Source organism: Astatotilapia calliptera, chromosome 13 (genome assembly GCF_900246225.1).
Source record: "Astatotilapia calliptera chromosome 13, fAstCal1.2, whole genome shotgun sequence".
Lineage (NCBI taxonomy): Eukaryota > Metazoa > Chordata > Actinopteri > Cichliformes > Cichlidae > Astatotilapia > Astatotilapia calliptera.
In genome coordinates this window covers 28,858,471-28,930,559 of record NC_039314.1, presented here as the reverse complement: position 1 = coordinate 28,930,559, position 72,089 = coordinate 28,858,471, and the positions used below count along the sequence as shown (strand labels likewise).

The following is a 72,089-nucleotide window of genomic DNA, read 5'->3' as shown; positions in this document are numbered from 1 at the left end:
AAATCCCGCCTTGACCTTTGGCCCCGACACTAATTGCATATAGCCCGAGTGCTGACGGCTATAATGCACCCCGGGGTGAGCAGAGAGCCTCAGAGGTTGGTACAAAAGACACGGAAGCTGCAAAGTCGCCTTGAACCTTTAAGCCGGGGCTAAAACCCGGGACTGTGAGGCGAAATGGTGATCACTGGAGGGTCGGAGGCGTTTCCCACAGCTTTACCGAGACCTTTGTTCCTCTTTAATCCCACAGACAAATAATATCATGCCAGTGAAGAGCCAGAGTTAGGAAAGGGGATCATGATTATGGGAGCTGCTGCTGAAGCCTCAGCTGCAAAATGTAAAGACAAATCTAGCATTAGATGAAACAAATCAGCGACTGTATAATAACATAAGATTGAAACGGCAATATTGTCTCCATTATTTTAATGTCTTACCTTACAATAAAGAGCGCTTTGAGGTTGTTGCGATTTGAATAAAATGAACTGGATTCAATACAGTTTTCCAGATCTGGTAATCGTGGCTGTAAGAATTAAATACATGCCATATACGTTTACTTTAAGGTGATCTGAACTCTTTCCCCCATAAAGACAACATCTAAAAACAATTCTAAGAGGAAGGGAAAGAGTTTAACGTACGAATCTTTCTTCTTACTATAATAACATAGTCTATGTGTATCTGTCTCCTCCTTGATCGGTGGGCCAGTCTCAACAAAAGTTCGCATAAACATTTTCACACATGTAACGATTATTAACATGTTTAAGAAAAAAAGCTGTTACTTATAAATACTATTTTTTACATTTTCATACATGTTCATGTCATCATTCCTCTGTGATTCTACATTATGTTGTTTTCGTATGTCACTTTCAACATACGTCAGTCTTATGTAACGGATTGAACAGGTTTGACAAAGCTGCCTGTAGGCGGGTTTTTACCAGGAAAAAACAAACTCGAGATCAGGACAAATTTTTTTTTAGAAAAGGATAAAAGTGTGAAAAACATGGAATTTAGTCATGATTAATGTTAATTAGGGTGTTAAATCTAAACGTGACTAACTGTATGACGATCAGGTTTTTTGTGTTATGGTTATTTATTCTTATTTTGTTTGGTCCTTATTATCTGATTAGCAGCGTTTAGTGATTTTAAAAATCCATAATGACTGAATATAAAACTGTAATCGTTTACATATTGGAGTCAAAGGAAAAAGGAGCGTGGTGTAAACACACGACATCAGTAAGTTGTGTGTTTTGTCTGGATGCACAGCTCTACACAAGTATACAAAAAGAACAATTAGAGGATAATTTAAGATATTTTCTGCATGAACATAAAATTAATGCCTGTATATTACGGCAGCTCTAAACCTGAAATTTAATAGCTGTGTTCATCTGGGATGACTCAAAACTCTGAGTTAAACACCATCAGAAAGCTGAGTGTGCTCAGGCTGCAGGTGGACCCTCAAAAACTCATCGGGAGGTTTTTCTAAAGCTCTTGGATCACTTTGGATGTAAATGAAGACAGAAAACGAAATATCAGCAACACTCGGAGAGTGAGTGACTAGCGCGAGCTGAGGGATAGGCTAATATAAACACATTGGCACAGGTAAGATGGAGGATGATGAGCAAGGAAGAAACCATGAGGCCAGTCATTAATGCTGCTGCTGAAATGGTTTGAATAACTTACTGTGACAAAGTCCTAATGCTCATGGACTGTAAGGCCTAAAGACGTGTTGCACATGAACAGCTGTGATAACCAGCTGGAGAGGCAGAGAACGACCGTTCAGGAAAAACAGGAGACAAAGAACTGCAGTTAAAAAGATGAGAACCTTGGTCAGATTCCTGTAGCTGATACATGTTAAAGTTTACTGAATATATGGTGGAAGGAGATTTTTCCACATTTCTATTTTCAGTTTGGACATTTGAAACTTATGTCGAGATATTGCATTCAAAATACAAGTTTAAGCTCAACACGTGACAAAGAGCAAGAAAATCACAAACACAAGCAATATAAAACAGTGGAAGTGCCTGAAACTGTCATTCTTTTAATGACCACCAGGGGGCGATACTTGTGTTGCAAGAAGACCTCCAGTCCTTTAAAAGTCTAGAAGAAAACGGCCTTTGATCTTTGAGTTTATGCGCAGTTACTAGTTTTTCCATGCTAAATAAAGACTTAAGCTCTGTGTTTTGTAAATTTTGGTCAGTATTAGAGTCAAAAGGAGGATTATCCAGAATATACTTATTGGCTAACAACTGTGGAGGAAGCTGGATGCAAACAACTCTTAGATTGTAGTCAGGTTACATTCACTGACGACAGTCAACTCTTTATGATTGCAGTTCTTTTCATAGTAACAGTGTTCTCCGTAGTTTATACTATTACCATTTATTTATGGTATTTTGACATTTTTTCTGCATGTTTGCTACATTAGTGCCAGGCGCAGAGCAGATTTATTGCATGTAAATGACCTCATTTCATAGCTTGCATTTGTCCAGAATTCGCGCCTTGAAGGGTGTAACACAGAAGGTGTGACAATAACTCATTAGGAAACAATCCCAGCCTGTGGTTTGGCGATTGCATCGCTCGAAGAGAATTAAAGCTCGGCTCCAAAATAAACAGGCGGCTCGATGAGATGGGATGACTGCTGTAAGATAACAAGGATGAAGGTGAGGGCGTATGAAAGTGGATCTTGCTCTGTTTTCTGTGCGCGATGACAGACGGCGTGCAACGCCGAGGTAAAGATACGGGAGTGGTTGGCTGCCTGCAATAAAGAGGTCATGACCTCGCTGCAATCCAACCACACTATTTACGTCCTAACCTGCTGAATGTGTGAGTCAGTTTTCAAGTGTTTGCTGGCTCAAACCTGCATATTTCCCCACGCAGAAAAGTATGATTGAGCCTCTGTGTGGGTGAGAAGCCCTGCCCAGGAATGAATGTCTGCAATTTCCCTCACAGGTAGTTCTGCATTATGTAAAAACAGCCACATTTATACTGCTCTAAGTGTCAGGAGGTTCCACATATTTATGCTTAGGTGATAACAAAAGAACTGATGATAAAAAACAAACCCAAACTCAGTGAATTCCACTGATTGAGACGGTGCGACATGGTTGAGGGCTCCTGAAAAGGCACCTTAAAAAGATTGTAAATAAAGGATTAGGAATATTTTGTCTGCTGTTTCCAGAGTCATTTCATTTTTATGAAGAGGGAGAGAACTCGTGTTTCAACACATAGGAAAACTGGGAACTACAGCACCGTATGATGGTACTTTTTAATATCCAGTTTTTGAAGGACGAGCTACACACCATGCTGAGATGTGCCCAGTTTTCAGCTAACAGCTCTTTGGGAATCAACTTGTTAGTGCCAAAATGCTAAGTGTGTTTTTATGAGAGGCTGCTGGTAACAAAGTTACCAAAGATACAATTTAAAATTAGTTCTTTCACACGGGTTCATCTGTTGAGTTAGGAGCCTTTGTTCTGCTTGATAGAGTCATATGTCAATGTTTAAGTGGGCTAACAAACAAAAAGCATTCCTCTGAAAATGGTCAAGTTTAAAGCCTGGAAATGAGTGAAAGAGCAGCCAGTGTGCAGCCAAAATGACAAGAAAGTCTGACTTCTTGGAAGCAGAAGATAAAAAGATAACTCTGTGCTGCAGTGCCACCATCAACCGAGACTCAGTGTTAGTTTAAAAGTGGCGTCCACCAACGTCACCATATAGTTTCTGTATCAGGCAGTAAACATGTTTATTTCTGGTGTGCAGATGAACATTTGCTGCTGCAGCCTCATGGAGACATCAGAAGAACTGCAGGTTTTGGACTCATCTGCTCAAACTAACAGGAAATTACAGCCTTGATGATTTGACAGAGAATATTAAATTATACGATACTGGAGTGACGTAGCTGCTGATACATCGTCATCAGTTTTTATTTAGCTAAACTGTATGAATTCATGTGAAACGTCACGTCAACCCTGTCAGCGTGCAGCATCCCTGTTTGTGAAACACACCTCCCAGAGCAGGTATGCGTCCTCTGCAGCAGCAAACAGGTAAGAACAGCGTCCAGAGATGTGTTACATCTGTGGAAGAATCCTCCACATTCTTTCTTTTGTTGTGACTGAGACTAAAAAAAATAGACTTTAAATCACTGCTGAGCTGCCACAGATGGAGCTGGAAGCAGTTTCGCCTTTTGTTTGGCCACAGATATTCCAGAGGCGCTCTGATATTAAGATAAGTGCATAATAGTTTTATTCATTTGTAGCGTGGTGATTGAGTCACAGGTATGAAGACAACACACAGACTGTTGTAGGTTGTGACATTGTGTCTCATATTTTTTCTTTTTTATAAACTCAAACAATAGATGAACGCAGCTCAGAAGGGCCACAGCCTCGGCTCCTGGTCAGCAGGTAGAATAACCTGAGCACCACCTGGACTGACTCAGTGGCCCACACATGGATACTGGAGTGCTTGGCACTGTTAATGGTAACAGCACACTGATAACACTGATCCAGAACTATGTTGAAGACTGTGGAAGACAACAATGGCGGCCCAAGGCAATCACACAAGTCACCATCCAGCATCAGCTACACCAAGCTGTCCCCACTGCTCTGTATACGCCTCAAACCCCTAAGACCCCATCACTGAGAACAGATACAGATATAGATTCAGAGCTGTGTGACCATCAGCCATCTCCTGTGCATGGATGACATTAAGCCGTTTCGATCCACTTCACCAGGATCTACAACACGGACATTGGGAAGTCATTCCAGCTGGACAAGTGTGGCCGAACGGTTGCAAAGAGAAGGAAGGTGATCACTCCAGAAGTGGACCTACCAGAAGAACAGCAGATGTACAGGACAGACACAAGTACCTGGGTATCCCAAAGGCCAAAATAAAAGCATGATGAAGATGCACAAGGATCAGCCACAGCTAATTACCTTCAGAAGGTAAGACAGGTGCTTAGACGCTAACTCAATGGCACATATGCTCTACCGTCATCAGGTACTTAGATGGAATAATAAGCTGGGCACAGGAGGACATAGATGCCACTGGTGTCAAGAAATGAAAACTCACAATAGACGGCGGTCTTCACGTGAACTTTGTCACCACGCGGTCTAATTCCAAAGCCGGCACCACGAACAGGCTGTTTCAGTGTGATGCCAGGCATCACTTTAACTCTCAAATCCTGATTTCTTTAATCTCTTCAGCATAAATAAAGGAGAGAGAGTCTGAATCTGATCTGCTGTTATCTGGAGTTCAGGACGGAGAGTAAACACTGACAGCAGGTGATCGTCAGCGCTATCAGCTCACAGACTCCACCCCCTGGTAACGCGCAAACACACACCTGAAGCTTCTTACTGGTGAAGAGGATTTTCACAGACCTCTGGATGACTATTGGTTGTATTTCGAGCTGGAGGATAACCTGCTTTGTTAGGGGTGGGCAGATGTAAATAAGAGGAGGCTGTTTGATGGTGAAAACCATAAATTAGAGCAGCTGCAAGTAACTGGTCAGAGTCCCTGTTCAGATGCTGACATTGCCTGTCTCTGAGTCAGCTTTTGTAAATCTATACTGACAAAAAATAAGCTTAAAAAATGTGACCAAACAAATATTTAAAATATTTTTTTTTCATATCCACAGAAAACCCTAAATTTCCCGACCAGAGCATTATAATCTATCAGAACAGTGCAGAGGCAGATTCAATCAAAAGCCTCAGAACAAACCTGTCTGCAAAGTACAAATACTGACATGATGAATGCCCTTACACTAGATGCATCAACTACATTTATGTGAAGGCAAAGTAAAAACCGACATTAGTTAGTTTATTTAATGTTGTTGACCATGAATCTTTAAAAATGAGTGCTGACAGGCTTAATCTCATTAAAATGATGTTAACCCCATAACCGCATTGACGCTGCAAATCTCCATTAGCGTGTTAGCGTGGATCTCCCCGTACGTGGGGCTGGACGGCGCTAACGCGTTAACGAGCTAACTGTGCTAACACGTTGACGCCATGCAGCCCCACACACGGGGCAATCTGCGCTAAGTTTCAGCAGAGTTAGTTTCTTAGGTCAAAAGACAAAAAGGTGGATTCCTTGCTGCAGGTTGCTGACTGTTGTCAAAGCCGTCACAACTTGTCTGCAAACGGTTGGCAACTACTTACCGAGCAGAAATCAAACCATGAAGATGAAGCTCGGGGTTTGCATTGGTCTGTGGGAGTGGGACATAAGGATGTTTTATTCACCTTTATTTCACAGAAACAGGTTTAGAGACAGACGGCGGCAAAGGAGAGTAGCAGCTCTGTGGCTATGACTAAGTGAGGCGTGCTCTAACCACAACTGTTAAAAGACGCAAAAGCAGCCAGTGTAAATACTGCAGCGCTTTCATGCACAGGATAATGTAAACAGAAAGAAATCAGAGAAACAGACAAGCATAAAAGATGCTGTCATCATCACTAAATGCAATCATTAGCTCAGTTTTACAGACTAGGTTTGTTTTTCACCTCCTTCACATTCACCCATACTGACGGGACCAAACATTTACTGAAGTTACAGGTTGAGCTGATTTGCATTTTGGGCTAAACTGAATGTGAAACATGTTGAAGCAGATAAGAGTTTACACGTCTGCGGGGAGTTAAAACTGCCGCTAACGCCACACAAACACGCACACTGTAATTAGACTTCTGTAATTCGTGTCTCACTGTGAGGTGAGAAGCGCTTAAAAACCCATTCATTTATTTATTACACTTTTAGAAGAGGATCCATGTATTTATAACCAGGACGTCTGGCAGTTTGTGTAAACTGTCTGTGCATATTTCTACTTATAGGTACATGATGCTATAATTTTATCGATTATTTATATGCTCTTATTTACGTAGTTTCAAGATTGCCGAACACTGTAAACTAACACTGTTATACACATGCAGCGTAGCTAGCGGCTATTAGGCAAATTTAGTTGCACATCTTTTTTTGCATCAGTATTGAAGAGTTAGAATCTGTGCCGTCTGACATTACACAGGAGTTATTATCACATTTAGAATCATAGTGCGTTTAATATATGGTAGTATATTTAAATAACCCTTCCCTGTAAGCTAGTTTTGAAAGAAGTCAAAAATATGGAGAACTAGGTTTAAAAAATTTTCCTCATTTCAAGTAAAAGTCTGAAAACTGTGGGATGGCCATTTAAGTCAAAGTACACAGACTCAGTGTGAGGCCTTCAGCAGAGGTTGGAATCTACATGCTTAAACAGCTGGAGGGCAGCAGCACAAGATATGTCGAGTAATTGCTTGTAATTAGCATCATTAGTGTGTGTATGAGTGTGTATGTAAGTGTCTGTTTAGGGGTTATTCAAAGGTAAGAAGAAATACAGACCAGGGTGATAAACTTTTAAACGTAACGACATTTTTTAACCTTTCAAAAATTCACGTTCGCACTTTCCAAACATTTGTCACCGTGGGAACGGAAAGCAAGCTTTGCATAGCTTTAGGAAATATATTTCCTAAAGCTATGCAAAGCAATACAGTTTCAAGAAAGTTACCAAAGAAATATCGTCTCCTTCCAAGATTATTTTAGAAAGTAAGACATTTAGCTTTTTAGCAGATCTTACATCCTCTGTCACACCAACCCTCAGCAAGCCTTCAATCTTTGCCTTCTGCCAACAGCAGCAGTCGTTAACCTGGCTCTCTGCCGATCCTGCATAGAAATCTCATTCTTGATGGTCTGTATATTTGATGCCTTTCCTGATGCAACCCTCCCTGTTTGGGACCATCACTAGGAGCAAGCTGGCTGGTGCACCCCACCCCCGACGAACAGGTGATGGTGCTTTCTAAACTTGTTCTTCTTTCCCAGGCAGCCACCCCTTGAAACCCTTACAAAAACACAGCCACTTGCTTGGATTTACAAAAGAAAATGTACCAAATCTCCATAATATTGACTTTGAACCTTCCTGGTTTCTCAAATGTACTTTGTGGCTTTACCAAAATGTTCCAGCTTTTTAAATCGTTCTAGCTTTACTTTGAAAAGTGTCCAGATTTTCTAAAATGTGTCTTCACTTTCTAAACTTTTCTAGAAACCTCCCCCAAATCTCCTCTCCAACACTATCACTTCACTTTTTAAGCAGTGCTCATTTTCATGAAGCATGCCAAGTATTCAGAGGACTGTCTGTCTTTCTAGAGTTCAGTCTTCTTTTTTCTTTCACAACCTTGAACTCTGTTTCTAATTCTTTTATGAACATATTTTACAATCAGTTTCTCCTGAAGTGTCACTCTGAAAAACTCTGTAATTGTCTTGTTTCACTGAAGCTGCAGCCATACAGTATAAAACTGCAGGCCTCCCTCTGTCTGTTTCTCTCATGTAGACCCCGGAGGAGCTCACTGACCCCAGCGGTTGACCAGCCGGCAGTCTGGGGCGGCTTCCAGCCGTACGGTTGACTGGAGGCCTGAACCCGCCACACTGCTGGGCTCTAATCCTGTTAAGGAGGAAAGAGACAATTACTCTGCTTTGGTATGGTTCACCGATCAGATCCGCTCCTGCAGAGCGCACAGAGCAAAAACAGTCACCTCCACCGCGTCAAGTCCACCGACCAAACGCCCTCGCTGTTCACCTCGACATGTGCCGTCCACGAATCGCCGTTACATTAACGTCAGCTGGTTTTAACTGTACATGATCTGTAAACATGGCTAACGTTCATGTGGATGACTAAATTTTGGAAAAGACTCAGCAAAGTATTCTGGTAATGTTGGAAATCCCCCAAATAAGGTTCCTCTTTTAATGATCTTGAAAAGGTTTTTTAGTGGTTCGTTGTGTTTTTAGTTGAGCTGCTCTTTGGAAGGGTTATATGTAGGTTTAAAAATCAACAGAAGTCACAGATATGTGCAAAATGCTTTTATTCTCACTGTGTGGTCAAGTTCAACCTACAAAACTCCAGCAACTTTAGCATGCAAGCCTTTACCAACGAGTAAAACAAGGACAGGCTCTTTTTGTAGTTTTCAACATGCAAACTTTAATCTGATGTTTAGTCACTATCTGGACCTCCACAATAAGAATCAATACTTATACAAGGCTTGAGAAGTGCCCCTGGTGCCATTTGAAGTGTTAGCAGACAAAGGAGACTTAACCAAATCGAAACTTCTGGGATTTCTATATTATAGGACACTTAATATCCTGAGGACACCGTTTCCTGCTTGGTTGTAAGCATTACCTTTCAAGAAGTGTTTCCCAACATTTCCAAATTTTCCAAAAATATAATTCTACAAATTAGCAAATCTCCCCAATCCTGTTCCTCACCTTTCAAAGTAAATACCAGCACTCTAAACTTGACACAACCGCCTTACAATATTCTCTCCGGTGTTTCGACATGCCTCACCCTTCTAGAAATGTTCTTGCTTTTCAAAGCACTGTACATGCCAGTCTTCCAAGAATATTCTTTATTTTGAACATGTTACAAATCTCTATAAATCCCTGTCAAGATTCCCTGACTTTGAAACCTGTCCAAATTTCACAAACAGACCAATGCAAAATGTTCTGATGTTCTATAAAGTACCTTTTCAGAAAAGAAGAAAGATGTTTGTTTTTAAACTCATCAGAAACTTTAAACAAATCTTCCAATGTTGCCTCTATTCAAAAAACCCTAATAGTTCCAGAAATGCTTAGAGATTTATACCAATTTTAAAAAAAATCTCCAACCTCGTTTTGATAGTTGTCTTTATAGATACTTTATAAAGACGTTGCCCATCGCCTGTTGGGTAACCGTTGGGTTATGCTTCTTACAACAACTCTCTCCACCTGTGGTGAAGCTGGAATATTGCACAAAGTAATGTATGAATCTTAAAACATGATCAACACCACTAATGCTACAGCACCAGTGCTACGCAACAGCCTCAGACTCACACTGCCATATGGTAGGTATGCAGACGGAACTATCCAGAAAGATCAGTGCTGTTTTTGTAGAAGGCTGTAAACATGCTTATTCTTGGACCTTCAACCTGAGAGAGCGTGGAAAGTTTGGAGCTTTGAGCCACCCTCAGGAGGCCGGTCACCAGGACTCATCTCACAACACACATATGCACTCATTAAACAAACATGCCCTTACAGTCACAGACGTTAACCACGCAGATCACAAACATGCTTTAAACGGAAAAAAGGGTGGGTGCATGCTTTTTTTGGAGACAGACCCAGGGTGGAGCTTAGAGACACAAATGCTGCTAATCACCACTTGTCACAACTCTGACTTTGGTTTCAAGAGTTGCGTGTCGCTGCATCTATCTCCGTGATCCCGGGTGATCGCCTCGTCTCGGCTTCAAAGCGCCGCTTCCACGCTGTCTTGGCTGCGTCATCCAGGCGTGCAGGGCGTTCACTTGTTCTACTTGTGATTGTCTTGTTAAGAAAAGCAGCTGAGGGGCTGTTTGCGTGTTCAGTAGCACGGGAGCGTAGTAATGGGTGGGTTTGTGTTTCATGCTTAATGCTACTTGACCTGCTTTCTTCTAAATCCCGGAAACATCGCTTCTGTTGTCGGCTTAACAGTTTATAGTTACATCTATAATAATTAGGTTTTTCAGTATCTTCTGAATAACAAACCCAGTCTTCTAAGTGTTCCCAGTTAGGCTCGATAACATGAAGCGGTTGGATGTTTTTGGGGTGAACAACGGACACGTAGATGATCTTTAAGAAACAAAGACTTATGGTTTTTATTAAATGAATTAACACCTTGTTTCTCTTTTAAACAGGTCCACTGTCTTTCTTTCTATGGTAGACTGGCAGAGGAAGGAAAACAGTCACATATTTAGGTGTAGATCTACTAAAATAAGCCATATAAGTCTAATAAAAACTGCTGTAATGCATATTTCAGGATGTGTAGCTTGAACATGCTGCGTCATCCAATAAACTATTGAATACTACAGACTATTAAAGTTTCACTGTGTGTTTATGGTCATGGATCCACGTGGTGAAAGCATCACTTTTCTTTTTAGCTGTAAAGATGAACTCATTTTATTCTTCACTGATTAAGACTCAGCTCATCGTGGGCTAAATTATATTTAGCAAACCAAAGTTCAAATGAAGGAAGAGAGAAGAAGCCAGGATGAGAAAACCTCCAGGATCTGAGCGTTTTGATGGGTGAGCAGTTTGCGTTTTGTTTGAGGACTGAAACATTGTTACCACCTGCATTATGAAGCTGTATAAACTCAAGCTGTAGTATTTGTGTCGCTGGTCCAGTTGAAACTGTTACGATTACTTTAGCACCACTGGATCTGTTTGGGCTTGTGGTAGTCTGCTCTAAGAGGATCATGAGCATTTATAGCATAAGCTTGGATAATGTGACGCGTCCATTCCTTTGACCTCTGACCCTGGTTGTTGTCCATGGTGCTGATCAAAAGCTTTAGTTCTTTGTTTTGTTGTTTTAAGTTGAAGAATTAGGTAGTAGGGGCAAAACCCTCAAATTTTCCAGAATTCTGGAAGAACATGGATGTTTGAAACACTCAGGGCCACTGTTGAAGATGTGGTGCGAGCTTTGCTGATTGGCTGGGAGAAATCCTTGTCATCCTACAGCCTCACAGAGGGGATAGGGAGGTTAACTATGATGTCCACTGAAGTTACCGTATACAGTTCCTCGCTAACTTGAAACCTTCACATAGGAGGGAACATGCACTGTTGAACTTTCTCTCTTGACCACACACACACACACACACACACACACACACACACACACACACACACACACACACACACACACACACACACACACACACACACACTTACTCTGGTGTCATTTTCACATAATTACTGTGATTTAAAGATGCAGCCGATGCTGCCGCAGGTTTGTCCGAGTGTGAGAGTGTGTGGTTTATGAGCCGGCTGAAGAATCTTACAGAGAGAAAGAGACAGCAGTAGGTGAACGGCACCCTGGTGCACATTGTGCGAGTGATTGACAGCTGTAGGAACCCAACTGGAAATAAATCACTAACCGTGGGGTACCGCCCTCCTCCCCGTTCCTTTCTGGACCGCTTTTGACAGACAGCCTGTCAATCAAACTTTGGTTGTGTTGCAGTCTCGGGCTAAAGCATCGTCCTTTAGGCTTTTTTTAAATGGATGCACGTGGTTGCACACATACAAGCACACACACATACAGCTGCCTCTCCAAGTAGCTCAATGCTAAACAAATTAGCAGATAGTAGTCATATTTCTCATTCAGAACGCGCTGGTTGTCCCCGAGCGGCCCATTAATCATACTGAATGACGGGGTGGCCCATGATGAAAGCTACCTACACACACACACACACACACACACACACACACACACACACACACACACACACACACACACACACACACACACACACACACACACATTCACTCTAACTTCTGTCCACCCTCTTTCTTCTCTCCTCTCTTTCTTTCTGTCTTCTCCTCTTTCTCTGCTCTCTTTCTTCCAGGGTTTTTGTTTTCTCAAGCCCCTCCACCTTCCTCACCCCTCCGCCTCCCATAAGAAGAAAAGAAACGAGAGAAAGACAGAAGCTCGGGGGGAAGGAAGGAATGCATTGACCGAGCGTATGATTGACCCCTTCGGTGGATCCCTGCATGTGTCAGCAGAGCTGATGTGAAAAGAAACCAACTGAGAGAAGCTGAAGAAGCTGCGGCGCTGCTTGTTTTTCTTTCTCTTACCTGAACTGAAAGTTGACCCGGTCGTCTGTCTGTTGAGTGAGATTCGTGACCCGATCAGACGCGTTTAAACCCCCACGAAGCCCCTCAGTGAGAAAGTGCACTTTGTACTTTGTGCTTTGGGGAGCTTGGGTTCTCTCTTTCTTCTTATGGCTCTCTCTTGGGGATCTTTTATTTTTATTGTTGATAGAAATCCTTTGTGCCAATAAAGTTGCCGGGCTTTCCTGGAGTCTGAATATTTGTAGATGCTCTGCAAAAATAGCTTCAAAGGGAAACTTGCTGACTCCGGTGAATAAACTCAACAGGAAAATAAGGCAATAACTAGATTTTCCAGGGAGAAAGAGTCTGTATGTGCACTAAAATAAAGTCATATTTGCACCACAAACTCGAGCAGCAAAGTCTCACAGCAGTTCATGAACCTCGACTTTAACAAGTTGTTTTTACAGTTTCTGCACTTTCCTTAAGATAAATTTCTCTGGTTTCTTCATGTGCGGTGTGATCTAAGCTGTGTGTCTGTGCAACAAATTCATATTTTCAGTTTTTAAAAGAAGGAAAATTTGGACTTTGGATCCACACATCACAGCTTTTTACACTTTGTGTTATTTTGCTTAGTTCTGTGTTAGTAATTAAAAACACCTTAATGTAATAATTTCAGGTCAATGTTAATAAAAACTATTTCTGATTATTAAGTATGAAAAAATATGATTTGGACTAAAGTCCAAAGTCAGAAGAAAACATCGAACAATCGATGGTTTTATGTGCGTATTAAAAATGTCTTTAATGAAAAGAGGCTGTAAATTATTAACATTTTAATACGTTTTCAAATGTAAGTGTAAATTAATGCAATTATTACATGTTTGCATTTTTTACAGTGATGACCTGAGTGAAAAAAATGAACTGAAGCAATAAAAAAACAAGATTTATGTGCATTAAAATAATATTTAAAGTTGTTTTTGTAAAGACTTTTATACCAACAGCAATAAACGGCCACTCGTCCTCAGTTCACCCTCTGACATCATCATTATAATAATAATAATAATAATTATTATTATTATTATGACTGTCTGTCTGGTCTCAGGTGTACCGAGTCATGTCCACATACAAGAAACTCATATTTCTCACTTGTAAGTAAACGTTGGGATGTAGTGTCATTTGTGTCCATCCATCCATCCATCTTCATCCGCTCTATCCGGGGCCGGGTTGCGGGGGCAGCAGCCTAAGCAAAGAGGCATTTGTGTCATTTTTTAAAATACATTATTACTCAAAAACACACATCTGCTTAGATTTAGGCTTTAAAGCTCCCAGGTTTATAATTATAAATTGGTATAAATCTCATCAAAATATATTTCCTGCAGAAATTCGTACTCGTGCTGTCTGTTAGAGAAAACATGGAAAATTGTGCCCATGAACATGAGTAATACATAAATCCTGCATCAGACTAAACACATGCTAAACACAAACAAACAAACAAAACAAATTATGATAATTCATGTCCGTGAACATGAAAAAGTAGACTGCTTTTTTGTGACTATTTCATGTTCTGCTATAAGACCTGTGAGCGGCGCTATGCTAGGTCAATGTCAGCAATAGCAGACATGTCCATGCACTCCCTGTTTTCCATTTCACTCTGTGGATTTTAGAATCCGTGGATGGGGGGCTCAGGATTTGTGACCCCTTCTTTAGAAGTTCAGGGTAGAAAACAGACGACCTTTAAACAGCGTCCCAGTGTTTGGAGGGTTTCAGAAGTCCTCCGGTCTTGGGAAAAAGAAGAGCTTCAGCGGAGGGTAGGTGTCAGTGGATCGGCGCATGGATGCAGCAGACGGATTTAAGGATTCATGCAGGCGAGAGAGGCGGATTTAAGAGGATGATGGCTGATGCTGATCGGGCTGGAAGGAAGACACAAGTTGTGTCTGACTGCAGCAGAATCCATTGAGCAGAAGGTCAGGAGGAGTTTTCTTTTGGCTTCACCTCTGACCTCTCCCTCCTCAGACAGCTGACCCCACACCGAAGGCCTGGACAAACAAAAACGGCCGCTCAGCACTGTAGCTGTTTGGAAACGTGAGCTCTCCAAGTGTGAAGGAACCCGATGAACGCTGCTTTTCATTGTTTGGCTTTTTGTCGATTTTTGATCTTTTACTCTCATTTTTCCTTCTGTTTAGCTTCTTTTGCTCCTTTAGTTCTTTGCTGCAGTTTAATTCTCCTGCAGCTTGCTCCCTCTCCGTGTGACTGATTTCCCACCACTATACCTAATGTCTTTTTTAACTTTGCCTGACAGACGATTCATCAACTTGATTCTTAATCACGTTACAGCAGAGTGGAGCCAGAGGTGAGCAGAGCAGAGTGGAGACTCCTGCCAAATATTTGATTTAATGGAGGCTTTTATCCCGACACCTTACAGTCCCATGAGTGCATGCATACCAGCTACGGTGGCCCCGGTTTTGCCCACTGTTTAACCCCATTACTCTGAAACCGACTCGTCTGTGCTTCTGTTTCATTTTCAGGGAGTTGGATTTGAAGTTTCCATAAACTGGGATAACAGAGAGTATAATGCTGCCATAGAGCGAGTCAGGTGAGGCATCCACCCAGTTTGTTCTGCTCTCCAAAGTCAGGTACCAGTTCTTCTTCAAATTAGTGTTTTCTATCTCTTCCTGGAAGTTCCCATACAGCCCTGGCTCAAGTTCCTCTCTGCTGCAAGGGGAGGCACCCAGGAGACCTGAACCACCTCGGAGGTGTTTTTTGACCTAAAGGTGCAGTGGCGGCTGATTTTCTAAACGCCAGTTCTTCTGTGCTGTTTGTGGAACGTCGGGTTTTGCTGATGTAACGTCTGTAATGTAATGTTTGCACCTGTGGATGCTGATCCAGAGAGAGAGAGCCTGCACATGATGCTGGTGGAGGTATCTGTCAGCCACAAACACATCTCTGCCATCCATCACCCACAACATGTTTTCCAGTAAATTAGGAGTCTCTAAGGGTTCTTACTTTCTCATTAAATCAGCTTTTCTTGAGCTGGCCAAACTTCCTTCCTCCTCTTCTTTCATAGTGATGCCAACCCTCCCTCACCTAGCAGGGGAGAGCGCACACACATTCAAACACACACTCACGGCTTCCTTCTCCAATACAATTACCATGGAGGGGATTAAGGCGGGGCAGCTCCCCGTGTGTTTTGCTCTCTCATTGTTCTCGCCGTTTCCCTGCAGCTTATCTCATCTGTTTGTGTCAGTCTGAGCAGGGCTGGTGCTCCGTCCTACCTGACACCAGTTCATACAGTTAATCCAACTATCCAATTCATGTATTGATGGGACATCAGTCTGCTCCTGATGGAGGCTGTTTGATGATTAAATCTCCCATAGAGGCAGGAGGAGGCTCACTAAAAGTACAGTAAGTTTAACTGCATGCATTCCTAGATTTTGGGGTGGCTGTAGTTCAGGAGGTGGAGCAGGTCATCTGCTAATCTCCGGTCTGCATACCAGATAACCCTGTGCACGATACTAGCCCCAAGTTGCTCTCCGATGTATGTGTCGGAGTATGAATGTTAGATAGAAAGCACTTCTATAGAAAAAGCCTAGAAAATAAAGAGTGGGTGAATGAGGTGCTTTGAGTGCTCAGGTAGAGTAGAAGTCCATTTGTAGAGTGAATCATACGGTTTCAGCTTTTACTCCACAGAAATTCTCGGGAAAAGTCTGACTTTGACATCAACATCAAACCAAATGTTCCTGTAGTGTCTTTCCTGATCATTTCCTGAAAAAGGTGCAGAAATTACACGCAGTCATTCTGATGACGTCACTGCACATTTGTAAGCAAGAACATTCCCCTAACCCCGGGATCGTCCCAGATGTGGCTATGATTCGGTCCGATTGCAGCCCGTGATTCCACCGGGCGTGCTGCATCCTGTTTCAGAAGTTGCTCAAACTGGCGCTGCGTCATTTTTGAGGGGAAGCTGTTGTCATCTGTCGATCTGTACCGAAATCGGTTCTGCTAATGTGAGAAACTTTTCACGATTCCCATCCCTGTTACCTGTTACAGCCACCTGGCACCTCTAATTTATGATCCCATCAACATCATTTATATATTATTAAAAAACATTCAATTTCAAACAGCTGCAGACACAAACTGGTCGAGTGTAGGACCCTCAAACATACGGGTCAACTGGTTTGGGGCAACCGGTCTCCAAATACTCAGACTGCAATCGCTCGAAGGTCTGAAATTAACCCTTAAATGCTCACAGAGCACTTTTCTCTGAGTCAGTCTGCGCTGATGAGACTCACCTGCAGCTCATCAGTGATGCGACTCTGTTCAGGTGACTCACCTGAGCAGCTTGTGTTCTGGTTACATTCATACATGAAAGCAAGGTTTCAGTTTCTTTGAAGTTGTGGCTTGATACTGAAAATAAGTAGCTAATTTGGACCATTTCAAAGGTAACAGGGTTGTAAGTTCATCGCACATGGTTGGACTAATTTATTCATGCTGTCACCTCCAATAACTGTTTTCCCACAGTGAGTGTAGCACTTTAATGAATACACAAAACAAAAAAGACATTTTTACCATTTTATCAAAAAATTCCTCCATTCAAAGATTTTATTTAAATCCAAGAATTAAACTGATGATTTTATTCAGTTTCTCAGCACAGCAATCACAGCGTCCATGTTGGAAGATTTTATTGTGAAAGGTCAGAACAGGGAAAAAATATTTTTCACATTAGTAGCAAAATTCGGTTTCTGCTTGTTTTTGTTTTTTTTAAGTGTCGGTGTTAAACTGAAGCTTTCATTGGACTCGTGACTCCTGCTTCTGAGGCTGACGTGTCTCCAAAATATGTCAGAAGTATGCGGGCCGATGACGTGCCACTCACAGAAGAGGAGTTTGAATATCTGTAGGTTTGAACTTACAGGTGTGTGTCACAGAGCGACGCTGTGTTTAACCAGAAGACGGGTAGGAGCAGATAGGGTGGAGTTGACAGACGGTGTAATTACAGCTCTCAGATTTTACGTCCGCAGCAGAGGGACAGGATGGGACAGACACCTGAACACATACTGAGGCAAAAATACATTTATACAGCTTCTAGAAAACAAACACTTAAAACCGGACGGTACTGGTTACACAAATAAGGAGGTTTGGACGTTGCCTCTTTTAAACTGTTGAAACCTAAAAACATAAACACATGTACAAAAATGTTTTTAAAAAGCATTTTATTAAAAATAAAATGCCTTGAAGGCAGAAAAATGCCTCGTGTAAATGAGGCAATATTGGATTGTGCAGCGAAGCAATTTGCTGCTTATTCCAATAAGACTCAATAAACTCTTACCGTCCGTTTGTAATACTCTTCTACTACGTTATGAATTTAAAGTATGTTATTCGGTTAGGTTAACTGTATCTGAGCATCAGATTTGATCTGACGAGCAATGACACGACAAACGAGGCCTTATAAAAAATTTAAATCAGGTTTAAAAACTTAAAACATCCAAATGTGTGAAAACAAAATTTCCATCAAGTTCACTTGAGGCCTGGACAACACGTAGGAGATGTTTAAAGGTCATTTTTCCAACAAATACTTGTATTTGCAAGTATCTTATTAGCATTTATTGGCTGCAATTATGGCTAGGTTGAAGCTGCAGTTCCACTAATGTCCACTGGAGGCTCCAGTAGCCTCATACAAATACTCTTCTGGCCTGTTTTTCTACTCTCACGAGTGTAGTTTTTTTTTTAAAGGTGTGCTGTAACTGACACTCGGATTCAAACACCAGTGGACGAGCTATCTGCGGGTATGGTATGCATTAATAAAGAGCTGCCGGGTCATTGCCAAGGTGATTCTTGTAGAACAGTTTTACAGCAGGAAACACACACAGCTGTAGGGCAGGTAGCACATTAGCTGATAGATGGAGGTCAGAGGTCAGCGGGGCAGGAATGAACAGTGTAGAGGTCTAGTCAGGTGTGTGTAGGTGTGGAGTTCAGATGTTTATTCAGTTTACACACACCTCGACATTCAGGTTGCTCATTGCTTGTACTGTATTCATTTTGGAAGTAAAATTTATGAATGAGACAGAGACAGAGCGTTACGACAGGTCGTCACGGATCTGTGACGTGAGCAGAGGTTTCTTGAAGGACTACAGCGACCACGTGTCACATTTGAAGCAGTTTGTCTGCATTCAGTTCAGTTTGAATCCACTCTGATTCTCTTTTCTACGTCACACCGTGCAACAGCTGAAGCAACGTTAGCTTAGTTTGTTAACAGAAGAGCATCACGAGTGAAAAAATGCAATTCCTCTGTCTTCGTCCACTTCGTGCATGTAGGGTCTACGACACAACGTCTGCGAGAGGCCAACGCTGTCCTGTTGCTCTGCAGTTTCGCTGCCAAAACGAGTTGGAGTTTCTAAAGTTGAACTGCTGAAAGTTGTTTTGCAAATGCAGGCGTAGCCCCCTGGTGGTGGGTTTAAGGTAAGGTAGCCTTCTTACCGTCTACGCTTCATGCAAGTGGAAAATATTTCAGCTTTTGTGAAAAATTTGCTCACTGCTTTGCCAAGCCATCCAACAGATTTGTGTTGAGTTGCAGTTCAGTCGGGGTGGAGGGACTGAGTGTGTGCTCGTGAACTCGTGTGTGTCGGGGGTGGAGCAGAGATAAGTCACCAGTGGCAGGTTGCTTCCTACAGTAAATGATAAATGGATTAGGGAGGAGAGGGAGGAGGGCACTGCTGAGAGAGAGAGGGGCAGTGAATTATGGTGAAGCGGCGAGTTGCAGAAAAGTTTAGGTGACGACTTTAAATCGCAGTTTTAATGATTACGTAAAGATAGCAGGTTTTACGTTAACCTTTACGATTGCAGACTGGTTTCAGTGCAGCAGCACTAATACTGAACATGATGATTTTATGGCTGCACAGTTCTTCCTCTTGCTGATTGGTCCCAAAGTAATTTGGAGGCATGACAATGAAACCACGGAAAGCAGCGACGCACTACAAGCTAAAATCCAAAAAAATCTGGACGCTGTGTAAAATGTAAATAAAAACAGAATGCAATAATATGTAAATGTAATAAATTCATGTTTTATTCACAATCAAACACAGAAGCCTGATCAAATGTTTAAAGGTTATATTAAAACTGTTTCAGTTTTCATGTGTGGGTATTTATGAAAAAGAGGCTTCATGAGGTTCAGCTAATTTAGCAGAACGTTAGCTAGCTCCCATCTAAAGCTGATAAAGAAGAAAACTGTACCGCACTGCTATGATGTCCACGTAAACAAATATGGAAAACTAAATACCAGGAATGTTTGGATCAGTGAAGGTGGGCCAGCTGACACATAATGACAGAAGACACAAACTAAAGGCGGTTTGAAATAATCACCATCTTTGGTTTACAACAAAAGTTATCTTCAAACAAAGTTATCTTCTGTCCGCTCTCATGTGTGCTGGTTTGTGACCATGTACATGTAAGTGGTGCTGTGCACTTGGTGGTACCAGTGAATTCAATGCCCTCTGCACAGATCCAAGTTCGAGTCATACTGTGATGAACTGAGGAGTAAAGGAAAGTCAGGCACAGGTTAAAGTCCAAAAAAACTTGGTTAATTTGTACAAATATTAAAATCTTTGGTCCGTAAAAGAGATCAAAGCAACAAACAATGTTACTAACTCAAACAAACTGACCTAAATGAGACAAAGAGGAAACTTAAATAGTGGCTGATCCGCCCACAAAGACACAAAAAGGGATAAAAAACACAAAAACCTGACTGAAACTAACTAACAAATTAAATTTCCCCCCCATGGTCCAGAGTTGTGGTATGACCCAATCTGAAGGTCTCCATATAGGCTTGCTCCGCCCCTTTTCCACCACCAGTGTAAACTAAAATGTGCGCACTTTTTTATTACGTGATTGCATAAGTAAATTAATTCTAAACCAAAACCAAGGCTGTATTTCTCTGTAAATGAAATCCTGTATTTAAAGAAAGAAAAACACAAGTGTAGTGTTATGTGTAAGTCTATTGTCGCACTGATGTTTGGTAGATTATTACAATATGTGCGGCTGTAACTGCAGCCATCACACATACACATGACAAATGTTTACACACATCTGCAATCTTGTTATATTTTAGAAAAAGATCATAGTTTTGGTTAAACGACCAATGTTTCCTCCTTTTTTTTAAGCTCTTGTTTCATGGGTGGTCACTGCTACAAACACTGACCGGGGCTGGTTTAAATACAAATACAAGCTACCAACCTACCAATTGGTGGTTGGAACCATTGTACCTGCAGAGCCTGACCAGTTCTCAACAAGGGCTAATGCTGAGAGCTTCAGATGGCTCGAGATAAACGCCATCGTGAGGCAGGAAGAAGAAGATGAACACGGAGCAAACTTGAGCTGGGATGATCTGCTGTGACATTGTGAACATTGGCTGCAGTTAAAACAGAAAAGTGTCTCTGAACGCAGCTCCGTGCATTTCCACCACCACACCAGCGCAGCAGTACAATCATCTGCAAACTCGAGTGTTTTCTAACTTTATGAACTTTTAATATTGTCGCGTGAGACGTGTTTGACTTTGAGCGTTGAACTCAGGAGGAATTTAACAGATCCTCCTAACAGAGTCTGTGCCACATTGTGTCTTTCTTTACACACACACACACACACACACACACACACACACACACACACACACACACACACACACACACACACACACACACACACACACGTTCCCACCCAAACTCAAACCACAGGGTAAATACTTACCTTGTGATTCACTGCGAACGTCATCTCAGCTTGTAAACTTAACTCACACACCTTAGCTGATCCAGCTCGGCACTGATTGGAGTCATTGTAGCCCGAGGACACGTCTTTGCCCTCAAAAGTGTGTGTGTGTGTAACAGGTGGTCCTACTGTGTGCCATGTGTGACTGCAGGGCTCGATGGACACTCTTCCCTCACAATAAAGGACACTTCCTCCTTCCTCTGTTTACTCCCTCATCAGAGTAAACAAAGAAAGCTGCCTCTAAACGCTCGCAGACGTAAGTAAGTGGAGTGGTCATTTCCCGCTGTCAGGTATGTCAGCCCCGAGGCCACGGCAGAGGTTCGGTGACACGGCGAGTTTGGTGGCAGAGATGTCCCCTGAGAGCCTTCGTCACAGCTCTGCTTGAGGACGGAGAGGCCAGACCACACAAGGAGCACGGTGAGGACACGCTCGGGATTTTTAACATTTCACATGAAGCCCTTTTCAAATCTTTCTCTGGACAGACTATGTTATTCTCATACTGAAGAAATGCGCAAGTTACAGCAGCACAAGCATCAGGAGGAAAGAGCACATTAGAGATTTTATAAAAAAATAGAAAGATAAACAGATAAATACAGAAATAATGTGCATGGATAAGAACAAGAGGCCAAAAAACTATACGAGTGTTATTTATATGCACAGAAAGTTGATATCAGGATGTGTCTGACCACTTGTTGTTGCTAAAAACACAAAATGACAGACACAATAGTTTGACTGTATTCTGATTTTTGTTTGTGTCACTTTTACTTTATTTACCTTTTGATTTAGAAATTTGTAGATAAAAAGCTCAAATTTCTTTAACTTTGGAACTGCAGACACACTGTACACAATAATAATTGATAAAAAAAGGTGTGCGTATTAGCTTCAAGGTCAGCACCACGCCGTTTTGCCTTCAGGGGTTTAGGGATTAACAGATTTAGATACAAGGGTGGATAATTTATCAGCTAATGCTAGCTTTGTTAGACATCACCCACAGGTTAGTGTAGCCCCGGGGGAAGCTTTGAAGTTAGTTTTAATCATCTTGCAACGAGTAGAAACATCAGCAACGTGTCTGCAGCACATCCTGCTTTATTAGCATTTTGCACGCCGTTAACGGACCACGGTTTACGAGATGAGCGCAGAGTTGTTTTCAATGTGACTTGAGATTAAGACCATAAACTAACCACGGGTTACTGAGGTCAGAGATCAAAGTAGAAATATGGCAATTTTTTCATAAACTTACATGACAACCAGTGAAGTCGCCCCCTGGTGGCCATTAGAAAGGAAACAGATTTAAGGCACTTGTTTGGTGGCGCCACGTTTCAGAAGGAGAGGCTCCGTCCATCTTTTATAACTGGCTGAGTGGGATCATCACATAGAAACCAACATTTGGGGGTTATTGCTTTTCTTCATTTTATTTTATTAAATAATAATATCTGTGACTTTATCTCATCAGTACTGGAGGACAGACTTCATTTACTCTTTGTTGGTACAGCTAGCTGCACATCAGGCCTCACTGTTTGTCTCCGAGCATGGACTGACTAATTTTTGGAGCCAGCCTCAAGTGGATGTTAAAGGAACTGCGGTTTGTGGATTTGCTGTTTAATGAACATTAGTGACTTGAAACTAGCTCAAACTGCTGTAGGCAGAAGTGAAAAGATCGGACATGCTGCAGTGCGGGATGCTGATACTTTAATAGTAATGGAAACCAAACATGCCCAAACAAGAAGAATGGAAACAAGGTGGGAGACACAGAGACGAGGTGTTCCCCAACTTCATCAACAGGAAATTACTGTTTCTTTTTTACTGTCATGATGAAATGAAGTTTTACTCAAACATGCAAAAAACCTGACAAAAGGTTCAGAGTTCTTAGAAACTTCTAGAAGTCCGATGTGCTAATGTTCAGGAGGTGAACCTTCTGGCTTCATCCTTATTACATAAAGACTTTCACTGTGTGTGTGTGTGTTCATGTGTGTGTGTGTAAAACATCCGACCAGCCGCCGCCGCCGCCTCCCCTCTCTGAAAACAGGCGTCTCTTTTATAAGCTCGAGTGGAGCAGAACAGTAGCCCTCGCTCCCGGCAGAGGTCACGACCTCTCGCCCTGGCCCGAACCCGATACCCCCGGCCTACCGGCTCGGCGGGGCGCTCCGCCTGAAAGATAAGGAAGTGGACCACCGGTAGTCCTGGTGCAGCCCCTCACCCCTGGGCTGCCCCGAGGGTCAAACCCAGTGCGCCTCACCTTACTCACCTTCCTCCCTCCCATAGTCAGGGTTTCTACATTTCTCTATCGCAGATTCAATCTGTCCACTTTGCTGCATTTAACACCTTATTTTGGATAATTGTTTCAAAGCCGTTGAAACCAAAAAGCGATTACATTTCCACATCACCTCTGCTTTATACAAAACCATTAAATGTCATCATGAGACGCGAGAGCACGATCAGGTGGAAACAACAAGCACCACATTTTTCTGAGTACATCCTGAGCGATGGCTGCACAGCCAGTTACACATCAGCCAGATGTTTCCAAGCACTATGTGAAGTATGAACCATGATCATCATGTAAAACTGAGAATATTTAAAAGCTGCAAAGCAAATGTAGGTCTTTGTGTTTGACTTTGGACGGACTTTGTCATTACAGCCGTGCAAGATGCAATTACAAACCTGCACAGGTGTGTAGTTTAGATCAAAGTGACGGTCATTTCTGAAAATGTTTGTGTTCTGACACTTGGAGTGTAAGTAAAGGACACCGGGAGCACAGTGTCTACACTCCCAAACTACCATTACTGTTCATGTTGTGTTTTTTGGAGCCAGAATCATGATGTCTGCACGAAAGCATGGAGTGCTGAGGTACATTAACAGTCACTAGCTTGGTTAGCAAGACCTTATGTGTTCAGCTGTACAGCTAATTTTGATCCAACCTGCTGACTATTGTCCAAATATAATATTTTACTCACCGAAAGTCATATAGAGAGACAGATAAATGCTCCAGGAGGCTCCGACAGCACAAACAGAGGTCCAGTTCAGGTACTGCAGTTAGCTACAGAGCTGCTGAACTACACCTCCATCTTTAAGCTTTAATAAAACTGTTTAATAAAACCGTGTGCTCAATATTTTCTGCTACTTTACGTACTAAACTCTCAGCGTTAGTCTTCATTTTAATGTTTTTTTCTGGGGCTAAAATGACACAACGCTCAGATTTCAAAGATTCAGACGCTCTCGGTGAAGTGAGAAGATGCAAGGAGGCAAACAGGTTCACAACATTTATTCTCCACCACACACACCAACAGCTTCCCCGGAGGGAGCTGCTGACGACAGGAGAGAACGGACACGGATTCGTCTCCTGCTGGAATCAAACGGCTTCGCTTATCTGCTTTAAATAATGCGACAGCATCCATGGGACGGATTCCAGACGCAGAATATTTTTACAGATCACAGCCCGATGTTGTGGCAAAACGTAAAAAGATGTCTTTGCTTGTGTTGCTCAGCCCCTCGTACATCCAAATTCAGACTGTTTAGTCCTTTAAAACTCGAAAATTGTGTCCAGATAAATCAAACACACGTAGGTGATATTTCCTGACTGAACAGCTGTGAGACTCGTGTTTGTGGACACGAGCAATATGTTGTTCTTCACGCACTGCAATTTAGAAGATCCAGTTTCTTCATGACCACTTTGATTTTCAGATATGTTAATTATCATTAAATAAATATTTGTTTTGTATTTACTAGATGAAATCTTCCATCTCTATGATCCATCTTCCTCAGACATCCATGTTTCTGTTGGTGTTTCTCTACAAGCTGCTTATTTGAGTTAAGATCTGCATGCTTCATAATCTTCACGACTGCACTTTGAAAATAAATCTACATGATGACATACGGGTGAACTCAAACACTGAGCGTCTGTAGACGACCTCGTTATCACCCCATCATGAACTTTTCCCCTTCTTCCCTCATTCATCTTCTCTCCACTCCAGGGAACGAGCGAAAACTTTCCCTCTCCTCCCTCCTGCTGTTCGGCTGCGCGTTGCAGTGTTGGGTTTCCAGGAAAGACGGTGTAAAATATCCGACCGCAGCTTCCGCTGTAAACCGACAGCTGCTCCGCTGACTGGCAGCTCTTTAACAGGACAGGAAGTCAGCATCCACCAGGCTCCTGGTCCAGGTCATGGACCAAAAAGGCTTTTGAGACGAGGAGCTCTTTCGCTTCACGCCAAAAGATTCTTCATTTTCGCCAGCACTGTGATGTGGTGGTGCTGCTGGTGGTGAGAACCTAGAAAACATCCAACCTGAAGACCAGAGGAAGGTTAACGTGGTGCTAAACCTGCAGTTCCTCTTATGTCCTCTAGAAGCTCCAAAAGTGCGCCAACCCTCTCATGTTAAATTGTTCAATTAGCAGCACAAATAAAACCCCTGATTTCTGTCATGGACCCTCGTGAGCTTGTGCTGTTTGCTTCTTAATGCAGATTTCTGACACATAACAAACCTGCCATGAAACTTATGTTTTGAGCACTAAACGTTCTAATTTTACTCATATATTCTTTAGATTTTGCTTCCCGAGTGAGCTCTTCCTTGTAGTCTGCTCGTTTTGTTTAATCATGTATGAATTTTACATTTCATGTTATTCAAAAACAGCAGCAGGAGTTAAAATGTTTATTCGGGTTCCAGCTCCCCGTGTCATACTTTTACTCGCACCAAGCATTAAGAATTGTTGAAACAACACCGTACGATGTATTAAGTGCTAAGATTTGTTGTCATTTGAGGCCAGACAAACAAGCGTGTCTACAAATGCCGTCAGATTGAGCTGCAGTTTAAAAATCAGCACAAGAGTCCGGAATATCCTCCTTTTGTTTCCCGTCCTTTGATGATGACGATGGAGCCGCAGAGCTGTTCGAAGTTCAAAGTGAGCAGGAGCGTGCCGGGACCCGTCTGTGTTGCAAGTGTCGGTTACATGTGGAGAATCAGCATGAAACTATAGCGAGGCAGATTAGTTTTATTCTGAATACCTTAATAATGATGTTAATAGAAACCGATAGCTCATGTCTGATTTCGCTGGCGAGTATCGCCAGTCACTTTGACCATCGTTGATCTCTGATATCCTTAGGCAGGACTTTAGCTCATCCTCAGCTGACCTGATTCTGAGTGGCTGTCCTTCGAAAACAAGCAGTTTGAACAGCAGGTGTGGGTCACTGTATTTCTGTGCCTGTAGTGACCATCGAGCAGGGGTGGACCTCTCCAGGCGTCAAGGGCCGGTGTCCTGCAGGTTTTAGACCTCACCCTGGGTCAACACACCTGAATCAAATGATTAGTTCATTACCAGGCCTCTGGAGAACTTCAAGACATGTTGAGGAGGTCATTAAGCCATTTGAATCAGCTGCGTTGGATCAAGGACACATTTAAACCTGCAGGACACCGGCCCTCGAGGCCTGGAGTTCCCCACCCCTGCCATAGAGGGATATATGCTCTTTGTGACATCATATACATCCGAGAGTGATGTTTAACACAAGCATCCACCTCTGGAACAGGAAATAGGTGGCAGAAAACAAGAAACCACCAGAACACATCAGAAGTTAATCCTATCAGTCCACTGAGGACAGCCTGACAAGGAAAGCTGCTTTGAGCAGATTCAGCCCATATTAGGGTTTTCCTTTTCTGAAAGCAATGCAGATGTTAGCTTTCATATTAATAATCTACGAGCTCTGCTGTCTGTGTAACCTCTTACATACTGTCTGATTTCATCCCATAAATTAAACATGACATGTTATTTTTTCCAAAGAGATTGGAGGTCGCAGAGACGACAGCGAGCCTGACTGAACACGTTCTCATATACGATGCTGTGCGTACTGTATAAATATGTGTGAGCAGGTCCTTATACAGAGTATGTGGTCCAACTGCAGATCAAAGATCTGTGAGGTAATGAGTGTAACAGGTATTAAACATTACAGTAACGCAGACGCAAACAACCACACGATGACATCAGCAGTTTCAGCTTTCACTCCTAATTACAACTTCTGATTATTTTGGCACAACGAGACTCAACATAATAAATGTCTCCTTCCGTTTCATCTAACGAAATACTGGAACATAATTATCGTGGCAAAGGGATCGTTTATAGTTTACTTGTCAGTTTCACTTGATTTACATTCACGAAGAAATTTAATGTAAAAAAATAAACTTTACATTTTTATTTTAAGACAAGTTTATCGACTGTGGTTTAGGATTAGCGTAGCACAAATACACCAAGAGTAAAAAAGTCAGTTTATTAATGAATGCAATAAATATTAAGACTGACATTAGAAACATCGGTATTTAAGTGTTATCAATGTTTAATACTGATAACACTGAAATACTGATGTGTACATAATGTGTTTTTGCACTTCGGCCTTCGTTAAACCTTCTTTTGCTTCCAATGACAAACAAACCAAACTGTGTTGTAGTGTATGAAACTATGAACGTTACGGTAAAAATATCTGCAGCTCCAGCTGTTTGGAGCTCAGCATCCACTTCCTGATCTTTGAAGGACTCCGGTTCTGGAAGTGAAGTATATTTTTATTTTCTCTGATGATGTTTCAGGAAGTCCTTCTGTAAAGACTTTTAAAGCCTCGAGTCAAACTAACCTGCTACGAGGTGAAGCGTGAAAAGATCAGTGGAGGAAGTGCTCTTCCCATAATGCACTGCAAATCCACAGCGAACAACCTCCAGTTTATTAAAACATGTTCCTGCCTTGTAGTGTTGTACAACAGAAGTTATATGTGCTGTGATGAAACTTTGGTTATATTTTGCAGTGTGTGTGTGTGTGTGTGTGTGTGTGTCCCTGTGTGTGTGTGTGTGTCCCTGTGTGTGTGTCCCTGTGTGTGTGTACAGGCTCGTAGCTCGTACTCAGTCTACTCTGTATGATTGAAGCGCTGTGGCTCGTAATCAGAACAGGAATGGGATTTATAAATCTGGAACTGCACGGTTGAGCTCTGTTGGCCAACGCTAAGCCACACATGGAGCGTTCTCACTCAAATGTTTAAACATGTATGTATGTGTGTGTGTGTGTGTGTGTGTGTGTGTGTGTGTGTGTGTGTGTGTGTGTGTGTGTGTGTGTCTCTCAGCCTCAGGTAGCACAAGGTGAGGCTGAAACACATTTTAGCACCTGTCAGAGTGCGTCGGCATCAAACCCAGGGAGACACCTCTGACCCTAAGAGGTATGCAGCTACGCCAATCTCTCACACACGAGTGCGTGCACACACACACACACACACTTTACCTGCTGCTGACATCTACGTTCACCTGAATTATCTGCTGTGAGCGGCGTGCAGCAGTCGGGAGACTTTAAAGAACAACGTGGGGATTTCTCATGAAGAAGTTTTTTCAGTTACAAATGTGATTTAGTCGGTGAATAAAAGCAAACAAACCATGAGGACTCAGGAGGTTAAAAGGTCAGAGGTAATAACCCATATGGAAAAGATAAAATATATAAATATGTATGTATGTATATATATATATATATATATATATCAGTGTTCCAACATTCGAAAGAAGGGACTGCTCTCACAGCTAGAGATTGACGAGGTACAACACAAATGCTACGGCAAGGAGGAGTCAGGACGCCAGGTCAGGGGGGAGATATCATCACCCCCACCCGAGATTGGGTACATAGCCCCAAGTGCGATAGGAGAAGGATCGTTGAGTGCGAGAGGAACTGACCTGAAAAATAGGATCATGGCCAAGCTTGAAACCTGGATCCCGCGTAGCCGGTTACCAAGATTACGTGAAGTACCCTCAGAAGGTCTGCTAGATGATGTTAATGCAGCACTACGGGCAATACCTACAACCACGATTACCGACACTAACAAGTTGATCTACAATATGGCAGCGGTGATCAGTGAGATGCTTGGCTACAAGTTGAACAGCCACAAGGGGCAGTACCCTCCATGGAGAAGGAGGCTAGAGGGCAAGATCAAAGTAGCACGGAGGGAGGTTAGCCAACTAACGGAGTTGCAGAAAGGTGCGACAAATAAGGTGCCTAAGAAATACAGCAAGTTGTCCATACCTGAGGCCTTGGAAACTGCCAAGCAAAGACTCACAGCCTTGGCCAGCCGCTTGAGGAGGTACACCAGAGAGATAGAAGGCAGGAGAATAAACCAGCTGTTCTCCACAGAACCAGCAAAGGTGTACTCTCAGTGGCAAGGGAACAATGAGAGAACAGCACCACCAAGGCTGGAGACGGAGCAATACTGGAAGAGCATATGGGAGAAGAATGCAACCCATAACGGCAATGCTCAGTGGCTAGAGGATCTGAGGGCAGACCACAGCGACCTCCCTGAACAGGGTCCAGTAACCATCACAGTGGCAGATATCCAAGAAAGGGTCTCCAGTATGAAGAGTTGGACAGCACCAGGGCCCGACATGGTTCACGCCTACTGGCTGAAGAAGCTGACTGCACTCCACGAGCATCTGGCAGCACAAATGAACCAGCTGCTAGTTAACGAAAGACACCCGGAATGGCTAACTGAAGGCCGGACGGTCCTGATCCCCAAGGACCCCAAGAAGGGACCGGTCCCCTCCAACTACCGACCAATAACCTGCCTCAGTACTACATGGAAGCTCCTGTCAGGCATCATATCGGCTAAGATGAACAGGCACATGGGTCAATACATGAGCGGGACACAGAAAGGAATTGGCAAGAATACCAGAGGTGCAAAACACCAGCTACTGGTAGACAGAACAATCAGCCGAGACTGCAAGACCAGACTGACCAATCTGTGCACTGCCTGGATTGATTACAAGAAGGCCTATGACTCAATGCCCCACAGCTGGATACTGGAATGCCTAGAATTGTACAAGATCAATGGGACCCTAAGAGCCTTCATCAGGAACTCAATGGGGATGTGGCGTACAACACTAGAGGCCAACTCCAAGCCCATAGCACAAGTTACCATCAAGTGCGGGATCTACCAAGGAGATGCTCTGTCCCCACTGCTGTTCTGCATAGGCCTGAACCCCCTCAGTGAGATCATTAACAAGACTGGCTACGGATACCGACTACGGAACGGAGCAGTTGTCAGCCACCTCCTGTACATGGATGACATCAAGCTGTATGCCAAGAGTGAACGAGACATCGATTCACTGATCCACACTACCAGGCTATACAGCAATGACATTGGAATGTCGTTCGGACTGGAGAAGTGTAGTCGGATGGTAACAAAGAGAGGGAAGGTAGTCAGAACTGAGGGGATTGAACTACCAGAAGGCAACATTGCAGACATAGAGGACAGTTACAAGTACCTGGGGATCCCGCAGGCAAATGGGAACCATGAAGAGGCCGCTAGAAAGGCTGCAACCACCAAGTACCTGCAGAGGGTCAGGCAAGTCCTGAGGAGTCAGCTGAATGGTAAGAACAAGAGCCGGGCCATCAACACGTACGCCCTGCCCGTGATCAGGTACCCTGCTGGGGTAATAAGCTGGCCAAAGGAGGAGATAGAAGCCACTGACATAAAGACAAGAAAGCTCCTGACCATGCATGGAGGGTTTCACCCCAAGTCCAGCACCCTGAGGCTGTACGCTAAGCGGAAGGAAGGGGGCCGGGGACTGGTGAGTGTCAGCACCACAGTCCAGGATGAGACAAGGAACATCCAAGAATACATTGGGAAGATGGCCCCAACTGACCGAGTGCTCAGTGAATACCTCAGGCAGCAGAAACCCAAGAAAGAGGAGGGAGACGAGGAACCATCATGGAAGGACAGGCCCCTGCACGGTATGTACCACCGGCAGATAGAGGAGGTGGCTGATATCCAGAAATCCTACCAGTGGCTGGACAAAGCTGGACTGAAAGACAGCACAGAGGCACTAATCATGGCAGCACAAGAACAAGCTCTGAGTACAAGATCCATAGAGGCTGGGGTCTATCACACCAGGCAAGACCCCAGGTGCAGGCTGTGTAAAGATGCCCCAGAGACAATCCAGCACATAACAGCAGGGTGCAAGATGCTAGCAGGCAAGGCATACATGGAACGCCATAATCAAGTGGCCGGCATAGTGTACAGGAACATCTGTGCCGAGTATAACCTAGAAGTCCCGAGGTCAAAATGGGAGATGCCCCCAAGGGTGGTGGAGAAGGACCGAGCTAAGATCCTGTGGGACTTCCAGATACAGACGGACAAAATGGTGGTGGCTAACCAACCGGACATAGTGGTGGTAGACAAACAGAAGAAGACGGCCGTAGTGATCGATGTAGCGGTTCCGAATGACAGCAATATCAGGAAGAAGGAACACGAGAAGCTGGAGAAATACCAAGGGCTCAGAGAAGAGCTCGAGAGGATGTGGAGGGTGAAGGTAACGGTGGTCCCCGTGGTAATCGGAGCACTAGGTGCGGTGACTCCCAAGCTAGGCGAGTGGCTCCAGCAGATCCCGGGAATAACATCGGAGATCTCTGTCCAGAAGAGCGCAGTCCTGGGAACAGCTAAGATACTGCGCAGGACCCTCAAGCTCCCAGGCCTCTGGTAGAGGACCCGAGCTTGAAGGATAAACCGCCCGCAGGGGCGTGCTGGGTGTTTTTTTATATGTATATATATATATATATATATATATATATATATATATATATATGTATATATATATATATATATATATATATATATATATATACATATATGTATATATATATATATATTATAAATCTTATAAAGTTTGTATCTGTCTTGTGTGAAACTTGTATGAAAAGCATACAAGAGTGAAAACAGATTAAAGATCCCTTGAAAAATTATATAAATGAAAGTTGTATGTTTTGGATACTTCCTAAAACAATATATGAAAGTAATGAGAAAGTGGCCACTTTCATGAGTAAAGCCTTCAATGATTCAGTTTATGAAGCAGGCCACATCTGATGTCTTTTATAAGTTTTTTCTATTTCTTTTCCGTATGGGGAGATGCACAAATCTGACAGCTGAACTGGTCGAAAGTTGTTCAGATTTCATTCTGTTTCCAGGTGACGTTAGGGTGTGCTCATCTATCTCTACGCTTTGAAATATGCACGTCTGAAACGTTGAATGCACGCGTTTCTGGGTTTCCTTGTCGGTGTCTGTGTGTTTAGCATGCTCCTACATGCCTCCCTCTGTCTCTACTTTCGTATTCTCTGCCAGGTAAAACATCTGGAAAGTTCTCTGTTAGATTCATGCATCCGATGTGTCCTCACTACTGGAAATGCTCCTCCAGGTTTGGGCGACAGGTGGCACCTGGGTGCTCACCGTGGACTCACTGAAAGCTTAGCTGGACACGATGCAGATCCAGCTGATCTGGACTTTTGGACCAGTCTAATGTCTAGAGCTGCAAATGTGCGATGCTGCTGTGGGACATCCGAGTCCCTGCCAAACCTGTGTGACTCGTTTGAAGACTTTGGACAGCTCGGCATGTGTTCCTCGTGTGTTTTTTACAGGTGAGAAAAATCCCAAAGTTACTTTGTCCTCCTTCATCCTGACAGCAGTCATCATATGTGGCATCATTGTGGTTCTTGTGATTCAGAGAGTCTCGACTTGGCCTAAACATCTGGGCCAACACTGGAGGATCAGGTGTGAGCATCATGCTGTGACTTAAACTCAGGCTTATCTTATCAGCTCATCAGTCCTCCGGCCTGCACAAACACACACTTCTATCCTCGGGATCTGTTCCAGCTTCTCTGTCTGTCACATTTAGCCATTTACAGCACGTCAGTAACAAACTTTACAACAATGACTCTCACTGAGAGGAACCGCTTCTCAAACGAACCCCGTCTGTTGTATTTTGGTTTGAAACCAGACCTGTGATCTGGACTATTGTGGATTAAAGAAGCCCGAGGCGCCGCCGGAGAAAAGGTCTCTGTTACAAAAGCTTTTAAAAGCTCAGGATTGGGATTAGTGGAATGGGCCTTTAACAGGATGAGACAACAGGGCAGGAAATGCATCTGAGAACGTGTGTTTGTGTCTCCGGAGAGAACAACGGTTGTGTCTCTTTTTTGCTGTTTCTTTTAATCCCACTGAGAAACAGATTCCCAAAGATGTTCAAATGGGGAACAGCTCTTATAAACGGTGGTTTATTGATTTACTTTTTACTGAATTGGTTTGTGACAGCCCCCTTTCACATATCAGACCGCTTCGACATGAATAAATGAATCCACCGTAGCTCCAGGACACACCACACCAAAACCACTTGAATCATTGGTTTCCTCCCGACGCCGCAGAGCTGTTGGTGTGTTTAGACGGTGGAAACGCCTCGACGTGGAAGAAAAATAAAGAAATCAGTAAAACTTTCAAAAATTCATTTGACTTGGCAAAGAATAAAAATACACATTTACGTAGGAACTATTTTGTTCCTGCTTTCTTGATCTACCATCTGCTTTTAAGTAACCGTGCCGTCATTTGAAGAAACAAAAAGAAATGTTAATATTTATTTATTTATTTATTTATTTATGTGCACTTTGAGCTCCATAAGGTGTGTCAGTTGTTTCCATTATTTATAAAATTAGGTAGACAGTTTACTGTAAACCCATCAAGAATAAGGGGAAATATGTTCACTGGACACTTTATTAGGTACGCCCCAGGTTGGATCTCATTTTCCCTTCAGAGATGCTTTAATCATTTGTGGCACAGATTCAACAAGTCACTGGAAAAATTCCTCAGATATTTTCCTCCTTGTTGACACGACAGCATCACACAGTCGCTGCAGATTTGTCGGCTGCTTCCACGATGGGAATCTGTAATCTAGATGGACATCTGGTGACAGCGAACTCATCATCGTGTTGAAGAAACTGATGATGATGATCTGAGCTTTGTGACATCAGAAGATTGTGCAGTGCGGTCACAAAGGGATGGACACGGTCAGCAACAATACTCAGGAAGGCTGTGGAGTTTAAACGATACTCACATGGGACTGTAAGTATCCCCACATCATGACCACAAACTGCTGATCAGGACCATTTGTCCAATCTTCTGTTTTCCAGTTTCTGTGAGCCGCTCAGCTGCTCCTGTGCTCAGAGATGCTCTTCTGCATACTTTGGTTGGAACAAATGGTTATTTAAATTATCGTTGCCTTCCTATCAGCTCAAAGCAGCCTGGCTGCTCTCTTTGACCTGTGTATACTTGACCTTCCTCCGTAAACCTTTGAGATTTTCGTGTCACACGATTGTTGGTGTTTTCTGTATTCTTTGAGTAAATGTTGGGTCTTTACTTTGAGGCACCGGTTGTTGTGATTTGTCGCTATACAAATAAAACTAATTTGAATCGTCAGTTTCTGAAATATTCAGAGGCAAATAAGCGAGCCATGTCCAACACCACTTACATCACCTTCCCTCTTCATTCTGATGCTCAGCTCAACTTCAGGAAGTCATCTTCACCACTGAGTTGGTGCCGTGTGATTGGCTGATCAGATATTTGCTTGAACGAGCTATTGAACAGGTGCACCTAATAATGTGGCTGTGAGTGTATTTAGATTTGATCTGGAGATAAAATGTCCCTTTAAATTTCTGCAAAAACAAAGAAACAGGTGGTAGACGGCGGCGGGCAGTAAAACTGTGAGGCTGTGGGGTTTTTCTATGTTGGTCACGTGATTCACAAGAATTTGTGATTTTGAACTCGAGCCCTCACAAGCTTGATCCGTTTGGCTTCCACTGACTGTTGCAGGTTAGTTTGTTCACAAATAATTGGAGAGTGTATGTAGTAAAGATCAATGCAGTGCATTCAAATTCAGTCATATTTCAGGATCTCTTAATATTGAGAGTTTTTATTTTTTTCCAGCTCTAATTTGGTCCCATCTTTGTGACAGCACATATGAAAGAAAGATTCATTTCGATGTGAAACGTGAGCGTTGTGGGTTTGGGGCATTCCCCGGCAGTCGTGGATGTCTCAGATGTGTCTGGAGATTATGGCGCTTTGGATAACATGAAGCTGTTTAATTAACAAGTTCACACATGAAGGCAGAAAATGAAGCTCCAGTCTCCTTTCAGACAGGTTGTAGAGGTATTCTGGGGTTTTCGTTGTGTATCGATTGGTCGGCATGCTGATCAGCAGATGAGCACAAACCTGAGTTGCATGGCCACAGTTTGGCTTAGCAGCTGGGGAACCTCCAGTAGACCAGCTGTGATCAGCTGCTGGGTTTGAGGCTTACGGCTCTATCGTGGCTGCATATGGGCTTTTATTCTGTCTAAGTATCATCCAGAAGAACTTTCATTTCCGTGACTAGCAGGAGATGAGAGCTGCGTGTACACTATATCCACTCACAGCCTGAAGAGTTGCTTTCTTTGCCCCAAAATAAGATTTGAAAAAACTTTTTCCCTCCTTGTGACCTTTGAATAGAATGAAATCGTGATTTAAATTCATCTCTAAAAGTCTCTCATCTTCCTCTCCTATCCTCTGAGAGCAAAGTTATCACACACTACAGGTTTCTGTTTCCTCCTTTGGAAGCATAGCTTCACTGCAAACTGCACAGAGATGGTTTTCTTGTATTCATGGAGCTCTGCGCTGTTACTCACTGGCCTTCAGTACAATATGAACCCGAAGCACGAGCAAAGCACAACAAACTGTTGAACTATTATCTTAAATATTTTGACTTTCTGGGATATTTTTTTCCTTTTTCAAGTAATTAACTATTTTATTTTTGGCAATTTGAACCATTTTGCAGGAGAAGCACTAACATTAATCATTTCACAGTGCTTGTTTTCTGCTCTTTCAGTAGAAACTAAAGACAATGTGAGCTTGGCATGGTCGTGATGATGGCTGATGGGGAGCTTTGCCGTGAGCACTAAAGCTAAAATATTTTGCATGTTTTGTGGTCGTTTAGTGTTCATTTACCTTTGTGTCTGTGACACCAGGAGTGAACCGAGTTCAGTGTGAAAATAAAGATCTGCAAAGGGAACTTCAAGGTGTCTGCATTTCAATGAGGTTTCCTCTGCTGGGAAAAAAGGGTATAAGGTGATAAGGTAAAAACGTAAAAGGATTATTTGATCGCAAATCAACACATGAAAAATGACTAAAATTCAAATTTAAAAAGCCTCCACCTGATCGCAGATTTTTATGAATAAATTCCAGGTGGAAAGATGCGGTAGGAAATAAACAAAGTCAGGTCTGTTTTCTAATAAAGTCCTTTAAGGGTTGAAGGTTGAGGACTTTTTAAATGTTCATTTAATGAGGAGCATTTTGAATGATCTCATGAAGAGAACTTGGTCCTTCAAATGTTTCAGGGTAAATTTGTGTTACTGCAGCTCTGTGAAATATGGACTCTCAGGTCTGCAGCTCGGGTTAACACAGAGTGGTGGACGCTTGAAGTCCTTGGAATATTTGGATGTGTGATCTCTGAGAGCAGACTCACAGGTCCAGGACTCAGAGTGTTTCCCCCCTGGATGGTCACCCGTGGGTTAAATGCTCTTCTGTAAGAATAACAACTTATCAAAGAAGTGAATGAAGACGTCTTTCTAACTTTGCAGTGGTACTTTTTGAATGCACTGAAACACAAAACCTTGGAGTTCTTTTAACTTTTTGGGAGTTACCTTGCAGAGCTTCACCGGAAGAAGATTTTCAACCGCAGCAGAAAAAAAAGGATGCGTTTAGAGTGTGGGCGGGGCTGTGAGGTGGGGTTACGTCCCATCTTGTTGAGTGAGCATCTCCATGGCATCCACTGGAATCAAAACATAAACTCAGATCATCAGATTTCACTTGTCGTTCATCTGTCCAGCCCATTTTAACCCAGTGCACAACAACAAATACAATCCTGCGTGGAAAGCTGCACTGAGAGTGGTAAAACACTCCACGGGACACCTTTCAAATTTACAAAACATTTCATAATAATCTGCAGAAACTTTACTGGAACACGAGATGGTTTAAAACGATTATGATTTGTGTTTGTTTTATTTTTCTTTGATTTGTGTTTGATTTCAGAAATTAAAATCCAATCATTTTATTCCAAACCGTAAGTTCATGTCGGAGCTCTCCGGGGTTTCCCTCCCTCCCTGAGCCCAAATGCGACCAGGCTGTGCTTCTAAAGCGCTGAGTGGAATTCACACAGAACCGTCCTGTTAATTGTACACAGCAAATTCAAAAGTGTTAAATGTTTTGGTGTTAGTAGTCTTCTTGCAAAAGTAGAGTTAATTTTACTCTAAGTAGAGTCACATTCTTTTAATGTAACTCTGAGGTGTAAAATGATAGTAGTTAAAATCGAGTGTTAAAAATGAGTGTTTCTCTGTCAAATCTGGAGGTGTTACAATGGAAACATTAACTCTTGACCTCTTAACTCTGAACTCCTACAGGGGCTATGACACCAACAGAGTAAATTCACAGACTCCGCCCCCAGCACGGCTCCAATCGAAGCTGAAGTGAAGCCGTTTCAGAACATTTTGCTCTACATATTTGAGTTGTTTGCCATGCTTGGTAAGTCATTCTTTCAAACATTGTTTCAATTATTATTATGAGCTTTTACTTCTGTGGCTCTTTGGAGTTGAGACAAAGCTGTGTGAAAGGCATTAGCCATGTTGCTCGCTGATAGCATAATATTCTGTTTTAGCTAGCTGAAAGGTATTGTTTGCAGGCAAATACCACAGCCTTGAAAAAAAGCTTGCATGTGAATTTTCAGTCAAACCTTTGGTCAAATACACCTAAAACAATGTGTAGAATGTGAAATGTTGGTATAATGGTGCTACTTGAAGCCTGAAAACGATCGCCCATAAAAAAAACCCAAAAACGAGCAAACAGCAGTAGCTGACGTCCTGACTGGGTTCTACGTTAGCATAGATCCCTCCAGAGTTTTATGCACACGGTTTAGGTAAAAATGAAAAAGGTTGAGGTTTTACATTTAGTTCAGTATTACCTGTTGCCTGTGTCTTTGTCTTTTGGGAAAATACTTTACACAAGTAATGACTCAAAGAGGATTCCTTTTTTTTTTTTTTTTTTTTTTTTTACTGTGCTGCAATTGTTTACTGGATTATTTGTGCCATTAATTAGTGTCAACTAATTTTTATTCAATCTCCACACAGGATATGCTTGTGAAGATGGAATATGGGGGAGAGCAGAAGTGCGTTGAAGTTCCACAAAGGGATGAATGAAGGACATGCATATTGTATTGAAGAAATAAGTGATGAGAATGCTGTTATTTGCATTTACCAGCTCACCCATGTCAGACCTTTTGATAAACAAAATTCTAATGAAAGTGAGAACATGTATACTGTTACATCTTTCAGAAAATGTTTTGAAATTGTGGTGCACAGTTCAGAATAAATGTTTTTCAAAAACCATTGCGTCTTTTTAGTAAATGTTTATTTCCAAAAGAAATTTCTAGAAGTTCAGAACAGTAAAATTCCCGCTTTTTAGAATGAATTAGAAGATAACTCTTACGTAGTTAAACTAAAATACTCTTTGAGAGTTAATATATAAACTCTTAACACCAAGTGTTAAATTATCAACTCCTGAACAGATTTAGTGTTTAACACTAAATCAGAGTTAACGTACCAACTCTCCAAAAAGAGTTAAATTAACACTCTCTGGTGTGGACCCATATAGACACTTTAATAGTGTTGAAATCAAATCCGACAGTGTTAATTTGGACATGCTGGATTTGCTGTGTAGGTGTAAAAACCAGCAGCGAGGCAGTGTTTCCATCAGTCTGCCGGGGCGGAGCTCATCCACCTCTCCGCCTCAGTTTGGATAAAAGACACCAGCTAACAAACTCTCCAATCAGCACCAGTCAAATGTAAACGCAGCGCGAGGACACGCCAACAACAGCTGGAGATGATGTGCCCAGTTTTACAAAGGCAGGTTTAATGAGATAATCCCAGTTTTAATCCACCCCCAAAAAAGAAAGAAATTACAATTATAAATAAAATGAATTTTAAATAATGAGGAAATGTTTATGTGTGTTCAAAAGAAATGACAGCAGACTGGAGGTTTGGTGGATTGGCCCGCTGTGACCCCACGAGGCTTTTTTTTGCATTAAAAAGTGCAGATTTTGCGCCGTTTTGCGCACACAGACTGCGACCAAATCCATCGTAAATCTAGACAGCAAGCTTCCAAAGTTTGTGTTTAAAATCGTGTTACCGGCTTCATTAATTTTTTAAGAAACGCCACCTTAAAATCACACGGATCCCGTTAACAGAGGCTTGAGTGGATGTGGTCAGAAATCCGTCTCAGTCTTTGTATTAATTGAAGGAATCTGCCCGGGAAATGAAAACTGCGCTGCTGGAGTGTCGAGGAGGGATTTGAAGTTCCCTGCTGAGGCCAAATTCAAAAACGAGGAAATATCCTGTTAAGATAAGATAAGATAACCTTTATTAGTCCCACACGTGGGAAATTTGTTTTGTCACAGCAGGAAGTGGACAGTGCAAAAGTTATGACGCAAAAATTAGAATACAATAAGAATAAATGAGGCTGTTGCTGTATTTCTGGCTCATAGATTTCGGGTGAGAGATTCTGTTTCCCCCTCTTTCTGGAGGAACAAGGATCAAAACTTATCGCTGAAATTTAAAGAAATGAATTCAAAAATATTGGGTTAAACTTTGGATCTTGCGCATTTAATGCCGGATTTCTTTGTTATTTGTTGGAAAATTTAAAGTCGAATGCAGTCGTGAATTTTTGCCTCTGATCCATTTTCTTCGCTCTGAATTTAAACGGAGCTCCTGTCTGAAACCTCTGCACAACTAATTGGACATACCTGCAGATTTCCCCTCCACTCGCTGCCACCCCCACCACACACACACACACACACACACACACACACACACACACACACACACACACACACAGACTGAGGACGCACTGCTGCGTCTCTCCAAACGTTTTCCTCTTTCTTGCTTCCCTCTCTCTCTGCAGCGCTGTGAATGAAACACCGAGCCCTTTTAACATATTCAAACCAACGTCACAATTGAAGGTGGATCACGCTGCTTTTTCTATAAAACCCCCTGCAGCCCGCTCACTGTGGAGGAGCAGGCATCGGTCTCTCTCAGAGGAGCCGAGAAAGAAACTTTCCCCCAAACCCTGAACGGATTTCTGTCACCGTGCGCTCAGAGGAAGCTGCTTGGAGGTAAGTTTGAATCTGAAAAGGACCGAACTCTCTAACGTCTTACTTCATTTACTGGGAAAATCAGAGCTAGAGAGCAATTTGCTGAACTTTTCCCCTCGCTCCGTACTGTAGTCAACTGTATTCAAATCCCTCTTTTATTCCTTCTGCCTCTTTTTAAAACCTGATTTATTGCCACTGCTCAATAAACTCTGTGCCGCCCGGGGGGTTAGGGTGGCTGAGCCCCCTCAACTGTACCTATAAAGGTGCATAACCTAATAGACAAGCTGGCGCACGCAAACCTGTAAAACTATTTGGAATACTTGACAGCTACTCCTCATTTTGAAGGAGCAGCGACAGCGGAATGAAGGGGAGTTTCCTCGCAGGAGAGGAGCACGTTTGTCATGTAGCTCGCCCAGAGTCAGAGTGTGAGTGTGTGCAGGCGCATCCATCCGCAATGATCGGCTTTTTATTTCTTTCAAAGGTGCGTCTGCCTGCGCAAACTCTTTAACATGCACGCAGCTTTAAAAATAATGTCAGGCTATAAGAGACGCACTCTACAGTTTGTTTTAATTGGAAAAAATGATCGCAGACGTGTGCGCCATCTCTGCATATTTCTGCGTAATGGTCGTCATTGTTTTGGTCTAACTAGCTGTAATAACTGTTTACATTGGCTCTCTCCGGAGATGAGCTGAATGAGTAATTTCTGGGGCAGCGGAGGGTAAACACACCCGGACCTTTTGTTTTTATTTGGGCAGCTTTTACAGGAGACCAGAGAAAAAAAAGGAAAAAGGAGGAATAGAAAAAGAGTTCCGGACAGACGGACAGGGAGAAGCTTTACGCACAGCCCAGACAATTTCAGCGCGCAGACACAGGTGGATGCTGGGAAACGGACCAGCGCGGAGGAGATGTTGCCCCTGCCTCAGTTTGGAGTGCTGTCGGCCTTGGCCACCGCGCTCACTTCGCTTCTCTCCGCGGTCCTGCTGCTGGCACTGACCCGGCAGCTGTGGAGCCTCCGCTGGAGTCTGACTCGGGACAAAGAGAGCCGCCTGCCGCTGCCGAGAGGCTCCATGGGCTGGCCACTGGTCGGAGAGACTTTCCACTGGTTGTTCCAGGTGAGTAAGCTCGAGTTTTTGTTTATTTATTTTTAAGCCCCAAAATGCAGGTGTGTGTTTCCTTAGCTATGCTCATCTGTTATTGGCTTCTAATCCACGCGGGACTGCTGGAAGTTTGAATAATCACGGTGTCGATACTTTGTTAAGAAACGCGGGAAGTTTCGAGAAGCAGATTGTTGTGCGGGTTCAGTTCAGATGTTGATGCGACATGTGCGGACTTTATGCTCCGCGCGTAATTCTTTGTTATGGAGCAAAAACAGAATTCTGTTCAATTCTTCCACCTCGCTCCTTCCCTCTCTGTCTTCCCTACAGAAAAGAATTCACCTCTCATCCATCCTCTCCACATCCTTACAGCTCACGCGTATTTCCCCATCTCCAAATTTTCGCCTTCTTAAATCGCTCCCACCAACTCATTAGTTTTCACTTGTTAATATTATCTACATGCACTCCTGCCCTAAAGTTTAGGGTCACAAACTGTTAATCTAACCCGAGCGGGAGGAGTGAATGTAAGAGGCATTTCAGTAAAGTCGTTAAAATCTTTAATTTGTCAGCTTAATGCACTGCATCACTTGGTGAGCTGATGCAAGCATGACTGAAAAGGAGTAAAATGTATAAAGCTTACGGAATTTAAAAAAATATCTCTGCAAGCTGTTTGAATCGCGGAGTAAAATAAGCAGTTTACTTACAAAAAGTCTACATGTGAAGGTTTGGGCAGATCCACTGTCATCCCTCAGGCACATGCTGTTGAAAATGTTTTATAAAAGTATCTCAAGCTTTGTGCAAATGGATGGTCCATTAAATGTTCTTAGATCATTTATATTTAAAGAAATGTAGGTTATTATATTATGGAGCTGTTTTAATAGTCTGACCCACTTGAAGTCATATTGGACTGTATGTTGTTTATAATTAACCACAAACTATGTTACCTAATGTAAGTTTATCATGTTAAAAAGATTAACAGAGACAGCCTGTTTTTATGTAAAATAAAATGACAGATTAAAAAAGTAAAAGTAGCTGGTTTGACCAAAATGGTGCAAAAAGAAAGATTTTCCTCTGAAAAATGTTCTTGTTCTAAGAAATGAAGATATTACTGAGGAAAAAAACAAAACAAAAAGAAACCAAAACAAGTGACACAGCTGTGTGTATTACTCCCTGCACCAAAGGACAAAAACAGAGAGAGACTCCAAGTGTTTGTATAAAAAGTTGTTGCAGTTTTATTTGGCCTAATAGTATTAATGAGTCATTGCTTCATGACAAAGTTTATATCTCTTTCTACCCTCCAGGGTTCAAACTTCCACATCTCGAGGCGAGAGCGTCACGGAAATGTGTTTAAGACCCACCTCCTGGGGAAGCCGGTCATCAGGGTGACGGGTGCAGAAAACATCCGCAAGATCCTGCTGGGGGAACACAGCCTGGTGTGCACCCAGTGGCCTCAGAGCACACGCATCATCCTGGGACCCAACACCCTGGTCAACTCCATCGGAGACCTCCACAAGAGGAAGCGAAAAGTAAGAAGGTGTAGCAGGAAGTTGAACTGACGTTTGGATTCACAAACTGTCTGTTCTGCTCCGGGTTTCACTAAAAGGTGTTGTCTGCTGGGCACAAGCTGTGAACTTTTCATGACCCCTTTCTCTCCATTTCCTTATGTCTTTCAAGATTCTGGCCAAAGTGTTTAGCCGGAGTGCTCTGGAGTCCTACCTGCCCCGGCTTCAGGACGTCATCAAATCTGAAATCGCCAAGTGGTGCTCAGAGCCGGGCGCCGTCGACGTGTACAGTGCAGCCAAGTCCCTGACGTTCCGCATCGCGGTCAGGGTCCTGTTGGGTCTGAAGCTGGAGGAGGAACGGATCGTTTACCTGGCTAAGATCTTCGAGCAGCTGATGAACAACCTCTTCTCTCTGCCAATAGATGCCCCGCTTAGTGGGTTACGCAAGGTGGGGGAGCTTAAAGACATTATGTGTAATCTACATGGATAACGTGGTATTAAAAGCCGATTAATGTCATTCATGTTGGCTTTCACATGAATTCTTTGCAATTTGTCAATCTTTTTCTGTCAGGGGATAAAAGCCAGAGAAATCCTGCACGCCCACATGGAGAAAATCATTGAAGAGAAGAGGGAGCGGCAGCACATGGACGAGGAATATAACGACGCCTTTGATTACATGTTGTCCAGCGCTAAGGAGAACGACCAGCAGCTCAGCATGCAGGAGCTCAAGGTACCAGAGTTAATGTCCACAGTGCGGGGAAGGATGTGCCAGCCTCACTTTCTGAAAGTCATGATAGGACAAGACAACACTGAGATGCAGATGTGCAGAGTGTGCACACACTGAGTGTTTTTGTGACCCACTCAGTCATATTTAACCACCACTTAGGCACAGTTTGTCAATGAGCAGGACACTCTGAAACCGGCTGGCGTCTAAAATACTGCTCCTGCACAGCACAGCGGCCGCTGCAATCTCAGGAAGTTTTTGTGATTTATGCTATCACTAAGCGATACTCGAACACCACTGTAGACATTAAAATTGATGCTAATGGTGAGAAATAAAAGGCTTTTTATGATTTTTGAAGCAATTACCAAAAGTAAAACATAAATCTGAGGCTATAAACAAACTAAAACCCAGTTTTGTGACTGAGCCTTCTGTGTTCAGCATGATGGTGGTGAATCTGTAGTCTCATTAGGTCGCTTGTTAGAAAACACCTTATATGGGAAATTTTAAAAGCTTCAGAATTTACCTGTAGGGGCAGTTACTGATTCATTTTTGGTTGTAATAAAAAACAGCCCGAGAAAAGAAGTCCATCAGTTCATACAGGTACATTTAATCATGCTAAAGATGTTTTTAATGGTCAACGCTGAGTGAAAACGATTGAGCCAGATAATTTGGTAAAAGGTCAGTCGTGCACCGATGGTACATTATTTGTGAGCAAGCTATTTGGCTCTCAGTTGACGTTCAGGGACCTCACGGGTCTGACTGTGAACCTGAGAGCAGTATGTTCAGGTGACATCCACCCAACCCATCCACCTCCCTTCTTGCAGGAAACAGCAGTGGAGCTGATCTTTGCTGCTCACTCCACCACAGCCAGCGCCTCCACATCACTGGTTCTGCAGCTTCTTCGCCACCCAGCAGTGGTGGACAAGGCCAGAGTTGAACTGGAGGCGGAAGACCTCGGCTATGAATCTCACAACAGCTGCATTCAATCTGGTGTCACCATGGAAACAGAGGAGGGCGCCACTGACGCAGAAACAACCTGCCTGCTAAACAGAGGGTGTCGGAATCAGAGAGACGAAGACGGTTTCCCGCGGTCGCAGTCTCATGTACCCTGGCTGAGCCTGGAGAAGCTCAGCCAGCTCCGCTACATCGACTGTGTCGTCAAAGAGGTCCTCCGCTTCCTTCCGCCAGTCTCTGGCGGTTACCGAACAGCTCTGCAGACGTTTGAACTAGATGTAAGTTTGAGTCTCTGGTAGGAAGATTTTACTTATTTGTATAGTTTTACAAAGAACTCAATATATTTTTATCAAATACAAAGGAATTTAAATCTTATTCATCCCAAAGGGATCATCTCCATGTCTCTGCTCCTGGAACTGACAAGGGCTGTGCGGGAAATTTATGAATGCTCAACTAAAAATACGCCAACGAGCGATTGGCTCGATTAATTGCTGATACATGATATAGAACTGTCAAATTTCCAACTAAAATACATTTAGAGAACAGTCTATAACATTTAGTCCAAGCAGTATGGGTGGAGATGTGGTGTATGCAACAGGTTTGGGCTACAGTCAGCAACTGGTGCTCGCTGATATATGTGCCCCAGTAAATGTCATCAGCAACTCTCTATACTAGCTTGACACAACAAAAACTGAAGGAAGCACCGTTCTGGTGGTATTTAACAATTGTGCTTTGCAAGCTAATTATTTACATAGTTAACATGTCAAGGAGGCAGCAAACAAAACCCCAAAACAATCAGTTGCACAAAAAAACCCCCCTATTGATAGACTTAGCCAATAATAGCTAATAATAGCTAATAGCCGATAGCCATCCAGTTGGTAACTACAGTATGCTTAGACAATATTTTTTGAACCTTAACCAGTACAGATGAACATATAGTTTTATCCAGTAGGTTTGGGCCAAATGTTAAATGTTCTAACTGGCTACCAGCCGCTGACGGCCCCATAAAATGTCTGTATATGTTTTAGCTTGAAACAACGAAAGGAACGTTTCTGTTTTACAAGCTCAGAGTTCAGTCCTCAATGAGGCAGACCATTAAATTAGCAAAAAAAAAAAATCACAAACTGGGTTTTGTCCGGCAAGTCGTCAATAGCACAAAGACTTGCCCAGTAGCCAAAGCTTAATAAATAATAACAGCTGGTACAAATTCTTGGACACTTTTCATACTTCTGTTGGAGTAATACAATAACACAATGACCTTTTGGGAGGGTTTTTGTTGTTTACCAATCCTGTCCGTCTAAACCCAGCTGCCTGTAGCCATTATCTTCTTTACCGTAGAAGCAAAGCTAAAGTTTGACATGTGTCGAACGCCTCCTTGTGGACACTCAGTGAGTCTGAGGGTGATTTAGTCCATCGCAGAATCGAATTGCTCTCAGAGAACTTCATGCTGGAGGCAGAGCGAACCTTGCGTCTATTGAATTTTGATTTTGGCTCTTTGTTCGGAGGCGTGGCTGTCTACGCTTTGACGGCCCCTCCTGGGAAACTGCTTTTAAAAACCCCTCCCTGCCCTCAGTGTGCCCCCAATTTGCTGCCTTCATTGAAAAAGGACAAGTGACGTTTAAAGCGATAGCAGAGGAATTTCCACCGTACTATTATAGAGCGCGTGATGCTAATTATTTCTCACGGTATTAACTTGTATAGGCACGACGTAATTGTGCTCCTGCAAATGTCTTTATGCCTGTTCGGTCAAGTGAGTGCTTCTGGAACCTAAACAAGGAAATCCTAACTCTGCAGAAATAACTGGGATTAGTTTATAGAGAAGTCTGGATTAGCAGGATAATGAGTGACTGACTGAATGAATGAAGCTGAAAACCAAATGAATGAAGAAGTTTTCAACACGCTAAAGCCTCCAGCTTTCTATGTCAGGCAGAAACTAAAAGGTCAACATCATAAGACTCTTGAATTAATTTGTATTTTTCACTTGTGAGTCTTTGATTTTGAGAATTATAATAATAATTAAAAATCATCCAAACAATAAAATTTTGACTTTTTCAATTTCAACATTTTCTCTGCATTGTTTTGTAAACCTTTGCCGACAGTGGCTATATTACCAAGGTCCAGAAACTGTTTTAGAACCCTGAGTCAGAGTTTATATCACTATCATCAAAATGAAATGCCTTTCTTATTCTGCAGGGCTACCAGATCCCAAAAGGTTGGAGTGTAATGTACAGTATCCGGGACACCCATGAGACTGCAGCAGTCTTCCAGAGCCCGGAGCTGTTTGACCCGGAACGGTTCAGCCCAGATCGGGATGAGTGCCGGTCGGCCCGGTTCAGCTACGTGCCGTTCGGTGGCGGAGTGCGGAGCTGCGTAGGGAAAGAACTGGCTCAGATCATCCTAAAGACTCTCGCTGTGGAGCTGATTGGGACTTGCAAATGGACCCTTGCTACAGAGAACTTCCCCAAGATGCAAACAGTGCCAATAGTGCACCCAGTAAACGGGCTGCACGTGCATTTTTCCTACAACTACCAGCTTTAGAGAAAAAAACAGACAAATAGACACTGAGAAACTCAACCAGGGAGGCAGTTTGACCTTTCCTGCTTCTGGGAACTCTCTAGGAAAAGAGAAAATGACCTCGCCAGTCCTGATGGTGCAGTTTAGGCCCCCTTTCATCTGCATGGACATGGGTGGGTGGGGGGTTACTTCATTTCTTCAGTGGTCTGACCCAAACCTAAGAAACGACTTTCTGTTGTAGCACAAGCACATTTTAACCATGTTACATGTTTCCCAGCATTTACTTACTTTTACACACATTTTAAGTTATTAAAATATGAAAATTTGCAGCATTTTTCCTGCTAGTTTTCAAACAGGAGATTAAGTTTTGCTGTCATGAGTGGACCGCATGTCACTAGCAATAGTTTCTATCCAGAGGACAAACAGTTATTCAGGGACTCTTAAACCCTCCCTTCACGCTACTTTAATAATCTTTTACCAGTATATTTTCTATATATCCAGTTTCAGGGATGTTTCTTTCCACTCAAATCCAGTGAAACAAACACGTGGCGTCATGATTTTCTGCTGCCTGTCTTTCCTGTTGCACTCTGCCTTGGCATCTTCGCCTTTCTGCACTCCTTCCTGATAAAATAAGCTTTTTACATCATCACTATGGACATATCCAAGTGCTACGTACTGTATATCTGCTAGCTTATATTTAGAACTTTGCCTTTGTTCACTTCTTAGGACTTCATGTTGCCTCTGAAGTGCCTCTGAGCATGGCACTGGCTGCGAGGCAGCTCCACGTGGAGAAACAAGCTTTGAAATGTGACAGTTTGATTAAGGCTGAAATGTGATTTTCTGTAATAGAACCATATCTGAATGCTCATAATGGACACTGGAGAGACCGGATGTGTGAGGCTGAACCGACAACCAGGAACTACCCGAACATAAAGTTCATTTTATACGAATGTTATCTATCCTTAACAGTGCTATTATATGTGTATCAAATGAAGTAGCATTATGAATAAGCTGTATTTAAAATGCCGATGTATCATATCTGTTGTACTTTTATCTGTAACAATTTATAGATAGAGACACTAACTAGTAAAGCCCATAACACCTTTATCACTGCTAGAACATAGAAATATTTTATTGTTTAGAGCGGCATATACTGAGAGTAAAGTTATACTTTTTATTATTGTTTTTACTGGTCTAATTCTAGGACTGTCTAATAGATGCGCTGTGAAATCTGAGGTGTGGATGGATTTGTGGAAGGAGATAGCACTTTCTTTGCTTTAAGGAGTCTGTGTAAATTTGTCCTGTTTGTGCGTTCATTGAGTGTATCACATGTAGCTGCTGTACAGTTGATGTAAAGAGTAAATTAGAAGATGCTAAACTAAATTTGTCACAGTTTGTCACATCCTGTGTCTGAGAAGAGGCCAAGAAAGCAGAGGTTTGACCCAACACGACTGTAGCTTATTCAACGTAAACTTCAAAGTAAAACTAAAGAAAAAAACATTCAATTAGACTTCTTTACAAATTTGAGCATCCAAAAGGTGTTGGTATTTATGCTAATCAAGGTTGAGATGTCTACATTGTGATCGTGAGTCTTCATAAAGTGTGTTTGAAATGTGATCCCTATTACGACCTTTCTAAAACCCTCAAATATAGCCCTTCACTACTTGTTTTTTAAATTATAAATCAGAAAACTAAAACTAGCAGAGAAGGTAACTAAAAGTAAATGCAATTTTTGAAAGAAAAAAAAAATAAAAGCAAGAAAACTCACTCTGGAGACATCCTTCAGCCAACGTAGAGGTCCCAGATACTGCAGTTCCTCTAATGGCCACTCGAGGCTCACTTAAAAAAGTGAGTCCATCCCATTAAAGGCCATTTTACACCCAGTGGGCAGTGCCTCGTGATCGGCAGCATACGACACAGCTGTTGCTAGTCGGCTTCTGCTGGTCGTCCACCTCTTGACTTTTGTAACCTGGTGTGTGATGTCACTGCTGCTGCAGCTGTAAACAGTGTGTTTTAATGATTTATCAGTACAGCAGGTCAGAGATTCACAGATTATACAGAAGGAGATGTTGCAACAGTTTAAAAACGCAGGACAGTTATAACTTCTTCTCCTGTATCTGAACTGATGTGGCGGTTTTTGCCTGAGTGGCGACACCTATCGTCCAGGAGAATACAGCAGAATACCTGCGCTGTAACGTTAGCATAAATGGATCTGTGTGATGTTAGTGGTAGTGCAAGAAGCGACCAATGTGGCGAGCATACCAGGCCCTTAATAGCAGGCTGTAGCTTCCAGGTCTAAAAAGTGGTCAATGCAAATGTCCCTGAGATCTGCATTGTTTTTAATGGTCACCAGGGGGCGACATCTGTGGTTGCAAGAAAGACCTTTGGCCCTATGGAAGTTCATGGGTAAATGATGCTCTGCCTAAAGTTGTGCATTATTAGTAATGCTTCTTGTTTCAGTTACTGAATAATTAATCATAGACTGCTATACAAACACAGCTGTTTATTTTAATCAGAGAAGTCGCCTCCTGCTGGTAATTACAGGGAGCGTCGACTGAGCCATACCAGCTTCACATTTCATACCTGGAAACTATGTCCATCTGTGAAAAACATTTGAGGCAGTGAAAACTCGGCTAAAGTCCAGAATTCTGATTTTTTACATTTTTATGTTGACTGAAATTTTAAAAGTTCTAGATTAAGTTTGGTTTTCACTTCTGTTCAAACTGTTAAACTTTATTTCAGTTTCCACGAAATCATTCATGAAACCGTGAACTCATCATCATATTCCTAAACCTGGACAAAGTCATGTAACCCAAACAGTTGCTGCACACCATTCCACTTGCGTGAGTTGTATAATGCTTGACAGTCAGGATGTGTTGCATTGTCTTGTGTTTTGCTGCATCCCCACTCTGGTTCCCATGCACCCTCCCATCAGCTGACCGGTCACTGACCTGTGCAGCCGGTGGCACTGGCGTGAACCCTGGTTCAAAACGTCGCCAAGTTCACAGTGACCGAGCGTCCATCAGATAACGACCTTGGCAGGACCACGGGGTCCTGCAGCGGACACAAATAGGCCAGGCTGTTTGTGTCCCATTAATTTTCTGCCACATTGCTTCACTCTGTTCTCGGCCTGTCAGCGAGGGTAGTCAGGTGGTTGCTGGAAATGCCTGATGGGCACCGCAAAGTGACCTCAGGGGTGATCTCACTTTCATGTTTTAGTGCATGAGATGAAGATATGAAGCGGAAAATATTGAACTACCAAGTGTTTCTACAGTTTAAGTAGCTGAAGGGTGAGAGGGAGTTTCAAATCATCCAACCAAGGAATTCTGAGGTGGGATAGTCGCAGTTATAAAACAAAATGACAGAATTTAATGTCTCTATATAAAGACTTACATGCCGATATAACCCAACTAGTTCTGAATATATTGTATAGGAAGTTTTATATTTTTGGTCAAAGCCTTTATAATATTCACTGGTTTGAGGGATTTTAAGTTCTTGAATTTATCACAACACTGGTATCCAATTTGTCTTTTTGGAATAACCAAACTGGAGCTGCAGATACTCCTTTTTTGTCCCCTCACCTACCAATCTGTTGAACTGGTCCAGTCATACAAAGAGACTGGAAACCTGCACTCACTGGGGATAAATATGTATCAGCCAACTAGTTGGCGAGTGGTAGTTGGAGGTTTCTGGGAACAATTGCAAAGATGATGCTGCACCAAAAACCTTTTGGTGATTGCTTTGGTCATTAGCAGATTGTTGGACGCAGAGTTCCCTTCAAACACTCGCTCACTAACGACCAAGAAGTAGTGAAAGAACTTTTTCCTCCAAAATAAAAGTTGTGCCTTACTGCTGAAACCACTGCCACAGAGAGAGTGTTTGGAGACAAGTTTCAATTTCAATTTTTAAATTTAATTTAATTTACACAGCACCAAATCACAACAATAGTCGCCTCAAGGCGCTTTATATTGCAAGGTAGACCCTACAATAATAGATACTGAGAAAAACCAACAATCATATGACCCCCTATGAGCAAGCACTTTGGTGACAGTGGGAAGGAAAAACTCCCTTTCAACAGGAACAAGCTTCCGGCAGAACCAGGCCCAGGGAGGGGCAGGGCCATCTGCTGTAACTGGTTGGGGTGAGAGAAGGAAGACAAGTTTGTGTCTTCCAATCTGCTACTAACCAAAGCAGTAAGAAGGAGGTTTCCTCTGTAGCATCATATAATTCTTTGAGACCAGTTTCACTCAGCACCTGGCAGTAAACTCTCACCAGTGCAATACAGATTTTTCTCTAGGACACTAATTACCACCGGGTCTCTACGCCTGTGTGACTGATGCCTAAGAAACAGCAGAAATCAAACGTTTTCTGTCAGCCAATAATGTGGAACTATGACTACACACTTCTCACACATGCATATCTGGTGTCTCAGTAATGTGGTTTACAAGTGAAAGATTCCTGCTTTGATCCCAGGAGCAGACACACAAATCCCTTTAGGGTTGCATGAGGAAGGGCATCCAGCTTAAAAACTCAGATCAAAACATTGCTACACCCACTGTGGTTACCCCCTGTGAATAAGGGAGCGGCTTTGGCTTTTCATGTGCATTTCTCTGTCATCGCCAGCTTGTCTTCAAATGGTCAGAATGCAGCAGGTTCTTGATCAGAGTCTGCTCCATGTTCATATTTTATATCCACACTTTTGAATCTGTGGCACCTAAACTGTGGGACAGCCTTCCTCAGTCCTTCAGGCCAGCTGAGTAAGTCCTTCATCATTTCTTAGGTCAAATCTCATTTTTTATTTGTTAGCTTAATTTGTAATTTGTTTGTTACTGTGTAACAAAATTCTTTATAAAGTAATTTTAGGAGGAGATTTCTCGCTGCCAAAGGGAGTTCGTTCCCCCACAGTCATCATGTGGACATTGTTGGGTTTGTACTACAGTAGGGTGTGAAACTTACAAAATGAAGCACCTGGTCCGAACTGAAACTATAAATGACATTGAACTGAAGTTATAAATCTGGAGTCTGTGAAATATAATTGACAAGGTTTATAAATATAATTTTCAGGAGGATGAGAATTGCCAACTGGCAGGGGAGCCTCCAGAATTTCTTCATAGGGGTGGCCATCTGGGGGTCACTAAAAGTATCGGGGTGGCACACCAAAAACAGAATTTTTAGTTCCATTATGCTGCTGTAAAACACAGGTTACTGAGGGGTTTGGCAAATTATTGGGGGGGGGGTGGCCAGTGGGTAGTCACTCTGACAACTAAGACCATTATTACCCATCACTATCAGCTTCTTATTGGGGGTTTACTTACCCACAGAGGGCACATATAAGGGCCACTGAGATTAAAGTGTTGAAGCTCTTTTCATCTTCTTGCTCAAAAACATTCTTGTCTTTCTTTGTGAAAGCTTCAGAAGATTTTGTTTGCAGAAAAAATAAAGATAAAGATAAAGCATGACATAACTCTGAAGTTCAGTCGCACTGCTGACTCACCACGTGCATCAGCGTCTTCTCTTAATGCATCCTATGAAATCTTTTCCGCCTCCTCTGAGCTATAAAAATCTTTCTGCTGCAGAATTTTTAGTCTCAGTGCGTCCTCAGCCTTCTCCTCCTCCTTTTTTTCATTGGTGTGCGTTCTGGTTCAAAGGCAGTTCTTGGGCAAGATAAGGGACACCCATTTGCGAAATGAGGGGGAAAACGGGGTCAGATGTTGACTTGGATAGAGTGATTGGTGGCCAAGATCAGCTCCTCACATGTGTTTTCTTTAAGTCTATTTTTTATCTCTGCTGCTGCTGCTGTCACAGAAAAAACCACAATGCAACATGCAAACTCGGTGGTTTGGTGTACATTGCCATTGATGTGCTGAGTCAGTTTCCACAGACTCTGCAGGCTCTATTGTGTGACTTTGGGAATAAAAAAGGACTGAAGTTAGAATCTGGCCACTGCAGAAGATCACCGGGAGTTCATCCATCCTGAGCCAGCTCAGAAATGTGACTGTTTTAAAGTTGTTGTAAAAATATCCATCCAGTGTATACGACATTTTCTTCTTTAGTTTAAAGACTGCTACACAAACAAGTCTTCAACTGGCAGGGAGTTTGTTCCATCCTTGCAGGAGAACACTCTGCAGGTGGAGGAAAGCCATAGGAGAGGTGGAGAATAAACTTAGCCTGGGTGTCTATTGTCTTGTGCAGTCTGGGAGATGATTGAATGTTAGGGTGGGTACAGTTTCCTCCTCCGGGTCCTGTGGGGCTGGGCGGTCCTGCTGCCGTAGGCCCTGGTCTGGATGGGCCTGGGCTCCCTTGCCTTGGTGGGTGCCGAAGGACGGGGGTGCCTACTGGGGTCAGCGGGGGAGCTGGCCCCAGGGAGGGGCATCTTGCTCCTCCCTTCTTTTCCTCCCCATCCCCGGCTGCCTCCCTCTTCCCGCTCCAACACACCCACCCACACAAGTAGGGCCTGTCCCCTTCTGGCCACCTGTGCCTCAATTTTATTCCACAACATAGACATCCACATTACTCACACTCTCATAACACATACATATAGGGCCTTGAGGGTGGGCACGTTAATGGCGTCCAGTGGACGGTCTGTGTATTCAACCCCACCTTTGGCACCGGTGCCCACCTCTCAATTTCAAATCCATGTAGACATTGAGGGTTCTCGGGAGGGGCCGTGCTAACACCTGCTGCCCTCTGGCAGCAGCACCATGCTCTCCCTTGTTTTAAATGCACCTTAGAACAACACACAGCAACACTACACATGAGCGAGAGGAGGGAGGTTTGGGGTCTTCACACACCCCTGTTCTCTGCTGACCATTGGGGCGGGGGGGCTGGGAGGAGGTGTTGGCTGTCTGATTCGGATCTGGGATGCGGGGCCTCCCTGCTGCTGCGGAGCCTGGGGCGGTCTGCTTGCCTCCACCCCGGGGGAAAGGGTAACATCTCCTGGGTCTAGGTGCCGTTTCCCCCTCCAGGGGCGAGGGTACCTGGACCTGGGGTATAGAGTCTGTTTGGAGAGTGTGATTGTGTGTACAGTGTCCATGTATGTCTATCTCTACATTGGGTGAGTGCTGAGTATTTGTATATGTGTGCATGAGGGTGGGAATGCATGTTTGTGTCTGTGTCTATATGTCAGGTTGGGTCTTACACTCCACCTCTCTGGGAACTCCCAGGCCCTCCAAAGGCCTATCTCCCCTCACCACACTCCCTGTCGGTAACTGATGCCCTCAGGGGTCGGTGCGTTGGTGGTTCTTGGTGTCCGGGGCTGGGCCCTCAGGTATGTACCAGCTCACTCCCGGTGACTACTTGGCGGGGCCTGGTGCCTGTTGCTCAGTCAGGCCTCTTCCGGGGCAAAGGGGGCCCTCGGGTCTCCGGCCTCTGGGCCTGCGGCTCGGTTTACTCTGGCACAGCTGGCTGCCGGCACTGCAGCCCCCTCTTGCTTCTGCTCTGTGGCTACTGGGTGACCCTTCATCTGGGGCTCTCCTCAGCTCTTCCCAGGAGGGTGGCACGGATGCCCCTCCGGTGGTCCTCCTTGGGCTCTCGCACTCTGGGGCCTCTGGATGTCTGGGGCCTGGATCTCCTCCATGCCTGCTTCATGCCCTGGGGGACGGGGCTATGGCTTTCTACACCCTCTTGCAGACCATTACATGGGGAAACCTTTTGAATACAAGCGCGCTGATCCACACAGGTGCACACGGGTGTTCACTGTCCATAGACATAAACTACACCTTTATTGGCTGCCATTTCCAAGCACATTGTGCGCTGTCGGTCCTGCTTGCTACACAACAACATTCAATATTTAGTATTTACTGCTGTTTACACTTAGCTAGATTAACATGGTGGTGTTGTGTTTAGTATGTTGCTCTGTTTTTGCTTGTTTTCTCTTCTTTCTCTTTTTAAGTGCCCTTTCTCACTGTCCCTCTTCCCTTCTGTTTTTCTTTTCCTTCATCTTTCGTTCTCCCTTTCCTATCCCTCAGTCATGTCTGTCCCGTCTGTAACAACTGAAAATAAAATAAAATAAATAATAACAACAAATGGATGATCAAATGGACCAATACGGCAAGGCCGTGATGATCCATTTGGCAAAGTAAATCCATTGGGTCTCCTTGTTGGTCTTCAGACAACAATTCTGACAGCTAAAGAACCAAATGGGACAGGCAAAAAACAACAACAAGTCTTTAATTGGTACAGGTATACCTTTATATGAACCCATATGTTAGTATGATGGCAACAAAATTGACTTGATACTTCATTAAATACAGCTAGCTGGCCAAACCCCCGTATCTAGCAACAACAATGCGTTGTTGTTTTTAACTGGAATCCCATTGAACTTCATGCATTGTTAGTGGATGTGAATGGCTCTACATTGCTAGGAAGCAAAACCAACCTGTTTTTCCAGCTACTACCACTATTGGAATGCAGTCAAACTGAGAAACACTGCAAGTACAAGAAACGCAGCATTGGTTGAACTTATGACTTATAATTCATCTGTCTTAGCAGGTAAACTAGTACTAGCAAACAGCCGTATAACTGAGCAAACGGTAAAAATCCAACAGATTAATTCGACCTGCTGATGTTTGCTTGTTTTAGGAACTTAAACAGATTACTACTGTAGTAGTTAGCTGGTTAGCGATGGCTGTTTTTGGTCCTCATGTGTTAGCTGCATTTGAGTGTGTGTCCTTTGGCCACTCGTTTGTTAATGTTGGCAGTTGGTGGAGTTTATTTCCAAGCTAACATTAGCTAGTGTTGCCTTAGTGGTTCTGTAGGGAGGAGACTGAATCAATCAGTCCACGGGCTGATAGAGGGAACTGAGAAGGTCAGAGGTTCTAAGTTGGGTCACACACTGGCAACAAAAAGGGTATTTAAAGCATAAGAATTCTCCCGTAGTGCACCTTTAAGACAGTGTTTTAATAACTAATTAAATACACAGTGGCCATTTTCCTTTTTGGGGATCAGCTGTTTATTTTTGTGTACTTTTTATCAGTGTAGTGCGCTTTTTCTGAAGTGGAGCTGGAACCAGTTTACAGCTTCCATCATCAGCTCATTAGCGCAATGAAGATCTTGACCATGAAATATTCAGAAATATTTTTCCTCATTTCCTCATTTCCTCGCCCGTACCCGACCTCCTCACCTCTCTGGACCCGTGCTGCCCGTGTTCTGGTTGAGAGCAAAATGTACACATCGATAACAATTTCTCTAAATGGCTGTTTCAGGTCATTGGGGGAGCACTTAATTATTATAATGAGGTAAAAGAGAGGTCTTTAGAGAAAAATTAACCCACAGGCCCAGCTCAGTGGTGCGTTACAGCGATCCGCTAAACTAGACAAATAAAGTCAGGTCTGGTTTATTTATGGTGAGCTTTTGAGAAGGAAAAAATGCACCTAACTGAGCGATAAAGTGCTTAAATTAGCTTTTTTAAAAACAAACTAACATCATTATAATGGTATGCCCTCGTTATATCTAGCAGGATATTTATTCTTAATCTTGTGAGGGAAGATAATAAAAACAGTAAAGTGGAAAAAAGGTTAAAGTGACACAGCAAACCTGATCTACTCAGCAGGTTAACAAGTTCGTGCAAGGTGCAGACTTGTGCTTCAGTTTCCTGTCTCAAGACATACCACAGTCTGTGCTGCATGTCTTCTGTAGGGCAGTTAATAGTCTGGCGTGGCAGCGTTGAAAATGATTGGATGTTGCAACGCAGCTAATTTGAGCTAACTTTCTCTATTTTTGACTCTGTGGTTCTGCATTCCCTCAAAGTTAAGCTCGGCCAAAAAACTATTTAGCTGCATTTCAAACTCACCAAAACTGAATCTGCGGAAGAAATCAACTCCCGAAAAACTGTTCTTAGATTATCTTTTTTTTTTCTGCCACCATTCGTGGAGAAACTATGTTTTGAAAGTATTTTTAATATATTTTAACGTCCTCTTGTCCCATTTTTGTGCAGCTGAGCTGACCTTAAGGCGAAAGAAGTGAGGAAAATGTGGTATTTTGGAGGAAGCAATGCTGTGTGGATAGCTCTTAAAGGTTAGAAGTTGAGACTTAAGGTGAATCTTTGCAGGCAGAGCAGCTGAAGGAAATGCAGACAGCTAACCAGTCTGTGGAGGATATGAAGGAGGAGGAGGAAGAGCGGGTATGGACATACAGGAGATAATTATTGGCTGTGTCAGACAACATCTGTTATGTCAGCATTCCAGCCGTCAGCCTCGAGGAGGACGAGCTGAAAAAGCGCCTGCAGAGCTCAGAGTTGTTCGGAGGCACCGAGAAGCTTGCGTTCAGTCGAAGCCTTCACACTCACAGGGTCACAAGTTCAAACTCCCCTCTGCCCCACTGCAGTGTCTTTGACCGAGACCGACTCCCCTCAGGCTGACCGTGACCTCTGACCTGGTGCACTAGCAAAAGGAAACTTCCTTTCCTTCAGCTCGATCTGTATCATCAACTTGACATACAGTTGCCTCAAATGTCATTTTCCTGCAATAAAGTGAGTCGATTGTCACAAGTGCATCATTCTGTTGAAGCATACTGTGACCTAAAGGACAAACACCAGCAGGATTCAGATATTTTCTTATATTTTGGAACTTTGTAAAGTATTGCATCATTTAATTCAGTTTATTAGCCCCTGAGGAAATTATGTGGTCACATAAGTCTGAATTCAGTCCAGTTTTATTTATATAGCACCAAATCACAGTCACCTCAAGGTGCTTTTGTATTGTAAGGTAAAGACCCTACAATATTACAGCCCCCTATGAGCAGGCACTTGGTGACAAGGAAAATCTCCCCCCTGGTTGGAGGTAAGGGGAGGAAAACAGAGTGCATAAAATATAAAAGATGGCTGTGATGACTGCATTTTGAACCTTTTTTTTAACCATATTTAGGTGGGAGGGCGATGTGCTCGTGACGTGTTCACACCGAGCATGTAGCTAAGTTTGTGCTGAGTAATGCAAATACGCCGGGTCTGTGCAAGCTCAAAAATACACTTCAGTAAAGAATTTGCTTCATTCTGTGTTTGTTAAAGTCAAGCAGGTGAGACTCTGTCCCAGAAAAATGCTGCAAAACGCCTCGACTAATGTGGATCAAAGGTCCACTTCAGTTATTCAGAGTGGAAACATCGCTAACTTTAGCTTTAAAATCCCAAACACATCATTAACAAAAAAAACACATCAATCAAAGAGTTTTAAAGACAAGGATCTTTATGGAAGCTATCCATAAAGGCCCAAAATATTTTAGTATTAGGCTGTAAAAATGTTTATTTCTCCCTAAAGCTGGATATTTTAACATGGGAGTCTATGGGGAATGCCTCTAGTGGAAACCAGAGGAACTGCATCTTTTTTGCTCTGGTGGTTGATGCATCAACACGCCAATGAGCAAAAACGATGATTTTTATCAAATCGAAGACTTCTGAAAGCAGCAGAAGTCATGCAACATTGCACGATGCAGCAGGTGTGTTGCCCTTAAGGGGTCATAAAACAAGTGAGAATAGGAAGGAGGAGGGCAGACAAGAAGAAAGGAACAAATGGGAAAAAGAAAGAAAGCGCAAACTGATGAAAGATGGAAAGAGGTAAAGGAGGAGGGGAAGAGAAGGGACTGTACTGAAGTAAAAACAGGCGGTAAACCAACTGACAGATTTACATGTTGTCTGAGAGATTGATGATATGGAGCAACATACCAGCGATGTTCATTTCCAAATCTTTGTGGGTTTTTCTTTAGCTATTTAAAAATGTCTAAGGAATCCAGAGAAACACAGCACACACACACACTAACCATCATATTCTTTTTTTCTTTGCAACAACCCAGCATCACAGCAGAATTTATCATAAATGAACTGCTAGTTTCACAATAAAGGCTCTAAATCGGTGAGATACGCACATTTTTGGTCCCATGTTTTCAGCTCACACTGGTTCTAATCTCAGGGTCAACAATATTTTAAGAGTTTGGCAACAAAATGTGTTTTACAACATGTTCCATTTTCTTATTGGTCACTAGCTGAATGAATATGGCCTTAGATTAGTTAGTTATTATAAAGACTCCTTCAGGTCTCAGAAGACTAATGTTCATGTAGACTGGACTCATAAGAATGAAGCTAAACAGAGGAAAAATAATTCCATCAGCTAAGAAAAAACAGACTGCATAAAGAGACTGATATAGCCCCACTGTGGTTTTAAACGCATGCATTTTCAAACCTAGCATTTTGGTCTCTATTACATTAGGATTTTGGAACAAGAGAGCTTAGAGGATGAGAGGGTGGAGCACCAAGTTATCAGATAATGTTAGGTTGGTGCAGGTGCATCACAGACACTGACAATTAGTGTTCAGTAACATCCAACTAAAACGCTCAAATCTGATTCAGCAAAACTGGAGCTCAGACTTCTTGAACAATGCAAACTTTCAGCCTTAATACAATTAAAACAGGTAAGTAACAGGTTTTAACAGGTTTGACGATGAAGGAAATTATCTGTAGGATAATCTCATCTGCTGTAAAGATGACATTCGAGCACGGGGTGACTCAATGACAGAACCTCCGCTGGACATTAGAGGAAGTGCAGTTTTTGATATTGAATAGACGGATAAGGATTTATGGTATTACCTTGATTATGCACACGTAATACAGCCATTCAGAGCGTAGATGAATCAAAACAAGCGTCCATGTGTGGACGGACCAGCTGATTATGGTTGTTGCATTCAGCTGCTGTCAGAAATTCTCCACCGGCGATGGTTTGTGTGAAATGAGAATGGTGGACACAGTAAAGTATTTTGTAATGCTGTGATATCACAAAAACTTACAAGGAGATATTTTACGACACACAAGAGATGATAGAATATCTCACAAGCACTTCGAGATTGTGAAACAAGATCCCTGAGTGAAAGCGTATCGCTTTATAATGTCTTCTTGATGCTAAATGGGACAATAATCTATCCAGTGATCGCCATGCGCTGACTCACAAGAAGTAATGTTTGAGACCATATACTTATCAGGTCGATTTTCCAATACATAGGTTGCTTTTTACAGGCGCCCCCTGCTGGCCATAAGAAAGAATGCATTTCAAACATGTCGGCTTCAGGTGTCACAGCTCAGTTTGTATATGACCAGTGTATACAAGCTCCTGGATGAAGCAGGAAGTTCTGAGTGCCAACGTTTATGAAGGAAAAATGTAACTAATGACGATAGCAGGGTTCATTGTGAGTGGACGATATACGGGAGCTGAATGGGAGCCTATTAGAGTCAGAAGCTGATCCGAGAAGCTGCATAAACATAAATGATGAGCTTTTTAAAATTTTACAGCATTGTACCAGACGACTCACAGACTGGTCTGTGAGTTGTCTGGTACCGGGCCGCCAGAGTTGAGGCTCGGGTGTGAAATTTATGGTTTTCAGGGTTTTTATCATTATTTTTTAAATAATTTTTATCAATAACTTGGTTTCCCTGGGTCTTTTCCTGTGTGTTATGAATAAATCTTCTTTTTTTTGGTACCAGTACTGGTTTCATTTTGTTGTATTTATTCGCGACACCTTAAAGGCCGGTCCGTGAAAATATTGTCGGACATAAACCGGTCCGTGACACAAAAAAGGTTGGGGAACGCTGCTTTAGAGTTCTTCTTTGGACATTGCTTTTCCACTTAATTTCTAATCTTTGTCAGTATGTGGGGAAGCAGTCAGGAGAGAGGCCCAGCAGTAAGCGTCTGAAGCCATGTATAAAGCACGGTAGGGGCTATGTCATGGTTTTGGGTTTTCAAGCTTGTCAGACTTTTACCACCTCCGTTTTTTGCCTTATTTCCATGTATGTTTGCACATGTGTCAACAAACTGCTGCACCTATTTCCAGTCTTCTTGGAAAAAGAAAAGACGTGTGGCTGGAGATCTGATCACAGTAGTGTATATCATAGGAAGAAAGCTCCAGAACAACACTACATACTACTGGAAATGTGCCTTTTATGGGGGAATTTTCCTGCCGTTTAACCGACTGCTTGTCTGCTACATACCACAGCACAGTTCAAGAGTTCAGTTAATTCATGAACTCTGTCAGGGCACCACACCCAGCAGCGGCACATGAAAGCCTCCTGTACGTGTTTGTGCTGTTGTGTCCTCATGCATTTGTGATTCTACAGTATGTTTGGAAGTTTGTCTGCACATGAACCCGCGTTAAAGCGCTCACATGGTCTGTGCACACAGGTGTTTTCACTTATTCTGCTTGATTAGACCTCTATGTGGGCGTGGGCAGGCCGTGACTGACAGTTAAGTGACTCTTTGGTTAATTGTGTTGCACCTTTCAAATGAATAAAACCTTTGGGAGTCTTTGTACCAGCAGCTGTGTCACGCACAGCTCGGATGCAGAGCGGGAACTGGCTGCTTTTCAAAAATCACACTTCGAACTATGATTAACAGATTTTCAGCAAATCATGTTATAACTTCAAATGTGCAAATACATCAGCCTTAGTAATAAGTCACAGGGTAACCAAGAAACAGGAAGTGGAGTTAGTGAGGAAGGAGGCGTCAAAGAAGTGACTTTTACAGAGGAAGCGGTTTAACAGAAGTGTTAATATTCTGTACTTTAAAAGGAAACAAGTCTCTTCAGCCATTTCCAGACCAAAGGCCTGATTCTCTGTCCTCTGTCTAATGACTAATGACACATTACCTCTGAAACAGTAAACTAACAGACAGCTCCTTTGAAATTTATAGTTTTGAAACTATCAATCACAATCCACTCGTTCCAGCTTAGACTCCTGTCTCGATTTAATTACTTAAATGAACTCAGACGTATGTGGAGAGGGCGTGGCTGTTTATTGGATGTGCTCTGTGCTCAGCCCCTCCCTCCAGGATGGTGACCATGGCGTCTATTTTAGTGTATTAGAAATGATTTACAGTAGTTCCTTTAACGTCCACACGAGGCAGACTCTTGTTTCTGCTCATTAAACCACTGCAATTCACTGAAACTATGATACATCCCGTGATAATGAAGTTATATATAATCCTAATAGTACTGGTTACATTCGGTGCTATTGTGGTGAATTGGGTTTTTTCAGTCTTATTCTTACATGATTATTATAACTATTTTAACTTTAAAAGGGGTTACAGGAGATTTGTTACCAACTCAAAACTGAACCAGGAACTCACTGAAATACAGCAATGACAGTGCATCATTGGTCCGCATGGTGCAGGAACAGGAGGATACACTGAGATCCTTCCGTCTTTTGGAGGAACAGTTGACACATAACTAATGTAATAAACAGCTTTAGCGGCAGCACCTAAACTGAGGTGTGAAATTAAAACCTACAAAAGCAGAAGTTGAACATAACCTAACACCATCTGAATAATGTAAGTTACAGTTCATTTGAGACTCTAAGCAAGAAGAAGATGGAATCCAAAGCAATGACTGTTACCTATAATGCTAATGTTTATGCATCTGCAGGTAAGATGTTTTTCCATCTAACTGAAGGTTATAGAAAAATTAAACTCATGTTATTAAGTATTGTACAGGAGTCAAAGCTAAAACCCTGTAATTCAATGATGTGTCTGCACATAACAGAACATGTAATGGGTTTATAGCATGGTGATTGCCATTTCTGGATTCTAAAGGAAACAAATAAAAAATTCTTTCGCTGTAAATATTTTTCTGGGAAATATATTTGATGACTTTTTCCTCATTAAGCAGAGGAATCGTGTTTGGGACATCACACAGGGACAAGCTAGCAGATGCAAAGAGTTGTTACAGTTTTTACACTCTGACATAATTTAATATGAAGTTTAATTTCATTCTTTTGAATTTAATCTTTGCTGTTTCAGATGAAGTTGATCAAGAGGATGTTTATGTTAACTCTGCAGTTCCCACTGTGGAGAAACACAAGCCCACGTCAGGTAGATTGTGACTAATACATGCAGTGTGTTCATAAAGTCTAAACATTACTAAAGTACTTATAAGTAATATGAATATGAATGGTGTTTCTTATTTTTCTGTCAGATAAGAAGCGTCCCTTCATCATTCCTGATGATGTTCGACCTTTTTTACCGTTGGCGGTGTGTTGGGTGATACTTTTAATAATCTTGTTCCTTCGTATCCACTGTGAGTATAACTCAGCTCAGTGATGTATAAGCAAAGGATTAGAAAATGTACACGTACGTCGTCAGTTTATTAGGCACACCGGTTCAACTGCTTGTTAATAGAAATATTTGATCAGCTCAGTGCATTCAGGCAATTACACGTGCCCACAGACTCTCTACAGTTTACACAGCATGAGCTGAGAAAGATCAAATATCCAGTGAGCTTTAGTTCTTTGGATGAAAATGCCTTGCTGAGGTCAGACATCAGATGTGAATGCTTCTAGCTGACAGGAAGTTAACTGTAACACAAATAACCACTTGTCACAACCACAGTATGTGTAACCCCAGTGTGTGTGTCAGATGTGAAATGACATGACAGAAAACAGTGCGGCTCAGAGAAATTTGTGTGTCTGCACTGAAAAACAAGTAAATAAAATTAAACAATAAAAGAGGCAAATAAATTCAGGATCTCGGATTTCGTTAATTTGTAATTCCAAACAGAAATTCACAGGTCAACTTTTAAGCTCATATGCACTAAAATCATATTAACTGGCATCTATAATTGTGTTCAGCAGCCTCAGCTAAATATAGCAGCACACATTAAACTGAATTTGAAAGCAAAACCTTCACAACTTCACAAAGAAGGGATGAGCTGTGTGTGTAGTGCGTCATCACAGACAGACATGCACACACACTCAAAACAAACAGTTAAGAGAATAAAATTCAAAACAAAAGACTTACAATTAAAAAGACATGTTCTGGTGAAATTCATTTCAGCTGCTATGCATAAGAGCATCACTGAACATGTAACATGTTGAACCTTGAAGCAGATAGAAGACATTCAGATGATACTGTCTGAGTTTGGCAACATGAAAGCAGAGATTCATCCTGCGTCATATTCTGCTCTGCTGGTGGTGTGATGTGTGGGGGATATTGTCTTGGCACACTTTGGGATCTTTAGTGCCGACTGTCATAGAGGGCTGTGGTGGGCAAGAGTTTCACCCAAACACAGGAAGGAGAGGTGGGAGAAATAACCTTAGAGGTAGCTTTATTAGCTGTGGTGATCAACTAAAAATGAATACAAAGAAACACTAAAAGAAACAAGCAAAAGATAAACTAGAAACTAAAACTCTTCCAAACAAGGAACTCGTGACTTGGCATAAACGAGAGAAAACGGAACACATGAGAACACACAGCTAATGTGGACAACACGACAGGACTTACACAGAGGATAACGGGGGGATGGGAAACACAGCTGGAGCTAATCAGACACAACGAGAACTGGAGGAAGCAAAACTGACCAAGCTGAACACAGGACTAGGGATTTTCAAAATAAAATAGGAAACTTGAGAAGCACACTAAGACATAGACTGATTACAGGGAACATTATGTTTGTATGTGTATAAATTCACTCTTACGTTTTTCCATAATATAGAGTTAGTGTAGGATTAGAGTTAGGATATTACCTATGATTATTTAAACAACATAGACATATATAAGCTAAACAGTGAAAAGGATGTGAGTGATTACATTTTACTACTAAAATACTCTGGCTTCCTCCCACAGTCCAAAGAAATGCAATTAGTGGGGATGGTTAATTGGAAACTCTAAATTCCCCATAAGAGTGAATTTGGGTGCGTGTGAGTGCGAATGGTTGTCTGTGTCTATGTGTTGGCGCTGCGACAGAACTTTCTTAGTAATGCACTACAAAAGTAGTCTTTAAGCTATAGTTCTTATTGTATGTACAGTATATTTCATTATGATAGGCAAACACTTTACTTCTTTTTACATTCTAGTTACCTCTGTCATTTCTGCCAAACTGAATCACAACCTCCAGGAAGTAATCAGTCTCAATGAACACTGGAAGCAGGACCGGGATGACCTGAATGTCCAGATATACAACATGAGAGAAGCTCAATCTTCGTTGGGGGACAACTTCAGAAACCTGAAAGATGAAAATGATCAACTGAAGAGAAAAATCCTAATAAGCTTTTTTCTGCCTCTTGTATTTGTGATATTGTTTTGGTCAATAATCACTTAATAATGTCATAAATCTGTGTAGGACTGATCAATAAATCAACATTTTCTCCCACAATGAGGAGCTTACCAAAATTCCTAATAATACCACAAGATACTTGAACTTGAGACAGCAGTTCATCCCAAAATTGAACAAGAGTGAAATCTTAAGTTGGGTGTATTATAGATTAAAGGCTGTCAGTCATAAACATATCTGATCTCTTTCTGTGATACTCAGGACTTCGTCTATAGCAGCTTAATTCGGTTGGGAGCCAGTGACTACTGGACTGGCTTGAGGGTCAAAAGTGGCAGCTGGAACTGGGTTGATGGACGTAATGTGATTTCTGTCAGAGGGACCAGTGGGTGGAAAGCTGTGAGCTGTGACATCAAAAATTCTTGGATATGTGAACAGGGCGCTCTGTCTGGTTAAATATTTCTCCTAAACCAGAGCATATAAGGGTATTTATTCTATATAAGGCAATACTGATTGACTCAAACATACTGCACAGAAATATGAAGATATATGCTTTGATATTTAATCTTAATATATCAAAGATGATTTGAATCCTTTATAGAAACTGTACTCTGTCTATTAATAAAACATGATTTTTATTTCATAAGTATATGCTAATAAATGGTTTGAATTATATACATGTAACTGTATTTTTTCCTGATTGCCATTTAATGGCACTTGGAGGATAATGCCTGATGACTTCCGTTTGTGCTTTCAGCCTATATTCGTTATTCCTTGAAGATTTCTCAGGCAGAGACACTGAACAATCTGTGAGGAATACCAGTTTAATCCCGTTTACCTGTGAATAAGGCTAGATCTGCAAGGTCATAATACAATGGGAGAGAGAGTTTGGCAAGAGACACATTTTTTTTTTTTTTTTTTTGGAATTTTGGGGCATTTTAAGTTGGCAGATTAATCTGTTTCTTAAAATAAATAATTCTCATATTTTGTTCCTCTTCTTTGTCTTGGTTTTGTCTTTTTGATTGTGTAACACCACAGACACACAATATATCTTAATTTTTAGACTTCCTGTCACTCTGCTATTAAAAAACCAAGGCATTTGAAGAAAAGGCCAAAATTAGGTAGCATCTCAAAGCATAATTAGGAACCTTTGAAATAGAGCAGAGACTGATGATGCATGCATCGTGGATCATAACAGGGCCACAAACACCATAAAAGACCACGACTCTCTGGATCAGAAGACCTGGGAAGGAGCTCGAGATGACTGCAGAGGAAGGAATTCAGAATTGGTTGTTATAGAAAGTCCAGAGGAACAGGTAAGACCTGGAACTTGGTTCACAAGTATCCAATCACAAATGGCAAAACTCAGTTAATGTAATCCTAAACAGATACAGGCTAGGTAAAGCAAATCAGTCTGATCATAATAGAGGAAACATTCACATCTCTGTGGAAATATGTCCCATATATGTTTATGGGCAGAGGTTCCCAAAGTGTGGGGCCCGCCCCTTAGGGGGAGGCACAGAGCCATTGCAAGGGGGGCGCGGTATGAAAAGAAAGGGGGAAAAAAAAAGTTCGGACACTGCTAGCATAATTGACAGGTTTTTGACGGGGCGTCCACACAAACGCAAAGCAGGAGATGAAGCATCGCCAAATATGTTTCCAAACCAACTTCTTTCCAAGCCAAAGAATAAAAAATATGGTGACGCAAATCTTCCTTTGGCTTCACCTGCACAAGTGCCGAGGTAAGTCTCCTCAGCAAATTGGTTTTCCCTGTGTTGGGAGCAGCGCTGGGCTCTCCAAATCACAGACAAACAGTATCCTACATCCGACAAAACAGTATTTTGTCTCTATCTGCCATTCTGCAATTCATCTCCTGTAAACAATAACGTGGCGCACAGCGTGACGTGAAAAAAGGCACATACCTTTGACATTGCGTGACGAACTCTGTATTCCTCGTCCACACGTAAACGCAAAAAAGGAGTTTTAAAAAATCTCAGTTTTTGGTGATTCGAAACACCGTTTACGTGTGGACGAAAGGCCCAAATGCATAGAAACAGCTGCGTGTTCAAAAATACCCGTCTAGGTATGGACGTAGCATAAAAGAGTTAGTAGTGTATTTTATTACTACCTGTAACTTATTGCAGGTTAATTGTATTTGCTTAATTTTCCGGGGCGAGAACATTTTTCTTATAAAAGAAAGGGGGGCCTAGCAAAAAGAGTTTGGGAACCACTGTTTTAGTGTAACTTTTAAATTGCTAATGGAGAAAGGGGCAGATCATTTAGATGAAGGTCATGTAAAGCACTGAGGTTGTACTCAGTGCGTTAGGCCTAATAAAACATTACACACACCTGCCATTGCAAACTCAAACCATCTACTGGATGACTGGGTTTGGATCTCAGGGTAAGCAGACTAAGTAAAACTACCTGGACCTATTTATCCCCAACCACTGCCTTTACATCAGGGGTCGGTAACCCTGGGCACAAAGGGTTAACTGATGGCACGACACATAGTGAATTAATCTGAGAAGGGGCATTAAAAAATAAATGGCCAGGCCAGCGGTGCACATCGCAAATTAGCTGTGCGCCTTTTTTGACGTCACACTGTGCGCCACGTTATTGTTTCTCTGAAATCAATTTCTACAATGACGGACTTAGACAAAATACTGTTACTGTTAATTTTACTCTCTGCAGTGTTTAAAATGCTTACATATACACACACAGTTACTGTCCTCCACACATAGGACCCAGTTCTGCTTCTATGCGCCATCTTTGTTTACCCTTTCCCACCCAGGCTTCCAGACTTCTGATTGGCCAACATTTCTACATTTTTAAGAATATATCGCCACCTGTTGTTTTGCCATGTTCCTGGCAGCGTTTTTCTTCGTTTTTGGCGTTTATGTGTGGACGGGATTTTTAAAAAAAAACAACAACGGAAAATCTCAGTTTTCAAAAATACCCGTGTACATGTGGACGTAGCCTTAGCTAACGACCCCAACTACCAGATTCAACTTGTAATTGGCTAAAAATAACTTAGCCTACCGGTGAGAGGGACGTTGCTAGCTGGCAGTTGAAATTTCCACATTCCGACACTTCAAAAGCTTTAGGAGCTGTCCGCTCAGCACAGCATCAGCACCGCGGAAATACACAGACACATCCGTAGACTCGAGACAGCATTCACAATGCTTTTTCGGGGCTTTCAGGTGTTTGGACCAATGTTTTCTTTTCTGATCAAACCAGAAAGCTTTAATGAGCAGCTGGATTTGCCTTGCATTAACTGGCTGGACACAGAGGACATCGAAATGCAGCTGATTGAAATGAAAACCTCGACTCTGTGGGGTCAAAGTTTGCAGAACTACGAACGAAGCTGGTATCCATAGTTGAGCATGTTCATGGAGCTGCATTTTCACCTGCTGGACATCACTACCTGACAAGTTTAACTGTCTTCAGAACATTGCAGAGGCCTTATTGACAGTATTTGGCTCTACATATCTGTGTGAGCATATTTTCTCTCACATGAGTCCTCAGGTAGCCGTCTGAATGCTGGACACTCGGAGACCTGTGTCTCTGAGTGGGAGACCAGAGATCATATTAACATGTGTGTCTCTGTATTAACAAACATGCCATATTGGCCCAGTTTATTCTTCTTATCATTGTTGTTCACTGCTAATAATGAGCGTTATTAAATTTATTGCTAATGCAATCATATGGCACATTGGCTTCTGAGGAAATTTTAGATGGCACTCATCAGAAAGGTTGCCGACCCCTACTTTAGATCTTCCAAGGAATATTGTGTTTTCCCAAACCAGTTGTGGTCCGTGATCTTGATCCGTTCCTGGGTTTGACAGATCTGTAATGTCTCACCTCAGAGGCAGCCAAGAAGGACCTTAGTTAGATGCTTCTTGACTTTGTTATTGAAATGTAATGTTATTTTAATATTCATGTGAGGGGAAAGAGTAGAAACCAAGATATACTGAATGTCTATAAAATTCCAATGTAATAAAGAAACCACAGCATGATATTAAAAAATGTACTGCAGTGGTCTACTGTCTGCTGCTCCATTGTCCTACTCTTACTGTGAGCAAGCCAAAGTTCAGCCATTGACCTCATGAACGACTCCACCTTCATTTTTATTATTATTATTTATTATTAACCTTTATTTAACCAGGAAAAGTCCCATTGAGATTAAAAACCTCTTTTGCAAGGGAGTCCTGGCCAAGGGGCGACAACACGTTGAAATTACAAAGTTACATACATATTATAAATAACAATTACATTTAAGGACTATAATCTGTAGTCCTTTTCACATCTGTCTTAAACTGGTTTTCCTGGTCTGGGTCTTAAGGGCAGTAGTCTAGACAAAGATGCAAAGATGAAATTAAAAACCATTCCGTCTTTCAATCTCACGTTTCATTAATCCCCCCAAACGACCTCAAGTCTTTGAACTCCTTTACTTGAGCTGAGTTGATGATGGAGATCTGACTGAATAGTACGACATACTTCTTAATTGAAATAATTATAAACTCTATCTTCCATGATCTAACCACTATACTGTTTTCTCAGCTCAGGATGCAATCACCTGCTGATAACCAGCACTGTGTGATTTCTGTCAAAGAAACCAAAGCGTGGAAAGCTGTGAGCTGAAACCCGAGAATGTAACAGGATTTATTCCACATACGTCAACGCACACCATCCATCCTTCTTCTGCTTAGGATGGATGGTGTGCCCCCCCACGACTCCTTATCAGAGTCGTGGGGGGGCTGGAGTTGGAGCCTATCCTAGCTACCATAGGTCAGATGGTAGCTGGGAAGCATTACTTGTCTTTCTTTTGCAGCAACTAGTTATTAAACTACTGTTATTAAACTAGTTCTTTAACTAGTTTCCTCAGCTTGTTGCTACTGATACTGCTGCTGCAACAGAGTCCATGGAAACCTTTTTTTAATGCACTGGTGATATCAAGGAAATCATTGAATAAAGGCTCAAATGGATTTCCTGTATCCGTGTGCACACATGTTCAAACTCTCCTATAGGGAGAAAGCATGTGTGTGTTCTCAGCAATGAAAACAAAGAATCAGCTCTGCTTCTTAACCTGCACTTTACTGTGTTTGTGTAAACACACAGAGGAAGAGATAATACACTGTTATAGACCGGGAAGATGAAAATAGGCTGGGTTGTTCACTGGTAGTTGCATGTGTGCTGATGCAGGTACTCAAGACTGTTTTCAGCTTTGTGCATGTCTCTCCTTGCAGTTCACATGACGCCTTTCATAGGAGCTGTCCTGTACACATGAAGAGTATGTGTGGATAAACAGAAAAGGGAAACTGATGGGAGACCAGCATGTCCTATTATACTAACAGATTATAGGTTTTCTCATTGGCCAACGTGTGTTTGATGTAGATGAATTATGTCTGGTTTGATAAAACAGTACAGGCTCCAGATTAGCATCTATGAGAAACCAGTTAACCAGCTGTTTTGCTACTAATATTCCATTTTCATTAATTGTCACACTATTAATTAGTAACCAGTCCCCATCTTATCTTAATGACCTTATAGTACCATATCACCCCATTAGAGCACTTTGCTCTCACACTGCAGGCTTACTTTAGTTACGCTGCAACAGGCCTAAGCTGCTGGGGATCTTCTGATGATGCACTCACAGGGACTTGTCTGCTTTTTTAGGTTTTCTGTGTATTATTTTACTTTTATTACAATTTAAAGCAACTTCATGTGACTGTTGTTGTGATTTGGTGATATATATGAAACTGAATTAAATTATCACCAGCTTAGCTGTTGCCTCAGTAACAAACTGTCCTATGACAGCACTCCAGTGTTTACTCCATGTCCCTGAAATCATACTTTAGTTCCATTCACCAGTTCAGTCTTTGTTAAGAGTGGCTAGAAATTTGGTAACATAAGTTCCACTTTTTGTTGTACTGGTAGAACTAAAAAACTTACTAGTCTGTCTAGTAAGCAACTTGTGAGCCTTTTTAAAAATGAATTTTTCAACGAGCATGTTAGCGAGAAAAGCCTTGATGTTGGAAAGGGGCTGTGAGCTCCGGTCATGTCTGGTTTGATTAAACAAGTGGAGGCTCCACATTTCACAAACATACTGATACAACATTTATACAGTTAGTATACTTGTGTGCAGCTGCTTTAGCTGCTTTCAGAGCTCATGAGAAGCCTGGTAGGTAGGTGATGTCTTTACTACTTGCTTTCCCACCTCTGCAAGACACAGAAAAACACATCACTGTCCTGGTTAGTCAGCGTGGACTAAAGGAAGTCAGACCTGTGTGTTGTGTTTTAGAGACTGATACACAGCTTCATGTGAAAATGCATTTAAACACACACACACACACACACACACACACACACACACACACACACACACACACACACACACACACACACACACACACACACACACACAGAAGGTCACGGTGGGGTCCGTGGCTGCAGCTGCATTCCTGCACCGAGGTCTGTGTTGATACGTGCGTCGACGCGCTGCGCGGCTGTCTGGACTCCCGGCCTGCGAATCCAAACACGGAAGGGTCAGGACCTCGCTGTATTTGTTTAACGGTGCGATAGGTGTCACCGTGGCGGGGTTACAGCGAAACAGCGCCAGGCATAACTGGCTCCGGAATGACAACAAACACCGGCCGTGTGTTGTTCCGGCTAATTTGCTGGTGTTTTCTTTAAAGCCTGGGCTTAGCCGGCAACACAGGCCGTTTAACTCGATCAGTGTTCCGCTTTTTTTATCCCATTTTATTTCACACAAAACAAGCTGTTGTTGCCTTCCCTCTCCAGAACTTAACCCAGCCCAGCCCTGCCCGGTTCTGTTTCTACAACCTTTCATTGGCTTTAAATTGTTGTGATTGGCAGTGATATTCCAGCCGCCAACAAAGAGACCGCATGATAACAAAAAAGGACATGAACTCAGAAACCACCCAAACAATGTTA

At 42.5% G+C, this 72,089-nt stretch overlaps 1 protein-coding gene and 1 long non-coding RNA gene across 2 annotated transcripts; one reads left to right on the top strand and one right to left on the bottom strand.

Moving 5' to 3' along the window:
* Positions 1-34,886: 34,886 nt before the first annotated feature.
* Positions 34,887-48,562, top strand: cyp26c1 (cytochrome P450, family 26, subfamily C, polypeptide 1). Its single transcript, XM_026190510.1, has 8 exons — positions 34,887-34,979; positions 40,149-40,359; positions 41,094-41,450; positions 42,734-42,958; positions 43,107-43,382; positions 43,506-43,664; positions 44,483-44,890; positions 46,806-48,562. The coding sequence occupies exons 3-8, from the start codon at positions 41,244-41,246 to the stop codon at positions 47,148-47,150; spliced, it is 1,620 nt and encodes a 539-aa protein (XP_026046295.1). The 5' UTR covers positions 34,887-34,979; positions 40,149-40,359; positions 41,094-41,243; the 3' UTR covers positions 47,151-48,562.
* On the bottom strand, positions 36,523-37,318 carry LOC113035166 (uncharacterized). Its single transcript, XR_003274312.1, has 3 exons — positions 37,260-37,318; positions 36,842-36,969; positions 36,523-36,721 (listed from the first exon to the last, which is right to left on the bottom strand). It is a non-coding gene; the product is annotated as an uncharacterized LOC113035166 (long non-coding RNA).
* Positions 48,563-72,089: the final 23,527 nt, after the last annotated feature.

Bases quoted from the DNA above. Each gene is read 5' to 3' on its own strand.
- cyp26c1 (XM_026190510.1), top strand. From the start codon at position 41,244: ATGTTGCCCCTGCCTCAGTTTGGAGTGCTGTCGGCCTTGGCCACCGCG. The intron at 43,665-44,482 runs GTACCAGAGTTA...CCCTTCTTGCAG, and splicing joins TCAGCATGCAGGAGCTCAAG to GAAACAGCAGTGGAGCTGAT. The intron at 44,891-46,805 runs GTAAGTTTGAGT...CTTATTCTGCAG, and splicing joins TGCAGACGTTTGAACTAGAT to GGCTACCAGATCCCAAAAGG.